At 33.9% G+C, this 71,200-nt stretch overlaps 6 protein-coding genes across 6 annotated transcripts; 4 read left to right on the forward strand and 2 right to left on the reverse strand.

The window, feature by feature from the left end:
* Positions 1-3,276: 3,276 nt before the first annotated feature.
* On the forward strand, positions 3,277-5,584 carry LOC116006104. The gene is made up of 4 exons (XM_031246381.1): positions 3,277-3,558; positions 3,657-3,771; positions 3,866-3,980; positions 4,301-5,584. Exons 1-4 carry the CDS (start codon positions 3,458-3,460, stop codon positions 5,227-5,229), a joined length of 1,260 nt encoding a protein of 419 aa, XP_031102241.1. The 5' UTR covers positions 3,277-3,457; the 3' UTR covers positions 5,230-5,584.
* An 8,515-nt stretch (positions 5,585-14,099) lies between these two features.
* Positions 14,100-17,419, reverse strand: LOC116007491. The gene is made up of 4 exons (XM_031248189.1): positions 16,954-17,419; positions 16,706-16,849; positions 15,607-15,918; positions 14,100-15,148 (listed from the first exon to the last, which is right to left on the reverse strand). The coding sequence occupies exons 1-4, from the start codon at positions 17,326-17,328 to the stop codon at positions 14,249-14,251; spliced, it is 1,731 nt and encodes a 576-aa protein (XP_031104049.1). The 5' UTR covers positions 17,329-17,419; the 3' UTR covers positions 14,100-14,248.
* A 23,058-nt stretch (positions 17,420-40,477) lies between these two features.
* On the forward strand, positions 40,478-43,566 carry LOC116007442 (G-type lectin S-receptor-like serine/threonine-protein kinase SD2-5). The gene is made up of 2 exons (XM_031248115.1): positions 40,478-43,433; positions 43,469-43,566. Exon 1 carries the CDS (start codon positions 40,940-40,942, stop codon positions 43,394-43,396), a length of 2,457 nt encoding a protein of 818 aa, XP_031103975.1. The 5' UTR covers positions 40,478-40,939; the 3' UTR covers positions 43,397-43,433; positions 43,469-43,566.
* Positions 43,567-44,282: 716 nt separating this feature from the next.
* LOC116006215 (putative L-ascorbate peroxidase 6) lies at positions 44,283-48,429 on the forward strand. The gene is made up of 10 exons (XM_031246512.1): positions 44,283-44,519; positions 44,620-44,740; positions 45,256-45,371; positions 46,000-46,070; positions 46,251-46,293; positions 46,382-46,478; positions 46,965-47,048; positions 47,249-47,370; positions 47,667-47,733; positions 47,847-48,429. Exons 1-10 carry the CDS (start codon positions 44,330-44,332, stop codon positions 47,950-47,952), a joined length of 1,017 nt encoding a protein of 338 aa, XP_031102372.1. The 5' UTR covers positions 44,283-44,329; the 3' UTR covers positions 47,953-48,429.
* A 440-nt stretch (positions 48,430-48,869) lies between these two features.
* On the reverse strand, positions 48,870-51,929 carry LOC116005494 (protein TIC 20-I, chloroplastic-like). The gene is made up of 3 exons (XM_031245699.1): positions 51,825-51,929; positions 50,379-50,585; positions 48,870-49,727 (listed from the first exon to the last, which is right to left on the reverse strand). Exons 2-3 carry the CDS (start codon positions 50,554-50,556, stop codon positions 49,090-49,092), a joined length of 816 nt encoding a protein of 271 aa, XP_031101559.1. The 5' UTR covers positions 50,557-50,585; positions 51,825-51,929; the 3' UTR covers positions 48,870-49,089.
* A 10,167-nt stretch (positions 51,930-62,096) lies between these two features.
* Positions 62,097-67,365, forward strand: LOC116005880. Its single transcript, XM_031246115.1, has 8 exons — positions 62,097-62,403; positions 63,265-63,488; positions 63,672-63,742; positions 64,272-64,493; positions 65,037-65,163; positions 65,261-65,589; positions 66,526-66,670; positions 67,099-67,365. Exons 1-8 carry the CDS (start codon positions 62,115-62,117, stop codon positions 67,363-67,365), a joined length of 1,674 nt encoding a protein of 557 aa, XP_031101975.1. The 5' UTR covers positions 62,097-62,114.
* The last annotated feature ends 3,835 nt before the right edge of the window (positions 67,366-71,200 follow it).

Genomic DNA, 71,200 nt, shown 5'->3' on the forward strand with positions numbered 1-71,200 from the left:
TATTATACATTATGTGGCAACTAAATATGCATTCATGGATAACTTTAATCGAAAATGTTAAATCCTAAGGTAATAAAAAGTGAACCTCTAAACCAAATCCAATCAAAAAACTAAATCATAAGCTTTAAAATTCAAACTCTAAGTGCAATTCACTTTCACATTTTTGCAAGTGTAAATTTTTAATACTAAATGTGTAATATGTTAATAGTAAATGTTCATTTTGTAACAAGTAAATTTGAAAACCTGAAAAATTTTAAGAAGTGCATATTTTAGCATTATAGATTACATAGTAAAATTAGTGATAATTACAAAAATGTAACTGTGTTTTATTTTAAAAAAAAATTGATCTGATCCGTCCAAATTTTTTAAATGTAAGGCCAAGACTAATTTTTTTTATTTTCTCTTAAGAACTTGTTCTCAATTGATCAAATACATATATATATATATATTAGAAAAATTAAATGAAGAAAAGAAAAGGGTAGTTATAGAGATAGGAGAAATTGTGAAGAGTGTAGGGCAGAGTTAGAAGAAAAAGGAATGGCGTTAGAAGTATGAACGGGCGGAGAGCTAAAAGGGGTTGGTGTGTGTACACTGTTGAACAAAGAAAACTGGATGATGATGTTTTTATGAGGCTGGGGTTTGCTTAGCTTCCCCACCGACAGTGACAATAATTTCTTCAAAATCTTTATACTGTAACTCTCCCCCCCTACCCACTCTGCCCAACCCCGGCCAACCACATGAATGGTCACAACTTGAGTGGGTGCAAAAGCAGAGAGAGACCCTTGGGGCCAGGGGATGCTGGCATGTGGATCAGTGGGGGGACACCCCCCCTTCCCCCAACCAAACCATTTTTAAAAAAAAAAAAAAATCTTTTCTACTATCTCAAATATATATAATTTTAAATTATCGATCAACATGTATAACTCTTATACTCGGTGCTATTCTAAAGTAAATAGTGAAGGCTTATATCGAGTACAAAATTAATATTGTCCCTACACTTTTTAATTTCTAATGTGTATAAGAGATACGGTGTTAATTAGTACAGTTACATTTCCTATGTATATGTGTGTGTTTGTGTGTGTGTGTGAAATTAATTAATATTCGATCCTTACAAAATTTGATATTACAATTGCATTAGCATTTAGTTATATATTGTCTTTAGGGATGACAATTTGCCCTGTGTCCAACATAAACGGGGATGAAGAAGATTTTCGAGGGACAGGGACGGGGATACTCCTTCTCGCCTCGTCCCATCCCCGACCGAATATATATACATATATACACACACACACACCTAGTATTTTAATTTTTGAAACTATGACTTAAATTTTAATTTTTTTATTAAAAATTACAATAATTTAACACTTTGACTAGGAGTTGACTGGGAATAAAAATTTCCGTCCCTATCTAATTCCATGCGGGGACGGGGAGTATACCCTGCCCCACCACGTTGCCATCTCTAGATATTGTCTTAACAATTGGGTTAAAATAAAAAATTTAGAGAATCTCATTGTTTATTCACTTTTCTCTTTTTGGCAAAGAACAAGTTTTTTATAATTTAGGAATGTTGCATGTGATTGACTTTGAGCAAAATTTACAATGGAGTTTACAAATTGTTTATAATGAAAGGCTCCCGGTATGTTTTTCAATCGAATAATGTTGTATACCTTTATAAAAGTATAATTCTTTAATTACTACTTGATGCATCATATTAATATTTAAAATAAAAGAAGTAAAATAATTATTATATAAAAACTGTCTCATTATTTAGTGGTGAAAATGCAACGATAATGATAGGGTAACATTTCCTTTTTCAATTTGGGTAAAAAGAATTTTGTTAAAATAGTGATTAGTGAAAGCACATATAGAATGAAAGAATTATTGTACATTTTTCTCTCTTTATACACATTGATGGCATGACATGTACCAATTGATTTAAAATAATGGATTGTAAAGTTTTTTTTTTCTCTTTCAATAAAATCAATATACGTGGTGTCTAATCTCTCCAGTATGCTTAACATTTTCCTTCTCTTTTTTCTTAAAAGAATAGATTGGAAACAAAAATAAAATAATAAAAACGGAAATCATGAAACCGTTACCCCAATAATTTCTTCAAAAAGTAGAATTCAGAGTTTCTCAAAATGAATTTTAGAGAATTAAAATCTCAAATATTGAACTACCCTAAGGGACTTACGTTTTGGCCCGAGGGAGCATAAAACCTAAGAGTCCCACGCTTTGGCCCGATAGAGCATAAAAGTAGAATTTAGAGTCTCTCAAAATGAATTTTAGAGAATTAAAATCTCAAATATTGATCTTCAAAGTAGGAGAGTGCAAACTTCGATGAAAGTTCGGTTAACTGACTGAACCAAAGAATTTCGCCTAACCGTTTTTTAACCGAAATACTTCGGTTCGGTTAATGGTTAGATGTTTTGTAAAATTTTGATTAATGATTAATTCGTTTCAAAACTATCGGTTAACCAAAATTATATATAAAATGTAAAATCCCTAAAACTAAAATGAAATCCCTATGGACTAAGGATGTTTGGACTTTGGATTTTGAATTGAAGTTATGAATTTATTATTATAGGAAGTTATGGATTTTTATTATTAAAAGTGTTGAAGTAATCAACTTTATTATTGATTTATTCTAGGTATTATTTTAAGTGTTTAAAAATTTAGTTAAAAAATTTCGGTTAATCTGACTGAATGATCAAAAAAATTTCAATTTGGTTAATTCGGTAATACAAAGTTCGATTTGATTAATGGTTAAAACTTTAAAAATTTTAGTTAAAATGGTTCGATTAGCCGAATGCACACCCCTATTTAAAAAAATATGAGGTCATTTAGGTTAAATCTCTAACCCAAAGGGCCCCACGTCCGAGTCCTACAGAGCACGTGGAAAGAGGTAAATTGCACAAGGAATGTACCTACTTTGGGCATAATCTCTATACTATACCACTGCTAAATTTCAAATCTTAGTCTCTTCTCTCAAATACTGTCTACTAAGTTAAACCCCTGCAAGCTAGTTTTCGTTTTTGTCATTATTTATTGTTTACTCCAAAATATTTATTTATAAAAAAAAAAAGGCTTAGAGGAAAAAAGAGGAGTAAAAGCCCATCCCCCACCTCACCTCACTTCACCCCACACCTACCACCCTATACCCAACCTAAGAAGTCCTTATTCCGATGTTGAAACATCTTTGAGTCTCCTGTGTTCTGTTCTTTTCATTTGCTCACTGTTAGACTAGTTAATCTATGGTACTGCATTGTTTGAAATGTAAATAAGGGGCCAGGAGTGAAAGTCACAAGTCAAGCAAAGCAAAGCCTTTAAGAAGAAAACAAACTAGTACCAACTACTTCTCTCAAGAACCCCCCCTCCCCTCCCTTCTTCCTCCATACTTTTTCTTCTTCTCCCTTCTCCCCTCTTCTCTGCCCACTTCTTGAGAAGAACAGAAAAGATGCCCAGACCCGGTCCAAGACCCTATGAGTGTGTGAGGAGAGCTTGGCACAGTGATAGACATCAGCCCATGAGGGGTTCTCTAATTCAAGAAATTTTCAGGTAAACTTTTGCCCCTTTCCCTCCCCCCCCCCCCCCCCCCCAAAAAAAAAGTCTTTTTTTTTTTAATGCTTTCTTGCTGTCTTGGAAAATAAAAATAGGATTGTGAATGAGAGTCATAGCTCTGCAACCAAGAAGAACAAGGAGTGGCAAGAGAAGCTCCCTATTGTTGTGTTGAAGGCTGAGGAAATTATGTACTTCAAAGCTAATTCTGAGGTATATTTGCCCAATGGATTTTGACCAAGTTTTGTTTTTTATTTTTGGGTTTTCCTTTACCCAGTTTTGCAATATGTGTTGTTTGTTTGGTTAGGCTGAGTACATAGATCTCAAAACTCTTTGGGATAGAGTTAATGATGCCATTGACACTATAATCAAAAGAGATGAGAGCACTGAGACTGGAGAGCTTTTACAGCCTTGTATTGAAGGTACCCCTCACCCCCATTTTGGTTTTTGTCCTTTTGAAAATTTGATTCTTGACTTATAATGTGTTTTGTGTTCCATTTTGAAATGTTTTCATGGTTCTCCTGTGACATTTGACTATCTGTCGCCTCTCTGCTGATATTCTGAGTTGATTCCCAGAATGTTTCAAAAGTCTTTAAATTTTGACACTTTCCCTGTATATTACTGCTTTTTAATTTGCTTGAGGAGTTGTGAATTTCTCAATTCATTTCAAATTGGTAGTGTGAGGGGTTTAGAATTGTGAATTTTGATTTTTGTGTGCTTTCTTGTTTGCACCAACTTTTAGCTGCTTTGCACTTGGGCTGCACTCCAAGAAGAACATCGAGGAGCCAACGAAACAATTCCACGGTGTGTTACCTCGGTTCTAGGGAGCCCGAGGCTCCCTCGAGTTCTCCTATTAGCTTACGTGACAAAATTCATGGAAAGCCTAATGGTTATAGTCCATTTGTGCCCACGGATGTTAGGTTTATGACTACCCCGAATGCCATGAACCCCGCTGCTTTCCACTCCTTTGAAACTGACACGAGTAGAGTTCGAAATCATACTAGTAGTAGTGACAAGAGATTTCCTTTCTTACCGGGATGTGTTAGCCAAAGATTGCCTACTTCCCCGAATTCCCATTCTGTTTATCCGTTGTATTTTGGCTCCGAGTTTCACCTTGCAGACGACTCCAGGTGTGACAACAAGAGCCTTCTCGGCCCTCATCAGGTGAAGGATGATGATGCGAGGTGTATTTGGAAAAACGCTTCGTTGCAGAGCTTGGGGGATGCTTGTCACGCTCCTCCAAGAGTTAACCCTCTTGCAGATCCCACACGTGCTCCCGTGAACCAAACGGGAACCGAGTGTGACTTATCCTTGCGGTTGGGGCCCGTAGGGGTTCCATGCACAAGTGGTGTGAACACTTTGTTGCAGCAAGAAAAGCATAATGGTGATCCTGGCATGTCTCGAGATGGAACCAAATTGGGCTATCCGCCCCCACATGTCGACGCAAGCTTCTCCTTCGTTCTGAACAATGGCGGTGTCAATGATCAGTTGGCTCCCGCTTCAAGAAAGGCGAGCTCTCAACCCCAACCCCAACCCCAAGATCCACACCTAGAGGCAATGTTGAAGAAGCAGAAGGTCGTAAGCCATCTCTATGAGGATAGGCAATTTTGTTACCCCCTGAAGCTACCCTTTAACCACTTCGTTGGCAAGATGAGGAATTCTCGTCCCTAAATTAACATTAGCCTTTCATGCTTTAGGCGGGATCCCTCCTAACACTTGAGAAATAGCAGCGGAAGATGATATGCATCTTGTAACCTCTTATCGTTTTGGTTTTTTATTTTTTCTTTTTTCTCGATGAGTAGTTAACATTACATGGTGCAAATCAAGAAGTTGATGTGTATATATTGAACCAGCTCTGAGCTCATGTTGAAGGGAAGTTTTAGTCTTTTAGATATTTTGTTAATGCTGGAATGACAGTAAAACTTGGATAATCTAGTACCACTTGATATGGTCTAGGAAACTTCATATAATGTCCCTAATCATTGTTGGCATGAAAGAAGTGTTAGTGGGCTTCCACTATTTATGTGCACAGAATTGAAGGTCCTACCATGCCTAGATTCTTTTGGGAACACTCAATACTATACACAGCATCTCACACAACTGAAATTAGTAGCATCTATCATATATGCCCTTCATATAACTGTTGAGAAAGTTTTTTTTTTTTTTTTGAAAGAGCTGTTGAGAAAGTTTAAGATTAAATTAAAGTGAAAAAGTGTTGCTAGGTTAAGGATTCAAACTTAATTATGATCAAATCTTTGTTTTTTTGTAGATAAAAATATCTAAGTATTTATATAACAATGAGTCAAGTCAATCATTCTGGGATAGAACTGATATATGATAAAAAACAAAAAGCAGGTTCTGTTCATCCTCTTGCTAGGGTTCTTTTTAGATATTATAATTATCAATCCAAGCATATATACATCAACCTTTACCATGAATTTCACTACAAAAATCTTATACAGTTACAAATGTTTTCAAACAAACGGATTAACACCCTAGCCTTCCCATGGAGAAGCACAGCTCACATTTTAGCACTGTTGCAAAAAATCCCTTGCCTAGGCCGCCTAGGTGCTAGGCGCCCCTAGACCGAGGTGAATTGTTCTTTAGGTGTTTGCCTAGGTGGCTGACAGCCTAGCACCTAGTTAATTCGAGCAAGTCGACCTTGTTAATTTTTTCATTAATTTATTATTTTTTAAATTTATATATATATATATATGACATACACCCACACACATGTATTATTGTTTTGTTTTTATAGGTCGCCGCCCAGGTACTTACCTAGGCCCTGCCTAGACCGCTTAGGCGCTAGGCGCTAGTCTACCGCCCGACTAGCGCCTAGCGCTTACTGCAACCATGCATTTTAGACTCCTGTTAGCACCCTCATCTTATGAAATCAGTTCTTTCTTAGAACCGGGTAGCCAGCCCTTTCTTGCCACGCATCGGTCTCTAATGATCTTCTGTTGGATCATATCACTACAGGCCTTCCCATGGAGAAGCCGAATGTTTGCAGCAGCTCACACTTTAGACTCTTATCAGCACCTTCATCTTATGAACTCGGTTCTTTCTTAGCACCAAGTAGCCATTTCCTACTACGGATCAATCTCTAATGATCTTCTGCAAAACTGATGTGAGATCGTCCTTTTTAAATCTTAACACAGTAAAGAAAAGATGCTATAATAAATGCAGTCCCAACTTTAATTAATTTAACCGGTCCTTGCAGACAAGTGTGTTAACCAAGCATATGTATGTAAGAAGCACAGAAGGGTAAATGGCACAATGAAAGAGTTGTAAGGAAGACTGAGGAGGCATTAAAGAGTTCAGAGTTGTGTTAAGTGATATAAGGCAATGGAATGGTCCCAAAATTTGAGCAGATAATAATTGTGGTAGTTATGAATGTGGGGAAGGAAATTTGGATAGGGGTTAGTTTGTGAGGCCTGAGGGGGGGGCACAGGGCCTGGTTATTGCCAAGTGAGGGAACAGGGAAGAAGTGTCTTCACAAAGTGTGATAACTCAATAGGGTGAGTGGGGCACCCCCCCCAAGATACCAGTTTTGGATACCAAAGTTTATTTGAGTGCTGGAAATGATATGATGTTGTATTGAGCACTCTCTGACTTTAATTTTCCCACCTTGCATGAGTGGTTGCCATGGCTTTTTTGCAGGCTTTGGGGGGGGGGGGGTAGGGGTACCCATACCCCTACCCCTACCCCCCATCTGCTCAACTCTTCAGTCCATCAGACAATATCTGAATCCTGAAGACACAAATCTGACATCCTTGATTTAGTGCTTCTGCAGTTCTGCACTTATTTTAAATTTTCTCAACTTCCCACCAAAACCCAACACCACCCCCTATTATCAACACTCCCAAGAATTTTTTGGGTGTGTGGATTTAACATTCTATCAATGATTCCTATGAAGTAAGAATTCAAATTATATTATTTGATAGGAAATAATATAATTATTGAAAAAGGGAAGGAAAGAAGAGATATAATAATCATTAAGGGCAAATATGTCATTTCTATTCCTTTTTCCTTCACTTTGTATGGTTGAATTGCAATTCATAGGGTAGGGCTATGAATTGCAATTCAATGAATTGAGGAAATTACAATTCCCTCCAAACAAACAGTGTAGTTTCTCCTATCACTGAATTACATTGGCATTGAATTCCAATTTATGCAAACCAAACACCACTAATTCTTATGGACCAACTTTAATAGTAGAGTTGTTTCTCTGCCCTACTTGGTAATTCATATAATGTTTCTTGCAAATGTTGTTTGTGTTCCAATTGAAGTTCTGGCTGGCATGGAATTCACAATCACATTCTGCAATATCGACAAGGACAATTTATTGATACTCACTAGATAATTGTTGTATTGAATTGAATGTTCTCTATTATTACAAGCAATTGTCGGGCACCTTTTGCAATAACGACAAGGACTATATATTGATACTCACTAGATAGTTGTTGTGTTGAATTGAATGTTCTCTATTATTACAAAAACGACTGTCGAGGGCTGCAAGGGTTGTGAGACTATCGTTTAATACTTCTTGACGTGACTTGACTAATTCATGGATACTATATTTTGGAATTTCTTCGATTGGTTGAGATATGCTGCGAAGAATTGACAATTAGTAGTGGGAAACAAGCTTTTTAAATCACACATTGTTTGTCTTTTTGCATGGACAAGTACGTTTTGGGGTGGACTTGGTCCAACCCAATGATATGGTGGTGAAGATAGTGGCTCTAAAGCTTGAGCTCATCACCAGGCTGCTTCAATGAGCACCCTTGGTCGATAATATTATTACCCCAACCGTTAAGTTTGCAGGTAAATGTTAAGTCAATTTAATACTAGAATTTCTACCACTGGCATCCTCAAGTAAGATGGTATATATAAATAGATACAAACATATATTCACATATACTAAAGTACATGTAACTATATATATCTTGTATCACTGATTCCTACTCAAGTAGGAAGAGTTAGGTTTCATTTGACTCCGGTATCATATCAGGTTCAAGGTTATGAATTAAGCAACGAGTATTAAAATAATTCTTGATTAGTTAAACCCCAATATAACTATCTGGTGGTAATAATGTTATCGGGATAGTAATTATCAGTACAATGAGCAAAGAGAAACAGACAAGTAGTATGGCTGATAGTTCTGAGTACAACACGCGTGCAGCGTCCCGGCCGGTGTCCCTCTTACCCTGCGGAGCAGCCTTACCCCTCATGCGTGCCACTTTGGTTTTGCCCTACCTTGGACTCATAAGGGGATCGGAACGGCAATAACTCCCGACTAGTTGTGCCCTTCGAATCGCATCGCTCCCCTTCATAGTCAAGTCCAAGACTAGAGACAAGCTCTCCAAACTTAACCGGGTTAGCATTCTTAACTCATCCAGACCTTAGCATCTAAGGTAGAACAACCCTTAATGTTATTGTCGTCCCCTACCCATATAGGGGGCTAACCAGTTGACACGTTCATTCATTGGGTCTAACACGATCACGTAAAATAGGGCGTGACAATTATCTCATTAAGGAGTAGTTACTGAGAGCCAACACACTTATATAAAGGAGAGTGCCGCAATTATTAGAAGACCATTATACTTATAGTATAAGTGTTATGTTTTGTAGCTATTGACCAGTATAAAAGCCATACCCCTATGATAGGTGGGGGACACACAGACAAACTTGTAATCAGAACTATCAGCCATACTATTTGTTTGTTTCTCATTGTTCATTGTACTGACTACCCTGGTAACATTATTACCGTCGCTATCGAATACCGTAAATCAAGCTACCCAAAAAATGCAATGTAGCTCTATAGCATAGGACATGACAACACTTGTTGAATGAACAATAATTGATTCAATGTGGGAAATTAATCAACATTTGAAGACAAAAATTGATACTTCTTCATTCGTACAAGCAGCATTACATTATGAATTACAAACAGACTAAAGATATGCCATGTCCTGCATACATATGCAGCTGGAAACTGTGATTCTAATGTAGTAATGCATGGTTTGTTCATGGTACACACATACATACATGTATCATAGGTAGAATGATACTATATGCTCTAGTTAGCAGTTTAGCACTATCGTTATGGACAGAAGAAATGGAATATATTTGAAGAAAATGTTTGATATGTTGTGTGATGGTGATTAGGGTGCTTACATGTAGGACCCAATACAACAATTTGTAAGACAAGAGATGTGATCCCACCATCCATTGTTTTCATCAAAGCTTGGGTCCTTTTCTCTCCTTCACACTAACACATTTATTTTGTGAACAATTCTAGCAGTCCTCCATTTGAAGGTGTACTTGTACAATTTTCTTTTCTTTTCTTTTTTTTTTTTTTTTAAAAGGAAAATGAAAGGTTTACTCCTTAAGGTATATTGATATAGATGCACTCCTTAAGGTATATTGATATAGATGCACACGCATATTTTACAAACAAATGCACACACATATGTACTATAGTGCACACAAGCCACACTTATACATTGAACTGTACACACTCTAATATTACATTGTGCACACGTTCACATTGAGACGCACGCAAACACATCAGGCAACACCACCACTAGCAAGGAAAACAACGATAAAAAACCTCAGTTGATTCATATACCTAACAAGTGCACAAACACATCATTAGATGCAAACTACACCACAAACAAATGCAAATGTATATGAACTATAGTGCACACACGCCAAGTTTGCAATCACACGCACATCACATGAATACAAAGTGCACACTAGGCCACGACAATGTGCACACATACGACGAAAATCTAGCTACGGAGACCACAGTGCACACCAATACATTGCCCATGAAAATTATACATAGATTAATCACAAATATAGATAATATTTTACTCAAAAAATAGACAATTAAAGAACAAAAAAAATCAACTTGAGTCAACGGAAAAAAAATACGCAAAAGAAAGAAAAACTCAAAGCAAGATGGATAAAGAAACCCACATGAAAAAAGAGAGTATATCGAGGAAACCAAAATTTACCATAAAATCAACTCCTAAAATCAAGCATAACATCCTCATATAAACATCTCAACCTTCACAACACAAACCAAAATTACCGAAGCACTCATATGTAAATAAAAAAAAAGTAAATAAATATGAAAAAATCACAGGCATACACGTATCTAATGTTGCAAAAATTGTGCCTAAGCTCCAACTATGCCGCCTAGTCGGTCAATTAGCTATTATTTTTTTAATGGGTTATTTCGCTCAAAACGGTGTTGTTTGGAGTTTGGAATTGATTATTTTCTCTATGATTCTATGAATTGATTTGGAAGCTTGGAACTAAGTTGATTCTTTGTGAGTTGTAACTTTGTAGAATTGTGTTTTGATTCTTTAAGTCTTTATATAATTTAAGATGTTTTAGGTTAATATTTAATATTTTAGTATTAATTATTAAAGTATTAAATAGTTTATAACTATCAAGTCTAGAAAAATTTTAAAAAAATAGGCACCTAGAGATTTTTTCAACACTGCACCTCCTCAAGATAGAGTATCTAGATTTATCCACTGTCCTCATGTGGAAGATAATTGCCATATATATATATATATATATATATATATATATATATATATATAAATTTAAGACTAAAATTATCATTTTCTCTTTTATTTTCTTTCATTATTTTAATACAAGTAATGAGGAAGTAATGAAAAAGAACAAAGAAATAAGCTACACAAATCCGGGAATTGAAGGGCAATGCCCACAATATTAGCAATGAGTAACTAGCCTATACGCCCTTTGGAGGGTTCTCAAAAACTTAATGACCCATATAAGAGGCAAATTATACCGTATACCACATACGTAAACGACGTCGTTTTGAGCATTGTAAATTAACAGTCCCTTTTTTTGGAAATCACGTTTCTCGTTTCAGTCGGTCTATGTATTTATGTTAATATTCTGTGTATTCTAGGTAATCGTTCTGTGTATTCCAAGCAATCATTCTGTGTATTCTAGGCAACCGTTCTGTGTATTCATGTTAGTAACACATGTTGTGATGTGTTTGTGCATTCAAATATTTAGAAGGATGAGTTCTGTGTATTTTGTGTCAATATTTTGTGTATTCATGTTATTAATACAGGTTGTGATGTGTTTGTGCATTCGAATGTTAGGAGGATGAGTTCTGTGTATTTTGTGTCAATATTCTGTGTATTCTGGACAAACATTCTGTGTATTCTAGGCAAACGTTCTGTGTATTCTAACATCGAAACGACGTCGTTTTGGATCAGGGTGCACATTGCTATGTGCACCGTGGTCCACGATATAACTATTGCATATAAGAGCGGTCATGATGAGTTGATACCTAATTTGCACCAACATTTGATTTTTTTAATTTCTCTCTTTAAAAAATGTTCATAAGAATTTACTTAAGGGTGTCCATTATATTAAATAAACTACATTCTTATGTAATAACTTAAAGAAATAAATTATGCTAGAAAGTAGAAAATAAAGAAAGATATTTTTGAGTGTGAGAGTAGCAGTAATGAAATAAGGATTTTTATTTTGTTTGCGTTTTGGTACACAACTAAACGTGATGAAAATTGAGGTAACATAAGAACATAACTTACTGTCAATGTATATATAATCCTCCCTTGGATGAGAAGTTGACGAAAGCTTTTAATATGAGGGACATAAATATTTATTAGTGGGCTTGGCAATTATATTCCTTTTGGTCATCATGCATGGCTACTCCTTTTCATATTGACAGATATGACTGCCATGACTTCCCCACCTATACTCTCCTCTCTGATACATCCATGTTATGGTCTGATACTGAAATATGATGAGTAATAAATAGGTGCCCCCACACAATACAACACCAAACTCGATAGCTTCATCTGTCTTTACTGGTTTGTTACTTTTTTATCTATTTTTGTTTGTACGACTTAATAGATCCTCAACTTGTTGAAGCACAAAGAATTAATATGATTTCTACTGAGACTCGATCTCATGACCTCCTCTCATTTGATAGAGTTACTATATGCCACTTGACCACAAGATTATTGACAAAATAATTATATAGAATATATTTAATGTGAATAATTTTTTTGAAAAAAATAATTAATATGTTTGGTGTTACTCTGGTGTTATTAGGAAAGTTATTCCAAACATTTAGGTGACGTTTGGTTGAGAACTTTGTACCATACTATAGAATTTGATACTCATTATACCAGGGGCGGATTCAAAAATCTTTGCCGGTGGGAGTGAAAGATTAAAAACTAATGAGATATTTTTTAAAATAATACTTAGAGCCGAACCATCAATATTGTGACTAGGGATGAAAAATTAAAATACATCAAAATGAGAAAAAAAAATATTCAAAAAAAAAATATGAAATATAATTAATTAGATAAATAGTTCGAATAGAAAACACATTAAAAATCACTCATATCACTATTAATATTAAGAAACAAGAAAAAAACACAATGTTATAAATAAAAAATCTAATTAGAATTATAAATTCACTCATCCTTTGGTCAAACCCTTAAGATTTAGAGAGAAACCCTCTTACCATCTAATATAAGCTAACTCATCATTTAGTCAAATAATTTATGTAAATTTAAAAATTTATAAGTTAACTATGTATATACAAGGGACCTATATATACAATATATATATATATATATATATATATATATATATATATATATAAAGGGGATGGGGGCAACTGCGCCAAGTACTGCCCCATTATGGATCCACCAATGTATTATACCATGTTTGTTTGTCTACTTTTGCTATCATATTATTAGATCAAATCATTTAGTAATCATAAAACCTATTACAAGCTAAGTTTCTTCCCTACTTTTGAAAAATAGAATAAAAAATAAGGAAGATAAAAAGGAAAAAAAAAATAGAAAGATCATTGTGTATGCATTTAATATGGAACTTTTATATTATATATATATATATATATATATATATATATATATATATATACTTGCATTCATATATACTTTGAATTACCTATTTAAATAAACAAATTTGATATTCAATTACCTTTGTATGAACTTATCCTATATAATTTTGCATTGATATACTTTGAAATACTTATTTAAATATAAACATGGGCATTAGCCCATTCGCGCAATGCGCTTATAAAACTAGTATGTGTGCATGCATATATGTATGTGTGTGTGTGTGTGTATATATATATATATATATATATATATATATATATATATATATATATATATATATATATATACGCGTAGTATTATATTTGTATATATTTATTTATTTTTATTTTAATTATTTATTTTAATTCCAATTACTATTACTACCAAATAAAAACATTTTTTTCTACTTAGACTCATTATAATTTCCATGTATTTAATTTGATTCTAATTCTGATTCTAATGTTTGAACCAAATACCCCTTGTTTGTTTAAACTTCCTTAGCCCTTGAAATCAATTACTTATATTTTCCTCAACTATGCAATATTTGGTGAAATCTAGACATTTATCTCAAGCATTCAATAACTTAAATCTGTCCACACAGACTAATGGGAAGGTAAACTGATTTGATCATGATATATACAAAGTAATTTTAGTTTATTCTTAGGATAGAATAACTATAATAAGTGTTGCAATAATTCTTTTATGTACACACATCAATATATACAAACTTTGGATGTTTTGCATGCATTGAGCTACAAGCGAGAGGGCGTAGAAACAGCCGATGAAGAAAAAGGCGACGAACTTAGTGACGAAAATGGCGACGATAACATGCAGGTGAGATTAAACTCTATCTGCAGCCTCTGATGCAGAGAGAAATACGAAACTGCTTCCTTCTTCTCCTCTTCTTCAAGCTCTTCCAGAGGTATGGCCGCTAGGAACCTCACAATGAACTCTCTGCAACATTCCTTCCCGCTACATATTATCTTTTCGTCGTCGTCTTCGTCGTCGCCGTTTTCTTTCCGGACCATTAGCGACGAATCGTCGAATCTCAATACGAACGCCTTTTCGCACCCCTCGAAGAGCCTCTCCCCCAACGTGTCGATGATGTAGTAAGCGTCGCGGTCGATTTTCAGGACGAAGAAGTGATCGTTCCAGCTGATAATGTAAACTCTGGGGAGATCGTTATTGGCGACGATTTTTTGCCATATTTCGTCGAATGACATCGCGCCCGACAGCGACGCGAATTTCTCGGGATTGAAGAAGCCGACGAAGGAGCTGTCGCGCGTGATGGCGACGCGGCGGACGCCGGCGTGGAGGACGGTTTCGAGGTCGAAGTGTTTGTTGGGGAAATCGTTGAGGTAGGAAGCGTCGTCGCAGAGGTTTCGCCACTCCGAGGAGCCTTGTACGATGAGGTCGTCGAATTCCGGCCTCGTCGGAGTGGCGTCGGCGTTGGAGTGGAGCCAGTGGGAGATGACGGCCACGAGCGCCGTGCAGGCGCTCTCTCCGGCTGCCTTGTCGGAGCGCTGGTCGAAGGTGGCGAAGAACACGTCGGATTTCAGCTTCGTTTCGCCGTCTCGGCTGACCAGCTCCTTCGATTCCCATGCGCCGATGGTTTCTTCATCGGATGGCTCAGAATATTCTCCTATTTTATCCTGTAAATAAAAAACAGGAAAAAAATGCAAAAATAAGTAAATTATAATAATATTTAGAATTAATTTCATTTTTGATATTAAATTTATAGGTTACACTCCATTTTAATATTTTTTATTATTTTTGATCTATATCAATAAAATAACTTAAATTTTGTTAAATAAAAGGGGATTTCGATCTTCAATTATAGATTCTTTCAAAAAAAAAAAAACATAGTTGGGTCATCCCACTTTGTATTAAAAAAAAAAGATCAAAATGCTTTTCTATCTATTTATCAATATTTTAAAGATTTTGTTGATGTAGAACCAAAAATGATCATGTCACAATAATACTAAAAACAAATGAGATATTCTGATAAAAAAAAAACTACAAATGGATTGTCACATATAAATCTAGGACAAAAATGAAATTAATTCTAATATTTGTTAAGTAATTTAAATTATATTATATTTTAACGCACCTGATTTGAATTCGGAAAGACTGGGTCAACAATGTTTCCAAAGTTCCAACTACGAGTCTTCTTAATCAACGGCTCATCTTTACTTTGAACCGGTCGTACACTCATACGATGTCGTTTCCACGAGAACCACCCCGCGGCCTTCTTGTCCTGGTCAAGCTCAGCCCATGACGAGTTGGACCGTGTCGCCAAACTCGTCCCTGGTTCATTCAACTCCATTTGTTTTTCATTCGTCCGATTTATCGACTCTATCGAGTCGGGCACAATTCTTGCTAAGACTGGAGAATCTCTTATCTCTGCAATGGTAAAATTGACCTGAAAATAAAATGCCAAATTCTTAGAATATTTACACATACATCCAATATTTGACTAAGCAGAAAGTGTATATATTTTTTTGGAAAAATAAAAATTAAAAATATATGTGGTTGTCAAATGCTATCTTTAATAATTTGAAGTTGACGACGAAAAATCAATTTTTTTCCCATTAATCATTGCAATAATAAGGTTGTGAACATGAAAGGAATTGGTCAGCTCGCGGTTCTTAATTAATAGTCCTAAAAAATATTTCAACAAGGTTTGACCAACATGCATGTTTTAGTTATTTAATAACTCAATTGAAAGATTTTGAAATATACCCCCACAATCCTCCTATCAAAATTCATCATTATTTTTAATATCATTTTACACTATCGTGATTGATAATTAATTTATAAAAGAGATTTAATTTAAGAAAAAAAAATTCTCGCGACTAATTAGGCAGGAAAATTCCAACGGGCTTCATAGTATTTTGCAAAAGAGTTCCATAATTTTATAGTTATTCAATCGAAACAAGACATATATATCATTTAATTTATCAAATAAAAATAATAATGTTATTCACGCCAAAAAAATTTCCTCATAATAATATAATTGACATTATTTTATTGTTTAATTTACTCTGTTTTTTTCTCTTAAGATTGGTAGTTAGCTAATTCATGGGAGTCAAGATAGAATTTAGAAAAGGGAAAAAAATTGAAAATAAGGAGGGGTAAGAAATATTAAAAAAAAAAAAAAAGTGGTACGGAATTTTTATTTAAAAAATTATAGAAAGTTATAAACTTACAATAAGGGAGGCTTCTTTGAAACCTCCGGCGGCGCGTAAAATCACGGGGATTTCCCATTCAATATCAGACACCATTCTCGCCGCCACTTCCGACACATTGACCGAACCTTTTCCGATCGCCACCAATTTGGCCTCCGACTTTCCCTATTTTGATCACGCAAAACAACATAAATCCCCCCAAACAGATTAAGAAAACAAAGAGGAATTAATATCTAAAATTAATTAAGAAAACAGAAAATTAAACCTACCAGTAAAACGTGGAAGGAGATGCGCCAAGGTCCGAATTGACGGCGGCCATGGCCGGAAACCGCCGCCAAGCAACACGTGTTCTCGAACTCATCATCGTCCCATGTCACGCCCTCTTGCCCTTCCCCCAACATTTTCACTCGAGACAAATCTTCGCGACAACGTTGTTTCGACGACACGAGGTGATGGAGCCCAAACTTACGCGGTTCGCCTTTCCACTTAACCTTGAGGGCTAAACAGCTCGCATGCGTCTTCCGTTCAAAAATATTTTCAATACCTTCAAGTCTGAACCGCGTCAACTTCACATGAAACTTCCTGGTGGCCTGCGGCAGCGACGAGGGCGGCCACGGCGACCATTTAGTCATCTTCACCACCATGAATTGATCGAGGTTTATGTGTTTTTTTTTGGTGCGTTGATAAAGGGAATTGAATGAAATTGATTCCTTAGTAAGCAATGTAATGTAGCGAGAAGATAAATACTAGGAGGAGGCTTTCAAATGTTAGTTTCCCCGAAACAGCTAAGGGACGAACCTTGACAACTAAGTTTTGTTCGATGAGAATATTCCTACGTGGAGGCTAATAAAAAGGAGACATGTTGTTCAGGGGAGCACGTGGCGGATTAGGATTGGAGGTGTTTGGGGGTTGAGTGGGGAGCGGGTGTAGGGGATTGGTTCGAGAAGGGGGATAAGAGTCATTGAACAAATCGGAGAGGGACACGTCAACACGGAGGCAAAGAATTTCAACACGTGAGGGACGCGTACAGTAGTCGCAACCGCATGCGCAAGATAGATACGGTTCGCGGGAGCGACCGCCGACCGGGCTTGCGTAACGCAAAGTTGAGAAATTCTGCCCAAAAGAAAAACAAAAAAAAAAAAAACAACAAAACAAAACACAAAACAAAAAAGAAGTTTTTAACAATAAAAATTAGTCCGAAATATAGAATCTTTTTTTATTTGTTTTTTTTGTTTATTTTATAACATCCAAGGGAGGGGAGACCGAACACCCCAAAATAGAAAACTAAAAGATCCTAATTCCTAACTCTCAGCATGACCCCTCCTATGGGGCATACCAACTTGATCATCTATAACGTAGTATCAAATATCAATCCTTCGTTATACATTTGAGTCTCATTAGGTTGCCACTACTAAAGAAATAACATATAACGTAACGTCGCATATATGACATCGATTTTTTGAAAAACTAACGTCAAAACAACAAATAAAATGATAATTTTTAATATATATATATAACACCGATTTTCTTAAAAAATCAACGTCGTATATCCAAAATAAAAAATTAAAAAAATTACTGGTATAATATATGACGTCGATTATATTAATAACCGACGTCATATATAATAATTTGTTTTTTTATTTTTTTTTTTAAATTTTCATATACGACATCGATTAGTGACTAAATCGACGTCGTATCAAAAAATATTTTAAAAAATTATTATTTGCGACGTTTGTTATTTATAATAATTTTATTTTTGTTTTAGTATACGACGTCTTAGTGACTTAACCATATTATATTTTGTAATAATATCTCTATTAGTAGAGTTATTATATTTGTCTTAGATTGTTTGAGGAGTTAATTGTTAATTAATTATTATAGATAGAATAAGGGTGAAATTAAATAAGCTATCAAATTGTACGTGAAATTATAACATACTTATATAATTAAAAAAATTATAATTAGATTCTTAAATAATTTAAAATTATACTATTAAATCAAATTCTCCCGGTTTCTATTGGCATGGGGATTACTCCATTCAAGAAAATTAAAATTTTAAATAAAATAAATAATTTTAGATATACATATTATTTTGTCAAATTTGAAGGTTTTTTTTTTTTTTTTTTTTGGTTTAATGCATATAATAATTTATACTGTAAAAGAATTAAATGAAAAAGGTTGCAAACAAAATGATGAGATTGGTTATTATGAATGAAATTCAAAAAATTTGTATTTACCCACTTACATCATTGTTCAAATTTATTAAATATATATAGTTGAACTCACTATTAAACAAAGAAATTTTTAAATCTTATTATATCAACCCTTAATCATCATGACTCTGTCCAAACCACCTATCTACACTTATATACACTTATAATAAGAGCCAATAATGTTAGACCCCTAACTGGAACTAAAAAAATGTTTGTATAATAGTCTGCTATAACATATTGTACTTTGTGTTCTTCTTATTGTGCAACCTCCAATTAAATTCATAATATATCCTAATCTTTTATAACTTTACCAAATATTTCCGTTAAATATAACGGAAGTTTAACATTAAATTCTTTAGACAATTTGTTTCTTTATTGCAATTTTCAAACAAATTGGCAATATTCTATAATACAATTTTGTATAGATTCCTAACTTAAAATTAGAATATTGAAGTCTTAATAAGATCTTGTAATACAATTTTGTATAGATTCATAACTAAGCCATTATTCTACCCAAAACAACAGTATATAATTAAACCCCTCCCCTTCTCACGGGTATTCACCCAAAACTAAACCTAACATATTCTGCAACACATCATCTACTTGACATTCTATAGATATGATTGTCAAAATATTATCATGCTAATTCTATTATCTGTATTTGTACTCATAATGATTACAGTTTTTTAAAAAAAAAATCAATGATGGTATACTCATTAATTAGTATAACTTCAATATCGTATCGTTATGCTAATTATATTGGAAAGCATGAGAAAAAGTATATGCTCATCGTACTTAGGACGAAACAGTAAGTAAATAGTAAAATTTTTCTCCTTTTATTATTATTATTATTATTATTATTATTATTATTATATTTTTATCATTATTAGTATTATTATTATTATGAAGATACTCTCATTCACCGCCAACATCATTGTAAATGCTATATCTAAATGCAAGGAACTCGGGTTCAATCAATAGTGTTTGATAATGACATTGGAATGTATGATATCACTTTACAAACCAACAAATGGTACATCATCTCAAACGTCATTGTCAAACTTGTCCGGACGAACTATAAAGTACTTGGATCACAAATACAATTACACATGGATTATAAATGGTCGGACCGGTGTCCAAACAAAGTGGCAATGATGACACGCCATTTGCTCTCATATAAGTGGTTTATTTGTTTCTACTTATTTTAGTTGCAATTTAGCTATTTACAATTTCGTTATGTTTTATTAAAATATATAAGCATCGAGACTATTTCTTTGATTTTTATTAATTTAACATTTTTTCTCTCTCGTTATTATGACTACTTTAAGAAATTAAAGAACACTAATTTAAAAATATGCATTGGGCATTGGTTTAATCGCGCAACGCGCGTGTGATAACTAGTACAACTATAAAGGAGAAATAATAATTAAGGAGAAATAGTATTTAGCAAGGTCATTTTGGTAATTTTATAGGATTTTTTTAAAAAAAAATTATAGCTAAGTGGCATATTTTTGCTGATTTTTATACATTTTCTAAAATTAGGAATGAAGTTGTTTGACGAAAGCATTTTGTAGGAGAAAGATGGCTATGAAAATCATATACTCCGTAAAAACTTTGTTAAGCTGAATTAAGGTTTATGCATTTTTCTGTTAATTAGTTAACAATTTGTGTTAGGATAGACTAAAAATGATGGATTAATTGCATACCTTCAATAACATAGGGACTTAAAACAACTCTTCTTAGTTCAGTTCATTACTTCTCATGTGTGGTTTGCATGTTATTATACGTACAGGCCAAAACATGTTAAATTCAATTACAAAAACATGTTAAAACCATCCAAAATAATTCACGAATATCCTTATCGGGCTATCCTTGTTTAACATGTTTTTTTTTTTTTTTTAATACTATCAAGTAGTAACTGCGGGATTGAAAAAAATTCAATTACAAACATGATGTTAAAACCATTTAAAATAATTCACGAACACCCTTATCGGACTATCATTGTCTAACATGTTACATTTTTTTAAAAAAGATGCAAAAAAATATGTGTGTATATATACATATATAATTCAAGCTAAGTGTGACATAATTCAAAATGGACTGTATTATATGTAGAAGTGTTGGTGGAATAGTTACACCATGTGATTTTGTTAATTCCAATTTAATGGCAAAGACAAAAATAAAATGAAATTAAAATATGATGGAACCCAAATGCTTGTCAGAAAGCTAACATGGTAGGAGAAATGGGCATGTAATGTTTCACATATAGCTGGCAGATGAACATTCCCAAGTTCTTTGGTTCACCCATCCTATCTCTTCCCTTCAATTAATTCCACTTTATTTATTTATTTATTTATTTGTCTGTTTTGTTTTTATCTGTGTATTAAAAAAATATATATGAAAGAACTGCATGTAGGGCACATTTGATTTGAATTTTAATAAATAAATAAATTCATGCACTCAGAATGAAATGAACAAAATCCCATGAATTTAGAAAAAAGATCCATAAACTACTGAACTAAAAATGAAAATGCAAATGTAATTAAATCATTGAATTAAATATATATATAATTGATTCATCTGACATGTAAAATAATGCAATCAAACCAAAATGAAATGTTCTTTCGGTGATGTATTTAACGCGCTTTGTCTGATTGCATTTTTATTTGTCAATAAAAAAATTCACAAAAAATACATATAGTTTGGATTAATTAAAATCAAACATTTTTAAAGTTTAAGATTAAAAAAAAATTGAAGATAAAAAAGTGAAAGTGTCAGCATAATCAAATAACCAAGAGTGATGGAAACATTCCACATAGATTATATTTAGTATGGAAAAGTGTTAGTCATAGGTTCAAGAAAGTACATTTTCAAAAATAAAAAATAAAAGTGAGAAATTCATAGTAGAATGAATTTTAGGGGTTTATTTCTCAAAATTAATACCAGTAAGAATTCAATTTTTTTAAGATGTCAAATTTGCCGATTTGCGTCTAATAAAATGACAAATACTAAAAGAAGTCTTTATCATACAAAAATCCGACAATAGTTCAAAATAAAAAATTTCCGTAACTTATTGAATTGGAATTACCGAATATCAAAAGCCTCTAAATCTCTAATTAAAAAAAAAAAAAGTACAAAATTAATAGAAGGTAAAATTTCTTAATACCATCCATCATTATTACATGGACCCTGGTCTACCAGTACATGGGCCCAAGAAGGAAACTTTGAAATTGGGCCTTTATATTTATATAGCATTAGACTAAGTTTGGGCAAGAGCTTGTTTCGTGTGAATTGTAACTCATATTATTGTGCCAATTGGGAAAGTTTATTTATTGATAAAAACTTGTGTGAGACGGTCTCATGTATTCTTGTCTGTAAGACGGATTAAATCAAGATAAAAATATATATTATATTGTAAAATGTAATACTTATACTGAAAAATGTAATATTAATTAAGAATAAAATATTTGTTACTTATAAGAGAATTGTAATACTTTTGAGGAAAAATGTAATAATTTCAGATTTTTATTTAAAAGTATTATAGTTTTCTCAAAAGTATTACACTTTTACTTATAACTTATAAATAACAAACATTTTATTCCTAATTAGTAATTACTATTACATTTTGTTGTATAAGTATTACTACGTACATTTTTAGCTTGACCCAACCCATCTCACGAATAAAGATTAGTAAGACGGTCTCACAGAAGAGTGACTCTTATATATTAATTAAATTATTTACGAGATTAATAAAAATAACTAATACTCCGTAGTTAATTGTAGGTGTTATTAAAATCATGTTCTTTATCAATCTTTGCATCAACATTTATGGAATCTAGTATGAAGTTAAGGGTCCGTTTGAAAACTTGAAAAATATTTTTCGAAAAATTACTTTCGACAAATGACTCATTTTCGAAAAATGTTTTAATTTTCTTATGTTTGGCTGAATGTCTAAAAACTCTTTTTTCTCTTTTCAGTCAGTTAAAAAAATTACATTTTTTTATTTGATTCATTTTTTTTGAAAATAAAAATATTATTTTGTAATAATAATAATAATAAGTGGTGATGTTGGTGGTGGTGGTGACAGCGATGGTGGTGGTGGTGGTGTGGTAGTGTTGGTGTTGGTGGTGTGATAGTGTTGGTGGTGGTGGCAGCAGTGGTATTTGTGGTGGTGGTGTTCGTGTGGTAGTGGTAATAATAATAATAATTTGGAAATTAACTTTAAAACAAAAAACAAACAAAGAATAGAGTGAAAAGAGATATAGGAAAATAAAGAATCCGAAAAATGTATTCCGACTAAAAAACTAGGAAGACATTTTTTGCCAAATTGACCGTTGACCAGAATGAATATTTTCCTTTGACTTCATTTTTCTTGAGTACCCAAATACTGAAAATCCAAAAAAAGACTCAAGAAATCATTTTCCGGGTTTCAAAACGACCCTAAGTATGTGTTTGCTTCTAATTATATTTTATAGTTAAAATCATATAATGCCTAAATCATGTATTGTGCCTCGTGCTATATGGCCATGTTTGGTAAATGTCTAATAGCTGATTGGGTTAGAATGTATGAATAGTTGATAACATTAGCTGATTGTAGAAAAGTGTTTCGTAAATTATCTGTTAGCTGATAACTGTTTGGTATAATTTCTTTTCTTAAAAAGTTAATTGAAAAGATTGCTTTGAGCAACTTTTTGAATTTTAGCATTTTGAAGTTACAAAAAGTTGTTTAACCAAACACTTATATTGATTTTTTAACGAAGTCAAACAGTTAATAGTGGTCAAATAAGTAAAATTGGCTTGGCTTATAGGCTAACTATTTTACCAAACAAGGTCTATATATATATAGGTCACATGCTCACATAAGAACACTTTCCCACATGAAAATTGTGGATCAATCGTAGCCATAGAAATTAAGTAATCAATGGATATCATTTAAGGGACAAATCTGTCCAACCAAATTTTAAACTTCCGTCAAAATAAGTAAGATAACGACAAAATAAGAGCTTCTATATTATTAAATCCTGTAATTAAATAATAAATTATTATTATTATTATTAAATATAAAAAATCTAATTGTTTTGTTAATGTCTGATGCTTTAATTTAGGGGGAAACACGAGAAGCATAAGATAGCAAAAGGGGGTGTTGTGATATGATCTGGGTGAATGTGTGCACTCATGCACAACATCAAGTGTACCGTTAAATACCGTTGGAATTGTGTGCGTAGTTCTATATTGCATTGTCCACACTTATACAATGCATTGTGCACACTCTAATATTGCATTGCACACATGTCCACATTAAAATGCATACATTCACATCATGCACTACTACCACCAACAAGAAAAATAACGATAAAAAGTCTTAGTTGATTTACATACATGACTAGTGCACAAACACATCATTGGATGCAAACCACACCACAAACAAATACACACGCATATGTACTATAGTGCACTCACACCATACTTATACATTGCAGTGTACACACGTTTACATTGAAATGCACACATATACATCATGCACCACCTCCAGCAATGAAAACAAGGATTAAAAACTTCAGTTGATTCACATATCTGACTAATACACAAACGCATCAATAGTTTCAAACTACACCACAAGCAAATGCACACACACGCACCACATGATCATAAAATGCACACTAGGTCATGACGAGGTGTACATATACAACGAAAATCCAAGCACGAGGAGCCGATAGTGCAAATGCATACACACCTACGGAGTCCACAGTGCTAGTACATTACCTGTGAAAACTACACATAGAACAATCACAAATATAGATAATATTATACTCAAATGATAAATGATTAAAAACACAAAAACCAATTTGATTCCATAGCTGAACAAAGAAACACAAAAATAAATAAATCCAAAGCATGATGGAGAAAGCACCCAGACAAAGAATGATATTACATTAGCAAGGAAATCGTAATTTACCATAAATGGTAGATCCGAATTTACTTCCATTAGGTTTCATAACCACTCATTTTCTTCTTATGTTTTTTGTTTTTTTTTGAGTACTACTGACTCGGACTCTGTTACAATGTAGTATCTGTTCATAGCTACTTTCTCAACCTACTGAAGCACAAAGAGTCTTGACTCCACTGAGCCTCGAACCCACCCCTATCATCCATGTGGGAGTGTAAACCGGGACACCGGGTGCCACTACTTTCCCAACTCATTTTCTTCTTATGTTAACCATTAATTGTTGATCTACCTAAATGGTGGATCATATCATATCGTCCTTACTTTTTACGTAGGAACATTCTTTCACCCGAACCCGCCCATATATGTGTGTGTGTGTGTGTAAATAATCACTTTAGTATAAAGATTAATTTCTACTTCTTTTATATTTTAACTCATATGACAATCTGCAATTGAGTTATTTCTATTTTTTAACTTTTCATGTAATAGTTACGGAGTATAATGTATATGATAGAATATTGCGACTATTGGGGTTTGGTTTGGGTTTGGGATGGGCTTGTATGTAGAAGTAGTGTATGTACAGTTTGGTGTTGAATCTTGAAGTTAGATCGACTCAATTTATCTTTTCATGGGCTTGTTGGCGGATTTTTGAGGTATAAGATATAGTTCAACGAAGACAAAAAATCTGTGTTATCAAAAGAATAGTGCTAGGAGTATAGAATAAGGGTTGGAGCTTAGCCAAACTTTTCTTTGGGTGATGAAGGAAACCCATAGCGACTATTTAATGGTGTGCATTGAGTAAACTTAGCTCATTAAGAAGATATGGAGAACCTGACCGAAAGAGTGTTAACAATAATTAAACTTGTGATCTTTAAATATGAAAGTCACGTTCCACTCACTCAATCACCCTTTGTGTGAAACTGGAGCAAAACTTTTAGTTTCACTAATTGAAGTCTTTAACTGAACCTCTGATCTTTTTCTAACCTCCCCTATATGTCAACTTGTGCATGCAACTATTCAAGATGCAATAAATTGACCATTACAAGCAACTATGGCGGATTACCAACTCTCCCACTTTTATTATTTTTGAAGTGCATCTATGCCAATATAAACTAATCAATTCAAAAGTTAATAGCTTTAGACTAACTTGTTGATCTTATCTTTACTAGAAACTATAGAGTATGTACACAAGGGAGGCCATATCTGATCTCAACAACCACTGCAAAGTCTAGTTGAGATTTAACTGTATTAGGCATACTTTGCAAAATACAAATATTAGTACGTAATTAATAAAATATGCTTTAATATTGTATAGCTAATTATGTATCCATCTACTAATTATATTATATTTTTTGAAATTACAATGACCACAAAAGAAACTTGTGATTTAGCCTACCAACCACTAATTAAGCTCACATACACTACCATTCTACCAATCATGTACAAAATGTCAAACAATAATATCCACATTCATATACAATATATAACAAAAATGTCTTGTAGCAATTATTATGCATGAGGTAAAAGTCTAAACTAGCTAATAGATGGACTACGTAATTATATTTTATATATAATAAATATGCTCAACATGCTTTTTTATCTGTGTGGGTTGATTACTTTTTTTATAAAATCATGCACAACATATAAGCATAGTATACCTTTTGTATGGCTCTTGCTCTAATTGAAGAATGTACTTCGTTCAACCAATAGACTAAGTTGATAAATAAAATTCACATTTATACTTTATATATTATATGCTCAATTCACGGGAGTTTGTTTAATAAATTAAATATAATTGTATTAATTAAAGAGACTCTGATCTACCGATCATTAACAATGAATTTGAAAAGTTAATGTGAGTTGAACCACTGTTGGAAAATGGAAACTCCATTGGTGAATTGAAACTAGGAAAGCAAGTATATATGTAGTCAATTGTTGCTTATTTTAATGAAGTTGGTGAATGTTTCTCAGTGAAAAGGTCTTACTTTTGCAAGAGTGTCAACTTAGCTAAAGTTTAACAATAATGATTATTGTCTTTTCATCTGCTAGATTAGCTTTATAAAACTTTTGAACAGGGCCTGATTTTAGGGCGTGCAAGATGTGCAATAACACAGGGTCTCAAAATTTTGGAGGCCCCTAGTCCAGTCCTGGGTCCAATAGTTATTATATGTATTTGCGTCAAAGAATGCTAGAATGACATCTCTTTTTAAATAAAATATTTGTAGTTTGCATTATGTTTAAAATTTTGTTCATAATAAATAAAGTTCCTGAATTTGTTTCAACTTTTTTACAATTTTCTCTTTGCAATTTTTCTTCAATTCGCAGTTTATTTATACTTTGATAGGGTATCACTTATTTACTAGCACAAATCAAAAAAACCAATCACGCCTTTTAACATTGTCTAAGACCAAAACAAAAAGTGTTTTGCTTCTACTTTTGTACAAACCTTTGCAATTTGCATTGCCTACAAGTTTTGTAATTAAATTTGTACATTATGTTTAGTGCAATTTTTTATTTTCCATTTTATTGTTTCCTTTTTCAACAGTTTTCTCAGTTTTAATTTAATTTCTTTTAATATCGGAAAAATGATGAAAAATAGAAAACATATTTATCAGTATTTGTAAATTACTATATAGTGTGATGACATCTCTATTAACATTTCAAATGAGTGATTACAAGATCGAACCCCGATGTGTCTTCATTTGAACCTACAAATAATTAATGCTCGTGAAAGGTGACAAAAATATGGGGTGGTGCGGTCATGTATAGGCGTTGGACCGGGTAGGTTCAGATATTCAAAATTTTGAGTGTTACTTTTTGAGTTTTAATGTAAATAATATCGGTTACCTAACCTCCTAAATCCTAATAGGATATGATGGGTTTGGATAGTTGACAGTTGAGTTAGAAACCAATTCCCATAGTAATGAAATTCTCATGCCCAATATTCAATTATGTGTGTATATGAGCATGCATATGCATTAAATAGGTTTCGAGATGATTTTGAGTACTATATGAATAGTGTCAAATATAATCGTTGGAATGGGTAAAGGTAATATTCTTTCATGCTCTGGTAATTCTAAATGTATTATTATTCGTACATGGTGCGTTTTCTGGTGCATTAGTGCATTCCATTGTAATGCATTTCCTAACAGTATTGGTGCATTTTCGCATCCCTAATGGTGCATTCGCATTGGCCGCAAGTTAAGCCCTGGACGCATTTGTATATATGTGTGTATATATATATATATATATATATATATATATATATATATATACGCATGCTGATTCAACATTGAGGGCAGGTGCTTAGCTGTCACGATGTCACAATGACGTTTTGCTTGATAATATTAAATATTTATTTAATTTAACTTGTAAACTATTAATAAGTATGCATTTATTAAATAATATATGGAGTAAATTAATCCTTAAATTTTCTGTTGGCATGTCATTAGTTTGACCTAATAGCTTCGAGATTATCGAGAAATACAATAATAGAAAGGACAAATTTAAAATTGTATTATGAATGTTCAATTCTGATGAATGAACTTAATCGTGCCATATCATGCATTGCATATGCTTAATGGGAGACAAATATATAATTCCTAAGGATCAATAATAATAACAATAAAGAGTATTATGTTCTCATATCAAATTACAACAGATTAAAAAAGACTATTATATTTTCATGACTAAAGGTAAATAAATGATGTATAAACAATTAAACGGTGGGTACAGTTATTTATTTGATTCATTATTTTAAAAATAAAATAAAATAGTTGATTTTCTTGTGAGGGATTGTATAGTGCAAGATCGACGTTTTCTTAGGTTAGGGTGTGTTGGGTAACCCGTAAAATGATTTCCGAAAAATGTTTTTCGAGTTTTTGGTGTTTGGCAACTTCCGGAAAATGCGGTCAACGGAAAATCAATTCATTTTTTCGGAAAATGACTTACGGAATATTTTTCCGTAAGTCATTTTCCGGAATTGCCAAATTGACCGTTCCGCATGTTCTCGACCAAAACCAACCCATATCATATATCACCCATGACCGAAAATGGATCAAGATGTGGGAAATCGCCGGAAATCGGCGGACACTGTACAAGTTTCCGTCGGAAACCTGTTATTTTACATTCTTTTTAATTTTTGAGTTTTTAATAAATAATATTATTATAATTTTTTATATTTTAAATAAAATAATTACAATGTTTAATTATACAATTATACCAATTTTCCAGAAAATGAACAAAAAACACAAAGACAGTTTTCCAGAATACATCTAAACACTGGAAATGAAACTATTTTTTAGAAAATGACTTATTTTTCCGGAAAACATTTTTCAAAAGTCATTTTCCTGCTTTCCAAACGGACCCTTAGTGAAATTCGAATTCATCTATATATCTACTTATAAACTAAAAACATTTAACTACGCGATTGATTAATTTAATAATTTTTTTTTACTTAACAAAACATTATTTGAAAATAATAATAATAATAATAATAATAATAATAATAATAATATCATGATTTTCCCACTTTCAAAAAAAATGGTTTAATTATATTTTTATATAAACATACATAAAAATCACTCTCTAATATTCACTTATTAGCGTGTTATCGTTACATTTTTTTATTTATATTTAATTATTAAATAGATATTTTGTTAACTTTAACCTTGTTGTGGTAGACTAATTCAAATGTAAGAAAATTAAAAAAAAATAATAATTAAATAGTTCTCTTACAGAAAGTGACCATTATTATTGTTATTATTTTTGGTATGTCTGAGGGACCAACAAGTCCCAAATTTAGTAGATACGTCTCGTAACAATGCCTCTAGGGTCCTTCTCAAGCAAATTCCTTATGCGGTTATACCCTTCAGAGGGAGGTCCAGAATTCATATTCCCTAGTCTCTGCTTTGGCCCAAGTTTGCCATGTGTATAGTAGTCTGCGTCTTAATTTTAGTATATATTGGTTTTAATATAAAGAAATAGTATTACTCATTGGATTATTGGAGAGCTAGAAATGGAAGAAGAGAGCATTAATGATTTTGGATTTGGTAGAAATGAGATATATGCATGTGATGCAATGAATTGTCAACCACATGCAAGCTAGCTACTTGCTTTCTCAATCAAAATTATAGCAATTAATATTCAACTCTATTAATATATATAATTCTTTCGTTTCAAATAATGCATGTAATCTAGAAGTTAGTCACATGCATGATTATATGACTGGGGCAAATAACTGTGCAAATTAAAGGAAATCTTTTTTGATTCACACATTTTCTTGTGATCATTATAAAATATTGATGTGTTTGGATTTTTTCAAAAGTGTGAGATAATATAAGGGTATGCTAAAAGAATTTGAATGGTCTATGTTATTTTTTTTATTGAAAAAAAAAAGTCAAATGGACACCTTAAATCTAATGAATAATGCAATTTAGAAAAGCTCAAATGGAATTCCCTAAATCAATAATACAAGTAGGTAACTATTCATTAGGTTATTATTGATGTGGTACTGGGCAAGCTAACACGCAACATTTGATGCTTAATGGAGGTTGAATGTACCATTTATTATTTTATTTTTTGAATTAAAAAAAAAATAGCGCAGTCGTCGACTCTCTTTAGAGAAGATATATAGCTGATGAATTGTCGTCTTTTGTTGATAGATAGTTGTATGATTGTTTGTCAAATTGAATAAGACAATGATGGCTATCTAGATTTGGACCTCGGTCTAGCTAGATTTAGAATGAAGGCGGTAACCCTCTAACTTCGTCTATCTTTGAGAAGAATGTGCATGGTTGTCTTATTCAGTTTAACTTATAACTATACCGGGTGACTATCCGTCAGTGGAAGATAATCACATACACCAGTGATATGTTGAATATGTAATATTATTATAACCTAATTGCATTATTTTACTAGTTTAGAGGATCTCATTAGAGTTTTTTTTTTAAAAGTTAAATTAAACACTCAATTGTATTATTTGTTGGACTTAAAGGTCCAATTTGACACTTTTTTTTTTCTTGCACCAATTCAACAATCATTCTCACATGATTCATTATATAATTGTGCAGAGGTTTCATATTGAAATCTTTTGCGACCTACATTTTCATGTGTTCACTACATAACTTCAACACATTTTAACTTTTTAAAAATGTGTCAAAACTATAAAATTTTCAGATCACCATATATAAATACACATATTGTGATATCAAAAAACACTCAAAATTGTCCGCATGGACAACGTAACTCAGTTGGTCACATGGGTGAAGTTTGAAAAGAAAGATCAAGGATCGAGTTTCACCAACGATAGTGCGGGAGCAACCTCTCAAAGTGAAGGGCTCCTTACCTGTAGTAAGCAAAGGTCTAGCCTCTATGTTCAGCTGAGTTACCATAATTTACACACTTCCAAATGCTCGATCTATCCGGCTCTCGAAGTTGGAGATTCAACCTTGGAGAAAGAAGAAAAAACACTCAAAGTCCCTTTCGGGTAAATAATTAATTAACCTGAGAGAGGTTATTGGGGAAGCAATTAATCATCTTTTAATTAAAAAATAATGAAATTCTAACACATCAGTACAAAACACACAAAGTAGGTTAACAACGTTAACTTGTCTGATTAATGTTTAAATATTGTATCAAGCAAGCCATTTCTAGTACTAATTCCCAGCATTATATTGCTTTGCACGACAGCTGATTAAAAATATTTAAGGTAGAGTACGTAGCTTAATGTGGTAGGCACGCATGACGCCATAACCCCACCATGCGTGTCTGCTACATTTAATTTAGTGCTAAGCTAGCTACCAATTTTTTAGAATTCTCTCCACCGCCTTAATTTAATTTCCATGCTAAAAAATTGCTTCCATAACCTAATAAGTAATAATGTGTACTATAGAATATTTTGTATTGCAAAAGTTAAATAAAAATAGGAAGAATATGTATTAAAATATTATCTCATATTTTAGCTATATTAACATAATTTTACGTATCACGTACACATTATATTGTAGTATAGTAAGAGTGCGTTTGGTTCGCACAAGGGAATCAGAATGAGAATGGGATACACATTATATTGTAGTATAGTAAGAGTGTGTTTGGTTCGCTCAAGGGAATCAGAATGAGAATAGGAATCAAATACTTGGTAAGTTTGGTAGTTAGTATGGTGGGATTGGAATGATTACCAATATTGATGTTTGGTTATGTATAACCATATAATGGAAATAAAGGTTTTAAAAATAAAAAATTAAGGTAATTATGACCTGCAAAGTTATTCACCAGAGAGAATGGTAAATTAATTTAACTTTTGTTGTGTGATTTTTAGTAGTCTTTTTTCAGTCATTATACGGTGGACCATGGTCCCAAAACGCCGTCGTTTCATTAAGTAAAGAAAGGGATGCCGTCGAGTTTTAACGGAACTCCGTAAATGAAACTACAGTTCATCTCAAAAGATACAGCCTCACATTTGTTTTTATATTATCAAATGACACTGTAGTTGTGTTGAAAGGTAACAGTTTCACATATTTGAGTGTATAATGTCAAATGAAATTGTAGTTATATCAAAAAGGAACTGTAGTTGCGTTGAAAGGGAACTGCAGTGTATATAAAATGAAACTGAATATGTTATACACACAGAGTTAATGGCGCGGAACGGAGCCGTTACTGCCATTTCTTTTCATTAATCAAAACGACGTCGTTTTGATGCATGAACCACCATGCATTGTGGACCGCGGTCTACAGTAAAATTTGCGATCCTTTTTACCATCTATTGATACCTACAGTATAAGTTTATGACCTGCAAAGAAATTTGGTTTCCTTGATTTTTTTAAACCATTCTGAAAAAAGAAAGGTGATTTTTTTTTGAATAAAAATAAATATGGTAGTTAGGGGGCCATACATTCCAGTGGAGCATAGAAACCACCTTAATTAATTGGCGGGCACTGGTTGGTTGCGACAACGTTGACTAAAAATGAAACAAACATTAGTAAGATTTGTCTGATTCATTTAAATTAATCTCATTTTATTTTATTTTTCATTTTTATAACTTGTTATGTGACGAGCACCATTAACACGAAAAAGATTGCTTTTTTCTTTGGGAAAATTGCATATTTAGTCCCTGAGTTATAGGGGTAGTGTAGACTCAGTCCCTGAGTTATGGCCGTATCCGAGTTTAGTCCCTGAGTTATTCGCGAAGTGGCGAGTTTAGTCCCTGGCCATTAAATTTGACAAAAAAATTTAAAAATATTCAAAATTTGAGGGGTAAAATAGGAAATTCATATTTTATTCTTCTTCTTATATCAAAAACACTTTTATAATATTATTTTTCACTTATTAGCCTAATTATTTTCAAGATTCTTCAATTTTAAAAGCATTTTAGCCTAATTATTTTCAAGATTCTTCAATTTTAAAAGCATTTTAATAACTTTCAAATGACTTGTTAGGAACCTGGCTCTCGTATAACACACTTAAGACTTAGCACAAATAAAGAAATGCAAGATCATTGTATTTAGGTGTATGAAACAAATAAAGAAATGCAAGATCATTGTATTTAGGTGTATGAAACACACTATCTTAACAAATTTTTATTTTTTTTACTAAGCAACAAATGTAATAAAATTAAAAAAAAAAATGATAGTTTGTAGCAATTTTATTAAATTTGTTGCTTAGTAAAAAAATAAAAATTTGTTAGGATCGTGTGTTTCATACACCTAAATACAATGATCATGCATTTCTTTATTTGTGCTAAGTCTTAAGTGTGTTATACGAGAGCTAGGTTCCTAACAAATCGTTTGAAAGTTATTGAAATGCTTTTAAAATTGAAGAATCTTGAAAATAATTAGGCTAAGAAGTGAAAAATAATATTGTAAAAGTGTTTTTGATATAAGAAGAAGAATAAAATGTGAATTTCCTATTTTACCCCTCAAATTTTGAATATTTTTTAATTTTTTCGTCAAATTTAATGGTCAGGGACTAAACTCGCCACTTCGCGAATAACTCAGGGACTAAACTCGGATACGGCCATAACTCAGGGACTGAGTCTACACTACCCCTATAACTCAGGGACTAAATATGTCATTTTCCCTTTTTCTTTTATTGATTTGTACCCACAAGCTAGCGCCGGTATTCATTCATTTCCCTGGCAATAGCCTCCCCCAGTTTCTAACCCACCCGATTAAATTCATTTATCAGTCCACGTGTACAAACAGTACACAATAAAATATTAGAGATAATTCCAATCAAGTTAGTTAAACTATTGATTTGATAATCGCAAGATTACAAGTTTAACCCATTGCCTTGATTTGAGTCAGTCAGTTATAGATAAGTGAACAACCTATATTAGTTTATCTATCATTTGTCGGCTAGGATCACAATACGGCTTGTGCACACCCTTAAATAGTGACTACGAGTTTCCCTCGTAAAAAGATTAATAAATATTCAATAAATACATTATTAATTCTGTAAAATTGACTACTGAGCTGTATCTATGATTCTATGTTCAACGATAATGTATTTTTAAGCTTCAAGAATTCCTTGTCTTTGTCACTTCCGACAATATCAAATGGTTGTTGACTAGCATGATAGAGGTTAAATCAGCTGAGCCTCGATTCAACTTTTAATCTCATGATTAGGCAATTTAAAGGAAAAATTATTTTTTCTATAGGTTTTATTTTAGCTAGTGAACTAAGACTGCACTACTAAAATGTTAATGTATATGATAATTTAAAAAGAGACCCAGAGCATTTAATCTTTGATTTACAGGAATGTCCGCAACAATTATTTGAAAGTGCGCTATATGTGAATTGAAATTTGTCTTGTAACCCTAGCCGGTAAATGACTACAAGAAAGTAAATCAGTCTAGTCTAGGTTACCTATATAGTTAATGAAATTACTATAAAATCGATCAAGGAAAAGTCTACAACATCAAATATAATTCAAATAGTTTTGAAGGAACGAAGTTTTAAATTTGTATCAAATACTATTCGGACATAAACTCAAAGGTCTTTCTGGCCTCTTTTTTGTTTGTACATATTTTCTCAACTTGTTGAAGCACAAAGAGTCAATATCGCATCCACCGAGACTCGATCTCATAGCCTCCTATTTGAGAGAGTCACTGCATGCTACTTAACCACAAGATGATTGACTCTGTCCGCTTATTCTGTTCTTCACGTTTGAATCTGATGTGAAATGCACTAGTGCCAATCTATATCTATACTATATATAAAAGCATTATCCTCCTCTAGAATTTTCCCGCCCAAATGTAGGGGTATTTTAGTAATTAATAAGATAATTATAATAATAATATTATTATTATTAAATATTAATAATATTAATTATTATAGAATAATATTAACGACAGAATAATATTAATTATAATTGGTTATAATAGGTTATTAGTAATTATGATAATTATTATGATAGAATAATATTAATGAGATAAGAATGTGATTTTGATTGTTACAATTTTTTGTAATATTTATCTAGATGTAATCATATTCTGTGGCTGAGATACAAAAATTATGAATGACAATCATATTTATTATATTATATATGCTAATAATATCTAATAATTGTAATTGGCAAGTCCCATGTAAAATTAAATCAAATATTTATTATATTTTATTTTCAAATCATTTCCAACCAATTCTCAAATGGTAATAACCTACTAACACGAATTGTTTGCTTACATAATAATATTTTATTAAATTAATTTGTTCATTAAATCGTAACAAATACTAGCATATTAATGTCACTTATACGCACTGTAATGTACGTGCAATAAAATTGGTAATATTTATATATACACGAAAATTCTCTTCAAAAATATATATATATGTATATACATGAAGATCACGTCCATAAAGTCATCATTTATTAGTAGAAAATTAAATCAAGAATATGATATATTATTGGAATTGAAAATTAAATCAAGAATATAACATATTATTGGAATTGAAAATTACAAAATAATATCTATTAATTATAAATTAATTTGTTCATTAAATCGTAACAAATATTTTCAATCATATTATATTATATATATGCTATCAAAAAAATACACGAATTACGAATTCTGCCTGATATACAAAAATTACGAATGTCAATCATATTATATTATATATATGCTAATATATTACGAATGTCAATCATATTATATATAATAATAATAATAATAATAATAATAATAATAATAATGATATAACTCATATGCATATTTGTTCCTTAATTGGCACCTAATTGATAGAAAATGAAAAAGGAAACGGAAATCACTAATTGACTATAAATAAATAAATAAAAAAAAGGATCCCTAATTGATTGAAAATGAAAAAGAAAACAGAAATTAATCATTAATACTAGAAAATGAAAATTGATAAAGGGAATGAGAATTACTAATCGCCTGCAAATAAAAAAAATAAAAAAAAATAAAAAAGGATCCCTACGCCATGCCTATAAAATGATTGGATCAAACTTGGGTTTGCCTTCCCCATGTGCACTACTCAAGAGATTCAAGAATTGGATCCTCTCTCTAAGATTTTTCCAAGAATGGTGGTTGTCGTCATTCCGGTCTTGATCGTCGTCGCCATTAACATTTCCATTGGTCTGTATCCTCTCTCGGTTTTCTTCCTAATTTCTAAGTTTCCCACATGTATGCATATGTTTATTAGCATGTCTTCCGTGTGCAGGGACATGTATGCATATTTTTAAACATGGGCCCTTTTTTTGTTTTTAAGTCCTTTTTATGTGATTTATTTTTGTATATACATGATGATCTAGCATTGAATCAATTACTCGGACTTTGATGAAATGGTGGAGAAATGGCTTAGCATTCAAGTTATTGTTTTTATTATTCAAAGAAAAACAAAAACAAACCAACAAACAAACAAAAAATATAAACATATGCATCGATTGAATTGAAGTTTGAGGAATTACCGGAATTAGAAATGGTGAAACGATAACTTTTGCATCCTTTTCCCCTGAAAATTGAAGTACACGCCCAAACACTTCAGCCCAAACAATTAAAAAAAAATATTTAGCAAACAATAGAAAAGGAAAATAAAAAAGGATTCATATTTCAATGATTAATATTAATAATGTTAGCAGTAAAAATGAAAAATAAAAAAGGAAACAAAATTAACTTACGAGGAAAAATAGAAAACAGAACGAAATTAACTAACCAGGAAATGGACTAATAATAATATTTTTTTGAGTACTGACTAATAATAATATGGTTACTAATAAAAAGGAAAATCTAACAAAATTTCCATTTCGTGCTTTCCCGTCCAACCACTTCTGTCCAAACAATAGAAAATGAAAATTTATTGAGGAAACAATAGAAAAAAAAATTAAAAAAAGGGTCCATAATTTAATGATTAATACTAATAATATTAACAATAAAAAAGAAAAAATGAAAAAGAAAACACAATTTAATAGTCACACATAGAATAACTATAGAATAAAATCTCTATTCTATTTAGTCATACCTTATATAGCCCAAACTACTACACATCATTCCCGTCATTTCCTTTAATAATAATAATAATAATAATAATAATAATAATAATAATAATAATAATAATTTGGTTACCTTAATTACTTTACTTTCTATATTTTTGTAATATCGTATCAATCATTTGGACATATAATTAAAAATATTGAATCTATACTATATATAAAAGTAAAATCCTCCTATTTCATTTTCCCGCCCAAACTTTTGTAGTCAATTAATTAAATATTTTATTAGTCAAATAATTAATAAAGCTTATTTAGTAAGAAAATGTAAAATCGAAATGAAGTAATATCTATTAATTGGTAATATATTGTTTTTATATTCACATATCAATACTATTAATAAAAGTAAAATCATCCCCTTCAACTTCCCCATACAAACTAATATGACTAATTAATTGGTAAAAAAGTTAATAAAAATTAATTGGTAACAAAATTTTATTTACCAAATTCTGAGAATAATTAAACCATTATAATTGTGAGAATAATAGAAACAAATTCTGCAATAATAAATATATAAGAAAATTCCTTGAAAATTATGAGTAATTTTATAAGAAAAATAATTTACTAATTATTATTTACACAAATGATAATATTTCGAATACTTATCTATATTTCTATATTTATACTACTATTAATAAAAATAAAACCATCCTTTGTAAAATTTCCGTCCAAACAATAGTAAAGATAAAATGGAAAAGAAAATTGATTTTTCTAATTGATTGAAAATATAAAAAGATCCTAATAGAAAAGGAAACGGAAATTAGGCAAATTGAAAAAGTAAAAGGATATTACTAATGAAATGAAAATTGATTGAAAATTATTTAAAAACTTTAAAAAAAAAAGTAATTACACTTTCCTTAACTTTAAGTTATTTAAACTTTAAAAAATTAATTAACATGGGTTGTTATATATTTTTATAATAATTACAATTAATTCATTCAAATATGGAGGAGGAAGAAAAACTAAATGCGATACGGTGAAAATGAATATATTTAAGGTATAAAAGTATAATTGCACATATATTAGTGTAATTGACTAATAATAATTGTCTAATAATTAATATGGTAATTAAGCTAAACATTGGTCATATTACATAATATAATATAATTAAATTATTTTCCATTTTTCTCATATTTATTTTAGTAATAATATAATTACATAAGTCATATTACATATCGATATTTTATGATAATTGTAAACAAACAAGTCATATATTATTCAATTAATTGTGTAATACTTTTGCACTAATCTTATAATCAAATAAATGTATAAGTTCAATATTAGAATTTTTTATAATTTCATTTTTATTTTTAATATATAAATATATAATAAAAAATAAATCGCGCTATATAATATTCGATGTCATCGCACGGATAATTGGACAATTATTTGCTCTAGTTCAAACAAGGAAAACATCAGAAAACATAATCAATCCAACCAATTTCATTAACTGCGCTATATAATATTCGATGTTACAATTTATATAATTGTATATCGATCCAAATATTCTTAAAATATTATAACAAATCCATTCCGTGCAACGCACGGGCGAAAATACTAGTTGACTTAATAGAGTTTCCTTAAAACTAAAACCAATTAATATAGAGTTTCTTAGAATTAATTAATGTAGATTTCTTTGGTTATCTGATTGATATACTCTCCTTATGGTGATAATAAGTAGGTGAACATTAACCTTTAATCACATCCCTCCATAGTAAGTCGCTACTCGCTACGTCTCAAATTGAGTAGGGACTAAACTCGGCCAACTCAGCTGACGCCTAACATATATAATTCTCTACTATCACTTATTGAACAATATAATTCTTCAAACTCACACCTAATTTACCCATCCTTTCTCTCAAACGCGAATTCAAAAAAATCAACTCAAAACAAGTCTCAAACCTTATCTCCAGATTTTATTTAAAGACAAAAATCATTCTCGTCCAATACATTTAGAGCAAAATTTCTCATATTCCACCAAACTAAGAGAAAATGATAATAAATTAAGGGTAGACTTTGAAAAATAAACATTTTGTCTTCAGTAAAACAAAGAAATGCCACAAAAAAAAAAAAAAAAAAAAAAAATGCCAAAAAAAAAAAAAAAAAAAAGCAAATGCCAAAAAATGACACAAAACATGCATAATGGCTAATGATTAAAAGTAATCGATTTTAAAATTGATGATTAAAAATAACAAAATTCTTAAAGCATCTCATTGGTTATAAAAAGTGAATTTTTTGTGGGGGAGAGAATATATGAGAAACAAAAAAATATGTTACTTGCTCTTACAAAAAGTTGGATTTTGCATGTGTTTTAAGGAAAAGAATCATAGAATTGGTGCGTGTTGCGCACGGCGCACGCTAACAGTATTCAGCGAGCACGTCAGGGTAACTGACCTAATTTTCCATTTTTTTCTTTTTAATTTTTTTTAAATCTTTTCTCTTTCTTGTTTGTTACATGTTCTTAATAGTGCGTGTTACACACCAACACTTTTCAGCGAGCACGTCAAGGTAACCGCCTTAATTTTTCTTTTTTCTTTTTTAATTTCTTTTTATTCTTTTCTCTTTCTTGTTTGTTACATGTTCCTAACAAAAATTCAAAACAATAAGTAATCATTGTCGTTATGGTTAGCCGTAAAATTCATCTTTACACATAATATATAGTTCAATTAAAATTTTATCAATTTTAACTTTTTTACGGAGTATTATTTTATATGTAAGTATATAAGTAAGATTACAAATTTCTTACCTAACAATCCCTTATAAAAGTACACTTTATTATTGTTCTTTCATACATTTGGATTACTTAATCAATCCTACTAGTCTACTACAACATCAACATAAAACAAAATGTTAAATTAAAAAAAAAATTAATTTATGTAATATTCTTTTTTTAATCTCCATATCTTTTTCTTTCTCCAAAACTTGATGAGTATTATAGAATATAGAAGCTCAACAAACTTGAATTCTTGATAGCAACCTTTAGTCTGAACAGTGCCGGTATGTACTTCATCTGCTATCCATCTCTTCATAAAAGTATGAATCTTTGACACTTGGTTTCGCATGGGCGGCATGGCAGTAATTATAACCCATTGATTTTCTTTGACTGCCCCATTTGCTTCGATGTTTCCCAGTGTGCACTGGACCCCACTGGGTCGTTTTCTTGGTTCAATGTCAAAGCTTGGATTATCTGGTCGTAGTGATGGTTTCACGGTTTTCTGAAAACTACCCTTTCCGCTTTTTGATTGAAATTCATGTTTTTATATTCACTTTATTGCCCGGATTTGTGTAATTGGGCGTTTTTGAATGGTTTTTCTCTGTGCTGTTGTCAAGTGTTCATATTTCAGAGTCTTTGAAATTTTGGGTTTCCTGGTACTTGATTTGTTCCAAATCTCGTGTTTCTTCAATTCCCATATTCATATTGTGTTTGATTTTGTCTTGTTTACATGCAAACTCTGGTCAACTGTTCTTTGCTATCATCTATATATCATGTTCCCAATTACAATTTTGAGGTAGAACATATTTTGTTTCTGATGTCTGAATCCCTCAAATTCTGGGGTTTGGAAAACCTAAGATTTTGAGGTGAATTTTGATTCTCATATGGGGATGGGGTCAAGAGGTTTCTTGGTTTTGGTTTTAATACCCATGTGGCTGGTTTTCTTGTGCCTGCCTGAAACTGGTCTGGCTAGTGTTCAGAATGTTGGGAAGTTGAATTTGGGGTTCAGAGGTTCTCAAATGACTTGGATAGACAATAATGGGATGGTCTTAGTATCCAATAATTCCAATTTTGCATTTGGGTTCAACCCCACACAGAATGTCACTTTGTTTGTGCTTGTGGTCATGCATTTGAGCAGCCAAACTGTGATCTGGTCTGCGAATAGAGGTTCCCCGGTTCAAAATTCGGATTTATTCGTGTTTGATGATTCCGGGAATGCTTATCTGCAGAGTGGGGGGTCTACGATTTGGTCAAGTGGTACCGGTAAAAAAGGGGTTGCTGCAATGGAACTGAGGGACTCGGGGAATCTTGTTTTGGTTGGGAATGATAGCAATGTTGTTTGGCAGAGTTTTGATCATCCCGTTGATACTCTCGTTTCAAATCAGGAGTTTGATGAAGGAATGAAGCTTGTAAGTAGTCCTGGCTCGAATAATTTCACCTATTCCCTCGAGATCAAGTCTGGGGATATGATTCTTTCGGCGAGTTTCAATCCCCCACAGCCTTACTGGGCTCTGGGAAAGGATAGCAGAACAACTATCAATAAGCTCGGTGGAGGTGTTACTTCTGCAGTTCTTGATGCCAATTCTTGGAAATTTTATGATCGGAACAAAGTCTTGATCTGGCAGTTCAGATTCTCTGGAAATACCGATGTGAATGCTACATGGATTGCAGTTTTAGGAAACAATGGTGTAATCTCTTTCAGCATTCTCCAAGACAGCAACCAACCCATCGTTTCCACAACGAGAATACCCGAGGGAGAGTGCAACACACCCGCAGCTTGTGATCCGTATTACGTGTGTCATTCTGGCAACATGTGTCAATGCCCTTCGTCTCTTCCATCGTCGTGCAAACTGGGAACTGTGTCTCTATGTAATAATTCCGAGGCTGTGGAGCTTGTAGATGCCGGGAATAGCCTCAGTTACTTTGCGATTGGATTTGTTCCTCCTGCTTCTAAAACCAATTTGAATGGTTGCAAAAACTTGTGCCTCGGGAATTGCACGTGTGCTGCCTTGTTCTTCGACAGCAGCTCGGGGAATTGTTTCTTGTTTGATCAGATAGGCAGCTTGCGAGACGATGCTAATGGTGCTGGCTTCAGTTCATACATTAAAGTCTTGAGCAGTAGCCGAAATGGCGGGGATGGTGGAAGCAGCAAGAAACATGTGCCTATTATCATAGCCATTGCCATTTTGACAATACTGATAATTACTTGCCTGGTTTTTGTAGGAATCCATTTCCACAAGAAGAGAAACGAAAATTTGCTCGAGTCTCCACTAGATAGTTCGGAAGAGGATAATTTCTTGGAGGGCTTATCAGGGATGCCAATTCGTTTTAGCTACAAAGACCTCCAGAATGCAACGAATGACTTCAGTGTTAAGCTCGGGCATGGAGGGTTTGGTTCGGTTTACCAAGGAGTTCTTCCAGACGGGACTCGAGTGGCTGTGAAAAAACTGGAAGGTATTGGTCAGGGAAAGAAGGAGTTTCGAGCTGAAGTGAGTATAATAGGCCGCATACATCACCTTCATCTCGCGAGGCTTAAGGGCTTTTGTGCTGAAGGAGCTTATAAGCTACTTGTTTATGAATACATGGCAAATGGATCCTTGGATAGGTGGCTTTTCCGCGACAATGAAGGGTTTATGCTGGATTGGAATGCGAGGTACAACATTGCTCTTGGCACGGCTAAAGGTCTAGCGTACCTCCATGAGGATTGCGATGCGAAGATTGTGCATTGTGACATAAAGCCTGAAAACGTCCTGCTTGATGATCATTTCCTAGCTAAAGTCTCGGACTTTGGCCTGGCGAAGCTGATGACTCGAGAGCAGAGCCAAGTGTTCACCACGCTACGAGGCACGAGGGGGTACCTCGCGCCAGAATGGATCACAAACTACGCCATATCAGAGAAGAGTGACGTTTACAGCTACGGAATGGTGCTGCTCGAGATAATCGGTGGCAGGAAAAACTACGACTCGTCGCAAAGTTCAGAGAAATCCCACTTCCCGTCCTACGCTTTCAAAATGAACGAAGAGGGGAAGCTGAAGGACATCGTCGATATGAAGCTGAGAATAGACGAGGGCGACGAGAGGGCCGTGACAGCCATCAGAGTCGCTCTCTGGTGCATACAGGACGACATGCACCTCAGACCGCCTATGACAAAGGTTGTTCAGATGCTGGAAGGCCTCTGCCCCGTCCCTCCCCCGCCAAGCTCCTCCCCGCTCGGCTCTCGCCTCTATTCATCCTTTTTCAAGTCAGCCAGTGAGGAATGCACTTCATCAGGAGCCTCCGCGCCTTCGGACTACAACAGCGACGCTTACCTTTCTGCTGTTCGCCTTTCGGGGCCGAGGTAGCAGCTGCTCCATTTGTGACTATTTGTGTAGAGTGGTGTTATATATGCCTTTCTTGTACATTACTACTTAGATTCATAGGAGAATTTTGCATTACAAAGATAGTAAAATGTCACTCATATATATATGTTTGCTCTATACAGTTAAATTGATGCATGTATGAAAACTGAAAAGCTTGTTCCTCTCTTCCATTAATTATTTTTTTAATCTCATTTTATCTTCAACGATAATCCATGATGCATAGGAAGTCTTAAAGATGATCGTTTTCGCGTTTCAAGCAAATCTTTTCTCAATTCTTAAGGATGAATGTTTTTGTGCTTCAAACACATTTCCTCTCAATTCTCAAGGATAATCGTTTTCGCATTTCAAACACATTTCCTCTCAAGTTCTCAAGGACAAGCGTTTTTGCCTCGGAAACAACGCAAATTATATCGTGGACCGTGGTCCACAATGCATTGTGGACCGCGGTCCACGATATAAGAACTGCGGAAACAAACCTTCATTTCAATTTATAAGGATACGCGCTTTTATATTTTGAATACATTTTTTTAAGGATTTGAAGGCCAATAATAATGATGTTACTAATTTAGAGATTGAAAGTGTTATTTTGAATAAATATATAAAGACAAAAAAATTGCATTAAAATAATAGAACTATATACAGATCAATTACTATGTAGTGTGATCGGTAACTCTGTTACCGTTTCACTCATGTTACCATTTCAAATAAATAGTCACGTTCACGTACAATTCATTAGTATATTAGTATAGAGATATTTCGCAAAGGACCTTCTTTGTGGGTTTGAACTTTAGTAGAGAAATATAGAGATAATAAAAAGCTAGACAATATATTTATGAAAAAAAGTGGGGAAATTCGTTGGAGTTAACTGTTAACCTCTCCAAGCCGTATCGGACCGTTTTCAGCCCTCCGTTGGAGATGAGGAGCGCCGCCGTAGTTCACCGCCCAGTTCTCGGCTCCACCGCCGCGATCTCTCCGTCGCTCCCGCGAAGTTCTAAATTTCGAGCTAAAAAACTTCCGGCTGCTAAATTTGGCGGGAAGTCCATTAGAGCTCACTCCGCTTCCGCTTCCGCTTCTTCTTCTCCTTCTACTGCTAGTCTCACGTCAAGTAAGCTTTCGAGTGCATTTTTGTATCCGCATGTATGTATTTATAGGCGCGCCCTATCCGTATATCCAGTTGATTGTTCATTGTGGAGTGCTGATTACAGATGAAAATAATCACTGTCGTGGATCGTATATGCTTGGAAGAAGAGCGCTTTTGTATATGGCTACCCTATCATTTCTTCCATGTAATGATTTCGATAAAAGTGTTTGTGCTAGTGCTGCTGAGTAAGTTTAGAAGCATCTCTCTTTGAATTTTTACCTTCAGTTTCTGTGGGATTTCTAAATTCTAATTGGAGCTTGATAGAGATTTTTATTTTTCTGGGGAATCTATTCTGGATTTTATCTTCCTGGCCTCTAGTACTGTGAAAAAAAGAACAAATAAACCTCCCAAGGATCCCCGTTAGGTTCCAATTGTTCAACTTTACGTTTTCCATGTGTTTTGGCGTCGAGATTTTTATTAAGATGGATGATTAAAGGTGAATTTAACATTGCCTCTTTTTTTTTTTAGCAAAAGAATTGAAATTCACCGAATAAGACATGAATTCTGGATGAAAGGATAAATCTACTCTATAATTTAGAAGGTGTTTTTGGATACTTTCATGAATCTCACTTTCATTTAGCCAGTCTGACAGTAGCATATTAAGCTGTTAATTTTTATTCTGGGATTGTAGTTCATCTAGGGACATTGCACATGGTAGCTTATTTGAAATCTTTTCCTGACATTGGAATCTCTGTGCCAGTGAAACTTTTCTTGTAAGAGAAGAGATCGGGAAGGTATTATCCAAGGTCAAGGCTCCTGGCGTACTTCGTTTGGTGTTTCATGATGCAGGGACTTTTGAAATGGAAAAGAAAACAGGTATGTCTTCTCTTGTTGGAGAACTTTGGTTTCCTTGAAGCAAACCAGAGGAAAGGGCCATTCTTCAAATGGATGACAGTGATATATTTGTTTAATATTTCAGTGGTTAACTATTCCTTTCTGTTTTTCAAAAAAAAAAAAAACTATTCCTTTCTAGGCACCTATTTCTGAGTCATTTAACTGGTTTTTGGCTTAAGTTGTGATACTGATAGTTCTAATGTTGAAAATAGGAATTGATATTTGATATTAAGAAGTCAGATAGGAATTACTAGCTTCAAGAATTCAAACCTCTGGATTATTAAGAAATATATTTCAAAGATTTGATGTAAGATATAGTATTAGATTTGGTTGACCATCGGGAAATGGTATAGGACAATCAAAATATGACAGAGGGGATTGCCACCTATATTTGAAACCTTTAGTCTATACTGTCATCAGTGGTATAGAAGTGAAAAGATTGTAACTACTTATTTACGGAGTAAAATACAATACTTAGAAGGTTAGTTGCCTCCAAATGCCAAACAATTAGAACATTTATATTTGAGGAGGCAATAACCTGACCTCCCAATCTATGGGTATACTCAAAGTCATTTTATGATACTAGTCTCAATTGCTTTTGTTTTCTTAGGTGGTATGAATGGCTCTATAGTTTATGAACTAGACAGACCTGAAAACAAAGGCCTTAAAAAATCTGTCAAGGCAAGCACTTTTTCCTCTTCTGCTTTCTGTTTCCCTATTTTCTTTATATACCCTATCATCTTACTCTGGTTATACTCATTTACATAATAACACTGGCCTCTCGTATGCTATATGAAAAGACTGATTTCTCTTCCACGGACTTCAACCAGCTAACACCTCAGTGGATGCATTGTTGTTTAGATTCTAGAGAAGGCCAAGAGTCAACTTGATGGTGTACAACCAGGTTATTATCTTATTTAAACTGGGGAGATAGTTTAGTTCATTTCTAATGCCATAAAATTCTGACTTCCATAATATGCTTTTCCCCTTAGTTTCATGGGCAGATATAATAGCTGTGGCTGGAGCAGAAGCTGTTTCATTATGTGGAGGACCAAAGATCCCCATTCAGCTTGGAAGGATAGACTCATTGTAATTTCCATATCATCTACCAAACCAAACTTCTCTATTTTTGTGTGTCCAGTCTCATTGAAATCATATCCACTTTACACATATCTGCTGATCCACCCGATACATGATTCATGCAGTTTATGCAATTGATACTCCTTTTAGGGATGCCATAGATTGTTAGGAACTGTAGAAATTAGGTGCACTCAGAAGCCATATACTTTATTTTCATAATATTAGGGAGATGTTGGCAATTAGTTCATGGTTCAAGTTCTAGAAACAACCACTGTGAAAACAGACACAAGGTTGCTTGCAGTTTTCTCTACAAGACTCTTCATGATCCGGGGCATACTGGGTGTCACCTTTTGTGCCGTGTTAAATGTTTCTGAATTAGTTTGTTTTGGAAAATCACATGCACCTTACAATCATGCAAACACTTTTTGAAAATTTCAGTAAAAGGAGTTGCTGCAAGGATCCTGATCTCTGACTATGTGTTTAATTTCAACACAGGGTGCCTGATCCTGAAGGAAAGCTTCCTGAAGAATCACTGGATGCTTCTGCAATGAAGCAGTGTTTTCAAAGAAAAGGCTTCTCGTGAGTATTTCCCTGAGCTAACACCTTTTCATTCTGTTAGATTCCCACCTTGCCACAGGAATCATTTGCTACACAGCTATAACACAAGGAAAAATTTTTATTTCTGAGATTTGGTGTTCCCTTTATTTAAATATTAAAACCATAAAAATGTAGAAAAATGATGTTACCCATAAATAAATAGTCATGCATTTTGTTGACAGAACTCAGGAACTTGTTGCTCTCTCTGGAGCTCATACAATTGGAGGCAAAGGTTTTGGAAATCCAACTGTCTTTGATAATTCATACTTCAAGATACTCATAGAGAAGCCATGGTTGTCATCAGGTGATGTAACTACAGAGATATACCCTTTACTTTTAATGTACTTTTGTCATGTTTTCTTTCCTTGTTTTCTGACATGAAGGCTTCCCATCTTATATTTAATTTAGTCCAAAATGCAAGCAGCAAAAAATGCTTTTCACTTAATTTATATTTCTCTCTCTTTATATATTATTTTAATAGAAGCAATAGCCTGTCTATCTCTTTTCACTTAATTTATATTTCTCTCTCTTCTCTCTTCAATCTCACCTCTTGCTCTCATTCTCACTTCATACTTTCATAATTTTAATTTATATGCTCAGATGGTATGTCCAGTATGATTGGCCTGCCCTCTGATAGGGCACTCGTTGAAGATGATGAATGTGTAAGGTATGCATGCATTCCTCCAACCATACTGTCCTCTGGCATATACTACCCACATTCCTAGAGGCTTTGTAAAAATTCTATTCTCATCTATGCTCTGTTCTTATCCTTGATGTAAGGTGGATCACAAAGTATGCCAACGACCAGAATTTATTCTTTGAAGATTTTAAGAATGTCTATCTCAAACTCGTAAACAGTGGAGCAACTTGGAGAGGAACTGTATAGAATGCAACTAGAGCTGGTAAAAGTTTCGCCAATAAACGGAACCCACCCAGGCCAGCCATTGGTGTTGATCATCAAACCTGTAAGTCAAATCCGCCGCCCATTTTTGTTTGGGAAGGACATATTTTGTAGGTTCAAGGCTGGGCTTAGTTTGGTGCTATACAAAGCTCCTTTCCGAAACAGGAACACAGGCGAACGAAAATGGAAATAGTTAGTTGGCAGTGCATAATAGATGCTAGCCTCCATCTGCTACTGAAATATAGGAGCTGTCTGCCTTAGTGGTGGAGGGGCAATTAGGCTTAGGCTTTGTAACCCCATAAGAGAGGAGATAAAAAGTAGAAAAAAAAAAGTTACAGGATTATATTTACTTTTGATCTATCATCTCTATGAACAAATGACTTACTGCTTGTGTCTAGGAGTCATTTGGTAACTTATTATACCAAATAATATGGTTTATAACAAGTGTCACAAAGTTTTACATTTATTAGTTGCACTATTGTAAAAATTGCACCTAAGCGCCGATTGGCCGCCTAGATTGTTATCGTAATCGGTGATCTAGGCAGCCAATTAGCTATTTTCCCCCTTTTAAAAAAAATTAAATTAATTCGATCAAAACGATATCATTTTGAACAAAATAACATTAAATCGTTCAAATCCCTTTTTAGGTCAATATTTAGTATTTTAGTATTAACTATTAAAATATTAATAATTTATAATTATCAAGTCTTTAAAAAATAGAAAATAAAAAACTTTTAAACAAATTTATTTAAAAAAAAGAAAAAAAAGACACGGGCTTTCAAAATTAAACAGCTTTTCTAATGAGTTAATCAAAATTGGTGATAATCCAAAATGGGTGTTGGGAGTGGTTCTAAAAAATAATTTTGTTGAAAAAAAAATCCTCATGGATATTATAATCCAAATAAAGTAACAAAATTACAGCACTGCAGGAAAATGAAATTATCTCAAATCCAAAGTACATTTGAACTCTGGAGTCTGGAGTCACAATCTCTCCCTAATGGACACTTTAATAATGCCTAGAATTGTAAATTTTACAGTAGAAAGCCCAACGCATCTACGCAAAATAAGCAAAAACATTGCCTGGTTCGATACAATACTTAGTACAACAGTTCATTTTGGTAATTAATCATAAGGAATCTGAATATAAGCTGCATCACAGAGAAAGGGAACATCAGCATACATCCCAGTAAGTGCACACCCGATGCACTGCGTGACCGTAAAGAGATAACCAAACGCAACAGCGGTCCAGAAATGCATTCCAATCTTGCCCCAATACACCGACAGTGGCATCCAACGGCTTATGGTTCCGATAACTTGTAGGGAGATCTCCAAGAGCATACCCATCACCACATGGAACCGTAAGAAATGGGGCCATTCCTTTCTCCTCACGATTCCAAGGTAAGCGATGAAGAAATATGCCATGAGAAACCAACTGGGTAACCTCCCTAGAGATTGCAGAAAAGGGTAGGTCAAGAATTCAAACGCCTCCAACTGGTGGTGTAGATGGTATGCAGTCTCGGCATACATCCATGTCTCATGGAAGGGCATAAAATAAGGGAGGCATGCTATGGTTCTCCACCACCATCTTGGCTTCTTAGTCATGGCTGGGTATCGAAAACTTTTAGGGACATCCTTGGATGCTCTTGGGGAGAGAGAAAATCTACTTCGCCTTGGTAATTTGGGCAGAGCATCTAAGAAACCACGATATTCCCCACATATAACAGGTGATGATGCAGAAGAAAGACTCAGAAACCTAGTTCCTGCCCAAAAAAAAATTACAGGAAAATTGCAAAAACACGTAGAAAAACGAACCAGAGTGTTCCAGAATTGAGATAATTCAATGAAATGCTTAAATGCCCCACGGAGATGCAAGTATTTTATAAAATTGAAACCAGAAATATGGATTTCCTAAGTTATTGATTCACCAACAAGCCAATTTGCTATAGTTATTCACATATCCTTTAGAGGTTCTGTGAGTTTTAAGCAAAACTAAAAACGAAGCTACTATTATTACTGAAGTTATTTGCAACACACAAATATGAATGAGGTCCCTATTGTCATGCACAATATTTATTTGGACAATGCAACAAATTAAACAAGATACAATTAATGCATATTAATGTAGTTTGATTCTTATGAGAAGCTCCAATAATACCTTCCAGGAAACTAACAAAGAAAAACGTAGAAGTATAAACAAACCACCGAAGGGAAATAGTACGAAAAAGAAAATATCAGCTTATGATAAAAGTACTATGAACAGCTGAATGAGTAATCAAAGAAAGAAGTATCAAACTACTTATGCTGCAAGCGTAAAACAAAAGGACTAATTCCTAAGTAAATATTTTACTACACAAAAAAGCAGACTAAACAATTGGTGCGGGCAAAATGTTGGATTCTGAATAAATACAAACCTTTGGAGAAGCAAGAAGTAAGATTGTGATGAGGTGCATATGAGTTCCTAATTGATGAGAAGGCTGCCCTAAAAGGCAGTAGAGAAAGCCGCACAGATGTTGAATTGCAGGACTTGGAATTAGCCTCAAAGGGCGTATAAACACCCCCAGAAGTCAGAAAGCATCCATTGGCATTCATTTTCAAACCCTTGGATGAAGATCTAGTATCTACATTGATAACAAGTAATCATACTGTTAGTCATAAATGAAAGTTAACTGACTATTAGGTGAAAAACAAAAGGGCTTGAATTGTTCAGTAATATTTCCAGCAAAACTGCAAATATATGTAAGTTACATAGATTGGCTCAAATTAACTAAAGGTAACATTTACAAAGTTCCACCTCCATCCTCCAATCCAACATTCCATATTTTATAAAAATATAAATAAAATGAACTATTAGATTTTATTCAGAAACTTTCATCAAATTCAGGCATTTTCCCAAGGTTTTCACAAAAAGAAATATGAATAGAAAGATATCCAATACCATAATGTGGATTCTATTATAGTATTATCACACTCCAAACTACCAATAAAATTGAAGAAAACCAAAGTACAGAAAGAATGTCCCTTGTCAAAAGAGGGGCTCCTCAGAGGTTCGGAGGTTCCAAGATGCATTTGGTATGCATCTTGCTGAACCTTTGGAAGCAATCAATGCTTGCTTAGCATTTATGGTGAGGTAAGTTTCTACATCATGCATAAAAACACACACACACACACACACAAAAAAAGTTTAAGCATTTTTCTTTTTTAAAAAATCAAGAAAATGTTCAAATAGATATGGTTCAATAGTCTATTATTGTCTCCAAAATCCCTCACCAGTGTTCAATATAACAACACTAACAAGCATGGGAATGAGCTTCAAGCTATTCCTTTTATGAATATCAAGACCCAAAACTAGGACAGGATCCTCTCTAGACTCTAAGACACAATTTATTCAAAAGTTAAGCAAAACTCCGGGAGTAGAGCTAATAGCCTGCCGTCCTTTGATTAACCATAATACAGTTTACACTCCAAGGTCTTAACTCCCCAGAGGGGAAAAAAACCAATAAAAGGGTAAACTCTGTAGTTCATCTTAAACGCATTTGAAATTCTCAAATGCACACTTCTAACCCTAAATTAAGCAGTAATTCAGCAAGGCGCTGTTATGAAACTAGTAGTGAACTAGAATAGGGCAAGACAAATGCACAATCTGCAGTTATCATTCAATTAGAACTACAAAATTAATACTGAAATTTGAAGAGCACATTCTTTTTGTCGCAAGACATAGTTTTTTAAGCAGAAAGATAAAACGATTAACCATAACAACTACGGAGTATATCAATATAAATTCAATAGCCCGCTTAATCATTTCCGTATATACATGCTTATACATACACACACATACAGAGAGATTACCGATTACTTACTTGTTGAAAGACATAGATACCAAATTGCAGAGCTATAGAGAGAGAGAGAGAGAGAGAAAGGGAGAGAGGCTTCGTTATCCTGCCTGCGGCCAGTGAGGAGTGACAAGAAACGCCTGCAAAACAGTTGAAGAAGCCACAAGATGGATGGTCAAATTCTGGGCCTGGCCCAATACCTGGTGACCGGCAAATTACTGCATGGACCATGGTCCACACAGCTGTGTGCTGTTTGGACCAAAAATAAAAAGTACATTATTTTTATATTAAAGGTATATTATTTTTGTATTGTAAGTACATTATTTGACAGTATATATCAAATAATATACCTTCAGTACAAAAATAATGTACCCTAAAATAATGTACATTCAATACAAAAATAATGTACTTTTTATTTTTGGTCCACACAGCTTGTGGACCATGGTCCATGCAATAATGATTGCTGATGACCTTTATTTACTTAGGAAAATATTACTTCTACTCCAAACTTCTGCTCTCCATTTCTAAATTCGTCAGTAACAAAACTATATCAGTATACATACACAGCAAGTATTCAAATATATATATATATATATATATATATATATATATATATATATATATATATATATATATGCAAATTATTTTATGGACTCGGGATTCGAGTCTTTACTGAATATTCACAATTTATATATTGAATGCTCACAACTAAATGCTCAAAATTTACATACTGAATGTTCATAATTTGAATTGTGAACGTTCAGTATGTAAATTGTGGCAGGTACACCTTGCAAGACATTCATTGAAATAGAAGAACATCTAGAATAATACAATATCATCATATGTATCTAGATGTAATTTCTGAGATAAATAGCGTCATTATTCTTCATAATGACAGAAGAGAATTTTTTTTTATTTAAATATTTATAAGAGAGGCTTTTAACTTACTCCAAAAAAGATATATACATAAATGAATAAATTTTATACATTCACAATCACTCAGAAAAAATAATTGTACCCGCTAAGCTAGTATATTTGCGCTGAGGAACGCGTCCGCAATATTATCTTTGTCTGGAACGCGCCCGCAGTATATCTGCGCCAAGGAACACGCTTGCAGTATATCTGGGCTAAGGAACACGCCTGCAATATATCTACGCCGAGGAACACGCCTGCAATATGTTTGTGCTGAGGAACACGCCATTTGAATACCGGAAACCCTTCTTTGAAGATCAAGCTGCATATAAGCCCTTCATTGAAGAACAAGCTGCTTAACTCCTTTCGATGAGGAATTCAACAATATCTTATTATTGTTAGTTAGTCCCCCGTAGAAAGAACTAATGACATCTCATAGATGAAACACGTCTGGTGGGCATTGTCTTTTAAGTGCCTTGAATCTCCTCAATGCTTCCCCTAACGACTCCATTGGACCCTGTTTGAAGTCCTGAACTTGCTTCCTTATTTTTAAAGTCTTTGTCAAGGGAAAGAACTCCTGCATGAATTCCTTGCGCAGCTGTTCCCAAGACCTGAAGTGATTGTTAGCATGGGAATCCAACCAACAAGCAACATCCCCAATCACTTAAAACGGGAATAACTTGAGCCAAACCACTTCTTTAGGCACCCCATTCTATATGTACATTCCACAGGACCTCACAAACCGAGTGATGTGGCCATGTGGATCCTTTGAAGGAAAACCACTAAATGGAGCATTTTGAATCAGTGTTATGACCGAAGGCTTGATGTCAAAGTTATTTGCTTCCACAGGTGGTATGTAAATTGAGTTGTGCATACTGAACTCCGGGGTCATGAAGTCTGCTATAATTCTTCTTTCCTCTCTTCTTTCCTCTCTCATGAATCCCCGGTAGTTCTCCCGTGGAGCATTCCTCCTCCTCAGCTCATAGTAATCATCTCTAGGAACTTCTCTTCCTCTTTGCTCAAAGAAGTTCTCTCCCAGTGCATTTCTCCTTCTCAGCTCAGACTGATCTTCCCTTTCATAGAATCCAATTGTATCATCGGGCTGCTCATAGTAGGGATCCCTGTCCTGATACTACCCAACATTGGATGGTGGCCTCAATGGTTGATCCCTTTCTCTCTGAAGAGGTTGTTCCTCATTTTCATCTACTTCTCTTAGTGGGGATCCGTTCTGAGGTGCACTCAATCTTGCACTCCTTATTGTTTCAGTAGTGACCCCGTTTGGATGTTCAACTCTACTTGGTTAAGCCATTTCTTCAATGATCTGTTCTTGATTACAGGCTGCTCTATTCTGTCTTCTCACTATCGCGTTGATCTCATGGTCAATTGTTAGCAATCCTTGCATGCCTTTAGAACGGGTTTGCATGCAACTATCTATTCACCTGTGAGCACAAAGACAACAACAACGCTTTTGCAACTAAAAGTAGTTGCTAGTGAGAGTAGTAACAAGTCAAATACTCAAAAACTTCAAAAACAGCAAAGTAAATTGCAAAAATAAAAAGTAAATGATGGTTGTTAGACTCTCTAACTTGAATGATGTCTCATGTTAAAACAAATGGACTCATTACTCAATACCGATTTTATTCCCCAACAACGGCGCCATTTGAAAGTTGGTTGTAGTGGTGATGGAAAATAAGAGTATCATCCTCAAGGAATGGCTTTAAGGAAATTTAAGTAATGAGGAGTTAAGCATGGGTTCATATAGTGTTTGAAAGCTAACCAATAGATAATTGAATATGGCATGTGCTAATACTATATAATGTTAACAAGTAAGTTAATTAAAAGATAATAGATGCAATAGAGATTTGAACCAAACATGCATCCTTGCATAAAATCCCTTGTATATATGAGGTTTAAGTTATATATGTAATTCTAGATGATGAACTTGGGGAAATGGTTTAAGTGCCAATGTCACTCTCGTGATCAATTGGACTGTCAACTAATCCTAAGTCCCATTCTCATGGCAACTCAACTAGAAGAGGCAATTCAACAAACACTTTGTGTGCCTATTTGCTTCAAACTCCCTTTTCTCAAAGGTGAGTAAGAAATATGAGAGTTATTGGTGTAGCCCTATTCTCATAGGTGGAACACCAATTCCAAATTTCTCTTGCATAATTTGGCTATACTTTTTTTTTTTGGTGAAAGAAAGGGACTCGAGGGATCCCTAAAGCGCATTGAGTCCGTCAAGAGGGAGGTTCAGCAAGGTTGTACCTCCCGGCGAAAATTGCCCCAAGTTAGCTAGGAAATCAGCGCATCTATTCCCTTCCCGTAGAACATGCATGATCTTAAAATCTTGAAATTGACGGAGAAGAGATTTGCAGTCCGCCATTAAGGTGGATTCAATGCTACCACCAATGATGTCATTCCCCAGAATATTCACCATGGCCTCGGAGTCTGATTTCGCAATGATGTGGGTGAACCCGTTACTGAGAACGGTAATCAAACCCTCACGAAAACCCCAGAGTTCTGCAATGAAGCTCGTAGTGTGCCCAATATTCGCTATGAATCCGACCAACCAGACTCCTCTATGATCCCGGATTAAGCCCCCTGCACTAGCTAACCCCGATGTAGCTTTTCTTGCGCCATCCGAATTCATCTTCACGTAGCCGGGTTGTGGCGGAGACCAAGAGACCCAAACGTGACTTGCAGGAAGATGACCATAATGTCTCAGAAGGAATTTTTTAGCCTCCATAGCCTCCAACTCTGCCCTTTGTACTATTTCGTCCGCTGAGCTGAAGGTGTTATTGAAGACTAGGTTGTTCCTTGCTTTCCACATATTCCAAAGCAGGTAGGGGAAGATAATATTCCAACATCTTCCACTGTTGTCTTTCTGAGTGTTTGAGCAGAAAACCTCCAACCAGGCCGAGAGGGGAAGGTGAAAACTGGACGAGAATGTTAACGGAGGTGACGAAACCTCCCAGCATGTTTTCGCGAACTCACACTGGCGGAGGAGATGGTCTAAGGTTTCATCGACCGCACCGCATCTCGGACAGGTAGCACATGATGTTAATCCGCGTCTTTGTCGTTCTGAGTTGGTCAGCAAACCGTTCATCGCAATTTTCCATATGAAAATCTTCACTTTTTCCGCGCAACAGATCTTCCAAATCCAAGCATGAGAATCATCTAACCCATCATGTCCTGAAATAAAGGAAAAGGCCGAAGAAACCGAAACAAAACCTGAATTGGAATGAGGCCAAGTCAGCTGATCTACCTGATTGTTTACCACTGGAAGCGCAATTGCCCTGATCTCGTCCACGAAGTTAGGGGGAAGAACGATGTTCAAGGCTGGGATATTCCAGGACTTTTGACTAGTGATGAAAGAATCTACTGTGATGTTCCTTGAATCAACTGGGCTTCTGTCGGGGACGGCGGTTGCCAATGGACTCCCACCCATCCACCAATCTTCCCAGAAATTTATGGATTTACTGTCGCCCACTTGCTATTTGAGCCCTTCGGCTAGGACATTTCTGCCTTTAAGAATGCTCCGCCATCCCCACGAAGCATTCGAGACGGCTGAGATGTGAAGGAAATTCCCTTGTTTAACATATTTATCTCGCAGGACTTTAACCCAGAGTTTGTCATGATTCGCCCACAATTGCCACACCATTTTAGTGAGGAATGCCATGTTGAAGTCACGGGCCTTGCGTAGCCCCAAGCCGCCCACCTCACAATGCCTACAAATGTCGGACCAGTTGACCGTATGGACTTTCCTAGAGTTGTCGGCATGGCCCCACAAAAAATTCCTGCAGACTCTATCAATGTCATTACACGTACTTACCGGGATTGCCATCAATTGCATGGAATAGGTAGGTTGGGACAGCCGCAAGAGAGGACTGGACGAGGATTTTCCTGCCCGCCATGCTAAGGGCACTAGCTTTCCACGTTGAAAGCTTCTTCCGCATTTTCTCCACCACTGACGAGAAAGTGTGACGGGAAACACGTTTCTAAAGAATAGGAATACCTAGATAGGAACCCATACTGGTGGCAATAGGTATATTAAGGATACCACCAATCCGACTTTTGAAATCTGTGCTCACGTTAGGAGAATAAAAGATAGAAGACTTAGCAAGGTTGACTTTGAGTCCCGAAATAGCACTAAAAGTGTTGAGACAATTAATCATGGTGGTAGCCTGTCTCTCGGATGCTTCTCCGAAAAGCATAAGGTCATCTACAAAGAAAAGGTGAGAAATGCCAATCCCCCCTCTAGAGATATGGATAGGCTTCCACGCACCTACACTCACTTTATTATGAATGTCATAAGCGAGCCTTTCCATAATGAGATTAAACAAGTAAGGGGCTAACGGGTCTCCTTGACGGAGACCACGACCTGGTTTAAAGGCAGGGAGACGCCCCCCATTCCAAAGAATAGAAATGTCACTCTCACGCAGAGAGAAGAGTAAGAGATCAATGATTGTTCTCGGGAATTTGAAACTTACCAACGTGTCTTCCAGGAAATTCCAGGAGACACTATCATAGGCTTTATGAAGGTCAATCTTGACTATCATAAAGCCTTTCTTACCTTTCTTGGCATTCATGGTATGAACCACCTCTTGGGTTAAGATAACGTTGTCCATCGTGGAACGACCCGAAAGAAAGCTATTCTGATGGGGCCCAATGAGGTTGCACATAATAGGCCGCAGTCTGTTGACCATAACCTTCGAGATAACTTTGAAGGCCACATTGAGGAGAGTGATAGGTCTAAAGTCTGCCGCCGTTTCGGGAACTTCCTTCTTCGGAATGAGCGTCTGTAATACCCCGAAATATTTTCTTCAAAAAAAAAGAAAAAAAGGGAGGTTTAAATTTTATTTTATTCTAAGGCATTGGCATGCTCAAGTTATGATTCATAGATATTCAGAATAATTTTTGCTAGTTAAAATAGTTGTTAATAAGCTGCGATCGTACGTATCGGTCAAGAACCGTAAGAATTTTAGGAGTTGGTTTTCGGACCCGATAGTCCTAGGAAATGGATTATTAGACACCATACTATTATTCTTGAATTTCCTATTTAATTAAATTAGCCCATAAGCAGCGAAAATTTATTTTGATCGTAGCATCGCTAAATTTTGCGGTGTACCGAACCTAGCCCAATTTTAAGTTTCAGTCTGGGATAAATTTTTGGTTTCGAAAATTATTTGATTTAAATTAGTTTCTACCGAGAATTCATCTGTTTTAATCCCGATCAGTCTAGCTAAGATACTTTTCAAGATCAAACCATAGGAAAGTGACACTTGTCACAATTATTTACCACATGTTGGTGTGGACTAGTCAACCAAGTGAGATCAAATTATAAAGCCATTTTTTCCCTTTCTTCTTCATTTGGACAAAAATTGCAAGGAGAAGAGAGAGAGAGAGATCATCTTTTTCCTCCATTAAAGCTTCACCTTCCATAGCCAAAGTTTCTTCACAAGTCTCAAGCTTTTCGGTAAAACTTTAATTTTATTCGGTAGAAAGCTTTATTTTCCTTCCTAGACCTTGAATCTAAGCTTATTTTCTTAATATTTGTTGGTATGATGTTAATTTGTCTCCTAGGGTTTTGAGTAAAAATTGGGGAAAAAGTCCAAGATTTGCTTCTACGGTGTTAGTAAACTTTCTCGAGGTAAGGAATCCCTTAAGTAGGTTAAGGTCACTTGAAATTGGATAATTGATTGTTTGGTTGAAATATGATGAGATCTAGGTGGAAATATTGTGTACATGGTTGTATGTATAGTACATAGGAAGTTGTATTTTGCATAATATATAGGTATAAATTGTTGTTGAGGAGATGTGGTAGTTAATATGCCTAAATATCTAAATTAGAGATGTTAGGTGTATTATATAATATATGTATGTACGTAGAAGTATAGTATATATATTCATATATATATATACGTGTGATGTATGTATATGTAAAATCGTGTATATGTGCGTATATGGGTATAAATACATGCTTAATGAGTATGTATGTATAATTAAAATAAAATATTGTATTATGTATATATACATATATGTGATGTATATGTTAACCGTGTATACCTATACGTATGAGTGTTGTGAAAATTATACTATGTACATGGGTAGTATGTGCACTTTTATGTAAGTATGCCTAAAATGTGTGAGGCGTTATGTTGATTGCCTATATACATATATGAAGTATTATGTACATATGTGATGTGATAATGGAATAATGTGGGATAGTTATACTTTATTACCCCAGTGTATGGTGATTAGTGTACTATCAAAATGTTTTGAGAAATAAAACTTTTGGACAAAGTTAAGAGTGTTGAATGTTTTCAAGTTGGGACTTGGTTTTGTGGAATATGTCCAAAAAGTAACTTTTGATTCAAGAAAGATGAGAAGGAAGGGAAAATGTTTTCAAACCCTTAGTTTCTAGTAAAGTTGAGGAGGACCTTGATTAGCTTTCGGGTGGCTTAAAGTGCCCTTGCCCAAGGTTGTTGTATATAGTATGATCATTCATACGGAAGGAGCGAAGTCTATTCGCCGGGTACTATATAACTCGTTTGGATGAGGTATTCCTACGGGGGTGTGCACATTTAAAGTATAGTTACTCTAGAAAGTCCGGGTAGGTGTCGTTTCTATGGACCTAGTAGGGCCAGCTAGGGATCATTTTAACGAACCTTACGTCCAGGGGATCAGTGTTAGACCGGGTGATGACCACTGAACCCGAGTTCGATGATCCAAGTGGTCAAGAGAAGGAGTCAAGAGAATACTCAAAAGGCCTCACGCTTTCTACAAAGAAACTAAGTGGAGAATTTCGTATGAAAATGTAGTTACTCTGTAGCTACGCTAAAGAGAGATGTGATGATTGTTTAAGCAAGAAAGAATGTTGATGAATCCTCTTTGAGAACAAGTTAGTGGAATTTCCCTATGAGGAAGCTTTTCAAGTACAGAGTGGTGATTTAAATGCGAAGTTCATAAAATCTTTCCACTACTTGCTTACATGCTTAAATGTTTAGTGATGCGTTGAGTAATGTGTTTCTTGTTAAGCAATCCCTTATCCAAAGATTTTCTATTGTTGTTCCATTCTTGATTATTACTTGCGAGAGCTATACTTGATAACCTATTTGCAGGTTAAGTGTCAATGAGGAGAATGGTAATAAAGGTTTTGTTTAAATACACCTGTTTTGCAAACCTTTATTTAATTTTGGGTGACCCATGGATCCCTTACTTAGTCGTCGTGCTAACTACACTTCAATGTGTTTTTATTTAACAGATGTCATCTAGTGTGGGCTCCTGGAGCCCGGTGAGCTCAGGGAGCTCATCTGAGTTTACATTCGCGACCATGGACTATGATGACTACACACAGTTTTTGATAGGCGAAGACCCCTATGTTCTTGGCTACGCTCCTGATCCACTTGCTCCTCCTTGTTTTGGAAAAACCTGTTTTGTGTAAATATTTTTTGTAGCTATAGTAAACTTAGTTGGCTAGTAAGTTTGTAAGTAACTTTAATCTTGGTGTTTTGGGACCCTAGTGGTCAACTCTGGTATATATATTTGTAGCTAATCTAGCTACTTTTGTTTCTTTCTGCTGAAGTGAATATATGGTTATGTCAAGTAGAAAGTGTGTGTGTGAATCAGTTTTCTTCTTTAGCCTGTGCATCTAGAGTGGACTCTACCGAGGTTGGACAGGGTTTAGTCTAGATGTGGCGGTAACTACTCCGGATGTACGGTATAGCCGGGCCGGGGTGTTACAGCGTCATGAAGGCTTTAAGGAAGGAGGTCATAACCTTACCGCTATGAAGGGCCTGGTTAACCATATTAGTCAAAGCTGGACCCACCTCACTCCAATTTGGCTATATTATGAAAGAGTCAATTCAATTTCACCCAATTCATAACCAAGTTCAACATGAAGATAGTACAAAACATAATTTACGCAATTCAATTAATATTGGGATCCATACTCAACGAAGTTCAATTCAAATCCCTAAATATGTTTAACTACTCATAATTGAAATGTAAAACTAGAAGTAATTGAAGTACTAAACATGGGATTCAAAATTACAAGATATTTAAGAAGCAACAAAATGAAATAGAAACTTAATTAACTTGATTAAACTTGACAAAGAAAATCTGGAAATTGAAGTTGAATGTTGTAATTACAAAGGAATTCTTCCTCTAAATCTTCTAATTGATGATGAATTATTACAATGTAGAAGTGTTCTAAGATGTGCTTGTGAAGAGAAATCTAGAGGGAGAGTTCAGAAATTCAAAAGCATCTACAAAATAACCATCCAAGAGTATTTATAGCCTAAAGTTTGCGCATTCTCGCATCATTTTGGACGGGGAGTCACTGTGTGAGTCCCACCATGACTCTCAATGATCATAAACTGATCATTGAGACTCACGTTGACAATCACGGTGTGAGTGTCAGCGTGACGCTCAAGATCAGATTATGATCACCGTGATTGTCAGCGTGACGCTCAAGATCAGATTATGATAAGTATACTCACGCTGAGACTCACACTGTGAGTCTCCTGATCAGAAACCCTTCTGACTCACACTGACATTCACGGCGTGAGTTCTTCTAGATGACCTTCACGCTATTGTTTTGCTCCTTCGTTTCTTGGTGTGCCCTCGGGTGTTTTCCTTGTGCTTTAAAGCCTCGTTTTCTCCCAAGATTAGCATCTTTTCATGCTTGCTTGCTCATTACTCGGTCATTTCTTCCTTCAATCCAGATACGCCAAATTAAGCATTGTTCCACCTTCATTTACCTAACATTTGAGCAAAAAAACAAGCATAAATGAGCACAAATATAAGGCTATTTAATGACATATCAGTCACCGAATACAATATATCTACGTATTTGTCAAATCAAACATAAATAATAAAAAAAAATAGATTAAAATAAAGTAGTATCTTAAAATTAATAAAATAAAATGCACTTAAATGAGCTTGTTCATGAATAGTCTTAAACGAACACTAAACGAGTATGCTGTTGAACATTATTAAATTAAATGAACATTAAACATGTTTGTTCATGAATATTAAACGAACGCATTCACGATCATACAAATATCTAGACTCTGTTTGTTTATTAAACGAGCTCTAAAATTTGTTCAATTATTTATTCGTCTACCTTAACAAACAAACGCTTATCGAACACGAACACGAGTAACACCCCTGCATGTGGGGTGGGGATGGATACTCATGATCTTCAATATAAGTACATAATATCAACGGTGATTATGAGACGATGATGACAAATAGATGAAGTGCATGGGAAGAGTTTGTTTCTCCCAAATTAAAACAACTCTGTCAATTAACATGCAATCAACCTAAGTTACAACAATCTTCAAGATCTATCGATCTGTTCTTTCATAATAATAATGCGTGATCATCATCATCAGCAGCATGGGAAATAACATGGTTTCATATTCCTCAGATCCCTCCGTGGTGGGTACCTGTCCTGCTCCATCTCCTTCATGGCAGTTGTTCATTAGATACCTGCAGGGATATTCATTATCCTCCTCAAAGCCCACATATACACACATCCTTTTAGCCTCTTCCATCGGATTATTCATTGCCGCCGCCATGCATTACCGCCTCAGGAAAATCAGAGACCAGAAAATCATGCCCACAATAAAACAGCTGCCGGGATCCGGCCAGATCCTCAAGCTTGAAAGGTTCCCTCATTATGTAGGTAATTATTATACAATCACACATATGTAATTCGTCACTATTTCCGTCACAAAAGTTATTTAAGATGCCGGCACGGCACCTTAAAATATATGATTATCGTCACTAATAACCTGTTTTTGATCTGTCACAAAAGATTTTTCAGATCCTCATGATTAGAAATGACATTTTTTCACTAAAACTCAATAATTTCAATCACTAAGAGAGATTTATCGAATCCTCAAGGTGGTCGAAAAGGCCATACATTTTCGACTAGGTTTTTAATTACTTTTTGGTGAATTAATTCCAAATTTAGTCCTCATTTTTTATTTTAAGCTGACTTTTAGTGTTGAACCCTTTTCAATTTTAATCCATGGGGAACTTTCCCTAACAATAGAGCTCCTAACTAATGACCTTGTGGTTTAGCAACACTGTTCTTCCATATGGGAGGTTGTGAGTTCGAGTCTTAATGGAGACAGTATTGACTCTTTGTGCTTCAGTAAGTTGAAAAAGTAGCTATGAACATATATTGCATGCTAACAGAGTTACCAGTACTCAAAAAAAAATAGGGCTCCTAGAATGAGGAAATTAGGGTTTTGTTTCCCATGTGTGAGAGAAATAATTGGCACAATGATCTTGACTTTCTAATTTTACCCTTAATGATTCACAAAGTGAAAAGCTAATGGTAAATTAAAACTAGGAAGAATTCAATACTTAACGACTAAATTTGGTAGTTTTAAAAGTTAATGACTAAAATTGAAAATGAGAGGTAATCGGATAATTGAGTTCGGAATTAACTCTTTTTGGTGGTCGAAAATAACGAGTTTTCCAGCAATTTGTGACGTATTGCTGATTTATGTACGTTTTGGGTGGAATGCGGCTGCAGCTCGGCAGATGGGATTTGGTGACAAGAAAGAGTGTCCAACCTTATGCAAATTGGCTGCAGATTATATAATAAAATCAGGAGGGTGTGAGGAAGAAATATACAATTTCTTTGCTAATGAACCCGGAGCTGATTCCCTGTTTATAAAGCTAGTGGAAGAGTTGGAGAGGTTGATTCTTAGTTACTTTGCATTCCATTGGAGCCAAGCGTCCAATATGATTACTCAGGTATATATCCCTCCAACAATCTTTGAAGGATCCCGGTTTAATATCTTTAGCTAGTATCAGACCCGGTCCTGAGCATTTGTTGAGTTTGAACTTTATAAATAAAAATACAATAATTGTGTCTCTTTTAATGTGTCTATTTGGATAACTAATACTTTTTCTAATTAAGGTGTAAATTGTTTGCAGGTATTGGTCAGTGCAGATCAAGCTTCTGAGGCAAAAAAGAAGCTGAAAAACATTGTCATGGAAGCAACTAGGTAGTTTGAATATGGATCATCAAGTTATTATGTCATTAACCAATCATACATCTTTGTTTAATTATTCTTCTTACATGTAGTACATTGTACAAAACTTTTAATGCCCGGAGACAATAATTCTAGCCAAGTTGATTGGTTAACTTATAACCACAAGGTTATAAGTTGGACTCCAGCGAGAGCTACCTATTGGCCTTATTGGTTTAAATCGGTCAATTAGAGACAACCTAAGTTAGTTTATCTCCTTGTAATTATTTAACGGCTAGGGTCACAAGACGGGATTTACTAAGTGTACACCATCAAGTAACAACTGTAAGGTTAACCCTGTACACACCCTCAGTTTTCTCTGTCACTAAAAAAAAATGTCTTGAACCTTATACTCTAGTGTTATAAGTGCGAGACTCTTTTTAAGAGAAACATGTCTGAAGTTGTAGCCCAAGAAGCAACATTATTTTGTACTGCTGATAATTTTATGAGTTTGTGATATGCAATTAAGTCCTTTTTTTTTCAACATATATATGTATATATAAAGGGAGCAAAGGTTTGAGAGGGTGACCAAGAATCTGAAGGTTGCAAGGGTGTTCCACACCTTAGTGGAGGAGATGAAAGCCATAGGACTTGTGTCTGCAGATGATTCCACGTGTACGGATGTGATGGTTCCCATGGCTCACAAAGACAGAAGCCCTGTCCTCCTTTTCATGGGTGGTGGCATGGGAGCTGGTAAAAGCACTGTTCTCAAAGACATCCTCAAAGAGTATGTAAGATCACATTAAACAGTAATGTTATATATATATGGGAAAAGGTGAAATATATACCTCCAAATTTTATATCAAAAGTGTTAATTAGGTCTCAGACTTTTAAAAGTTACAATTATACACATCAACATGTTATTTTAGTGTATTAAAGTTAAAAAATCAGATAGTAACTTGTAATAACATGTGATTAGAGTTTCAATGATGTTCAAACTACTTCCAAGAAAATAATCATATCGGTGATCTACAATCTACGAACAATCACCGTCAGTTGCCCTTCTCCGATGTTAAAAGGCGACTAGTGGGTTGCCTTCTTCAAAGAAGGCGGTCAATGACCGTTTGGTAGTTTTATTTTTTTCTTGGAAGTAGTCCGTTCTAAACCCTAAATGCCTGGTCACTAATCGATTTTTTAGTTTCGATGCACTAAAATGACATTTTTATATACTTAATTGTAACGTTTAAAAGTTTGGGAGTCTAATTGACTCCTCAGGTTATTTTGTTTTATGTATGTTGTGCCATGTAATTGGTTTTGGTTTTGGTTATAGGCCATTCTGGGTTGAAGCAGGAGGAAATGCAGTTGTGATAGAGGCAGATGCCTTCAAAGAATCAGATGTCATCTATAAAGCCTTGAGTTCTAGGGGCCATCATGACATGCTCCAAACTGCTGAATTGGTAACACACAGCTCGATATCTATATCTATATCTATATCTATTCATTCGATTCGTACGTTTAAGTGTCTAAATTATCGTATTTTTCGATGATCATCAGGTGCATCAATCATCTACGGATGCAGCTTCGTCTCTACTAGTGACAGCGCTAAACGAAGGGCGAGATGTGATCATGGATGGCACTCTCTCGTGGATTCCATTTGTGGTGCAAACAATCACAATGGCTAGAAATGTGCACCGGCGGCGTTACAGGATGGGGCACGGCTACAAAGTTGAGGCAGATGGAAGTGTGACAGAGAACTATTGGCAGATTGATAATGAAGAAGAAGATCTATATCTGATTGATGGGAGTAGGAAGAGAAGGCCTTACAGAATAGAGCTAGTTGGAGTTGTTTGCGATGCTTATTTAGCCGTCATTAGAGGCATAAGGTACCCCTACTATACTTTTCTAGTTGTTCCATCATAAATTAATGGACACCCAAACCTACTATACTTTTCTAGTTGTTCCATCATAAATTAATGGACACCCAAACCACATCTTCTCAATAAATTTTCTTATAAATCAAAGTATATATGAAAAAATAAGAGGTAATCTTATCTTCTGACCTTAGCTTCTTGGTTTGAACTTTGAACCGGTTATACGGCTAATCTAAAATGGGCCGGTTTACTATTTTGTAGTCCATTTGTTGGTTAGATCAAATCACAAGGTAGGGTTTAATTTACTTAGTGCACAGTCTCAGGTAGTGCTCTACATAACAACAATGTTTCAAGTTTGACTCCTCGTGGGAGCAACTTATTGATCTTGGATTGAATCAGTAAACTGTAGGCAACCTATGTTGATTTATCTCATTGTGGTCCTTTGCCCACTAAGATTACAAGATGAGATTTACCTATTGCAAACTCTAGGGTAGTGCTCTAGAAAACCACAAGGTTTCAAGTTTGACTTTCAATAAGAACGGCTTATTATTGACTTTCTTGGTTTGAGCCGGTCAATTATGAATAATTTAGACTGATTTATCTTTTTGTGACTCTTTGCAGGTTAGGATCATAAGACAAGGTTTACTTAGTGCACACTTTCGAATAGTGACTATAGGTTTTCTTGGTCATCCAAATAGGAAGAATGATATGAAATGCATGTCTATAAATTAACAGTAGTAGGACTAGGATATAAAGTGAGATGATATTATATCTTAGGATTTCTAATGCATGCTTTGCTGATAGGATGTTTTCTTTACATGGCTTTCATCAAAAGCAGTTGTATAATAATTATGTTTGATTAGTGTGTGGATAGGATCAATTAAAGAAACATTATATTATGAAAGAACTTTAATTTATTTATACATTTATTTGTTTTGGAATGGACAGGAGAGCTATCATGTGTAGAAGAGCAGTGAGGGTGAATTCACAGCTGAAATCCCACAAGAGATTTGCCAATGCATTCACAACATACTGCAACCTAGTAGATGTTGCAAGATTGTACAGCACAAATGATCTTGAAGGCCCTACTAAGGTACACACCATAATGGCATAAAGGATTAAGTCTAGCAATTGGTGGTTAGGAGATTATTGAGTAAAGGCCGGTGAATGGCTAAGTCCAACACTCTGTCCCCGAAAAATGATGACAGTACATAAAGAGATAAAATTACGTCTACATTGTGAACTATAGCTTTTGGCATCACGAATTCAAAAACTTTACAGTTGTAACTAGCAGGTTTTAGGAAAGGAATTATTGGGTAGTGGCCAGTAAAGGGCTAATAACTCTAACAATTTGTGGCTAGAAGAATTGTTGGGCAGAACTAGTAAAAAGTCAAGTTCAACACCCTACCTCTCAAAAATGTGATGACAATATATATAAAAATAATAATAAAATTGTGCATTCGTTGTGAGCTATATATAGAAATGATTTATTTTTGTTGTATGTATGGTAAAAAATTGCAGCTGATAGGATGGAAGGACAAGGACAGGACACTATTGGTGGATCCGGACGAGATAGATGTGTTGAAGGTTGTGGGGAGGTTAAACGAGGATGCAGAGTCCATATATGATCTTTACAAGCATCCTAATCCAGCTTATCAAAAAGGATCGGTGTGGAAGGACATTGTGTTGTCTCCTTCAAGGTCGAACATTCAAAAGGAGCTCAAATATTCTATCCAGAAAATTGAGAATTTAGGAGCATCAAAAAAGAAAATTGAAGGAAAGCTCTAGCTACATAAATAAAAGACTGATATATATATTATACTAGTTTTTCACGCGCATTGCGTGAATGAGATAATGTCTAGTGATTATTTTTAAATAAGTATTTTAAAGTATATCAATGCAAAATTATATAGGCCGGAGATCGGATGTTCATGTATAGATAATTGAATGTTGAATTTTTGTTTTTTAACTCAGTAATTAAAAGTATATAAATGCAAGATAACATATGAGAGATTGAATATAGTTGTCACTAAAATAAATGTTTGCAATTTTGTAATAATGTTAGTCTAAAAACGATAATCTAAATAAATACTACTTTTGGTTTGAATTTCTCTAAGTCTTCTTAATTTTCTTTTGGGTAGTATTGTCATTGTTTTCATCTTAAGTACTTGTCATCTCCTTTTTATTTGTAGTGTGTTATATGCAATTGGGTTACTGGTGGTGGTATGTATAGAGGGCAACATCATGCAATGAGATTATAGTGTATGAAGTTTTAGATTTGCCTTGTTGTGTATATGACTCAGATCTAAGTTGTACTATGAACTCTTTATTATTATTTTGCAAGCGCATCTTGGTATTTGGCAGTAGTAATTTTTTCCTATGTTTCATGTGTTGTGAAATTTGCGTCGTAGATTATTGTGTGAAACTATTGAACAAAATATTAATATTAATTATATTTGTAGAATGTTCATGAATAGTACATCTTGTTCTAGTTCCATAACATGTTTACTTGATAGTACAACAATGACTCTGTAGGTAGTTCTAATACTAAGTGTTTTTGTTGTCAATGTTGATGCTGATTTTGCCTTTAACCCAAAAAGATTGAGTCTAGAAAATGAAATGAATTGTAAATTTATATTAGTTTTAATATATTTAAAGGATGCAGATTAAGTATTTTACATACAAGATTAATGAATGTTGCAACCGTGGCTATTTTTTAAATTTCTTCATTTTCTGAATTTGCAAGATTGATTGCAGCATTGTTATGTTCTATTGTCTTACATTGGCATTTTTAATAATGATTTTTAAATGTAGCTACGTAAGATAATGATCTACTTACCATTTGTATATTATTATTATCATAAAAGCATATCCGTCCTTTAGTTGTTCTACTCGATATACTTTTGGTTCAACTATTATTATTGAATGAGTTCTTGTGGATAGAGAAATTTTTTATTTATTTAATCAATAAAATATATAAGGTAGTAAAAGTTAATACATTTTAAATCATCTTAATAAAGAAACATGATTTATCTTTAAAGTAAACAATAACATGATTTATCTTTAAAGTAAACAACTGTGATATAATCTAGAGATATTACGGGATAGTTTCCTGCTTCAATTTCTTGGATTATTTGAATACTCTTGATCAACAAATTCTTTCCAAGTAGTTATTATGATTGAATTCACATTGTTTTTCATTTTTTTTTACCTAGTCAATATAATTAATTAATGAATTTGAAGGCCGGTAAGGAATTTTTAATTTGAATTCTAGAAAATAAAGATAATATAGCTAATGAAATTATATCTCTTTTTAAATTTTTTATAATGAATATATTTTTTTGAATAAAGGCATTATAGACATCTAATTCTAAATTAATTAAATGTATATATGTATTATTTTTTGTTGTAGTTACTAATTTATTTAATTTTCATCCACAACAATGAAGTCATTGATTTCTTTATTTTCATTTCTTGTTGAGACAAATTGTTTTAGAAGTTTGTCAATGATAATTGCAACAATAATTGTTGTCAATAGAAGATGATAATAAATAATTCAAAATATATGGTTACAATAGATATTGTTATAATGATATAGTAAAAATTACCTTACAAATTTCTTTAGAAGTTTTTATGCATTGGTAAAATTATGAGAATGATCTGTAAACATGTTTAATTGGAGCCAGTGGGATGTCATCGTTTTAGAATCCAGGTGTAGTTGTCTTTCTGATCAACAGCTTTGTAGTTAGGTCGCGCAAGTTTGACAATGATAGAACAATTTTGTCCGATAAAAAAAATAATAGTACAATATTTGTAAAATAATGTACAGTTGTACCATTATAGAAATAGGTACAAAAATACTAATACCATAATGACTAAAATCATTCCAATAATGCAAAAGCATAATTGAAATATTGAGTCTTGTTCTAAATAATAAAAAGAATATTAATTAAACGATAAAAAAAAAAAACCTAACCTAAATTTTTTTTTAAATGCCAGAAAATAATTTTCAAGGTTCCTGAATTATAATTTTTGATGCTCAATTTTGAATACTATTTTTTTTTTAAAACGAATACTATTTATTTAGTCGAGCTAATTATTTGACCAAAGGTTATTTTAAATTTATATTGCATTTTTAAATGCATTTTAATATATTTGTAGTATACATTTAACAATTATGCAAACTCTGATTGGGATGAGGTTCGAACTTAATACCTTTCTTATATATAAAAATTAATAAGTTAAGAATAATAAATAGTTAACGAAATATTCCGTTACTAAAGTTTCTACTAACGGAATACATGTTTATTTAAGGGAAGAAAATAATATAATAAAGGGTAAATAAAGAAAATCATAAAAATAATAAAATCAAAATAATACGAACCATTCATTTCAACAAACAATTACACCAACATATATATATACTACAATAGTTTTTTACGGGCATTGCTTGAATGAGATAATGTCCAATAACTATATTTTTAAATAAATATTTCAAAGTATATCTATGCAAGATTATATAGGAGATGTTCATGCATAGGTAATTGAATGTTGAATTTGTATATTTAAATCAGCAATTCAAAGTGTTTGGCAAGATAATACAGGAGAGATTGATTATAATTGTCACTAAAATAAATGTTTGTAATTTTGTAATAACGTTAGTCTAAAAACGATAGTCTAAATAAATACTAATTTTGGTTTGAATTTCTTTATGTCTTCTTAATTCTCTTTTGGGTAGCATTGTCATTGTCTTCATCATTAGTACTTGTTCTCTTCTTTTTTTATTATTAGTGTGTCATGTGCAATTGGGTTACTAGTGGTAGCATAGAGGGTAGCATCATTCAATGCGATTATGGTGTAGTAAGTTTTAGATTTGCATTGATGTGTATATGAATGGATGTTAGGGTGTGTTTGGAAACCAAGAAAATGACTTATGGAAAATGACTCATTTTCCAGAAAACATTTTCCTTTCTAGTGTTCGTTTGCATTCCAGAAAATTGTTTTGGTGTGTTTGGTTCATTTTATGGAAAATGAGCATAATTATTTTTAATTTTAAATATTTAAAATATACAATGGTGGTGGTGGGTGGTGGGTGGTGAAGGTGGAAGAGGTGGTGGGTGGGTGGTGTTAGTGGTGGGGGTGAGAGTGGGACCGGTGGTGGAGGTGGTGGGTGGTTGTGATGGGTGGTGGTGCGGTGATGCGGTGGTCGGGGGTGGCGGCGGCAACGATGGTGGGGTGATTGGTTGCTCCACTGCTGCAAATGGAAAATGACTTCCTTCCAATAAAAGGGGGAAGTCATTTTCCTGAAAATGTTAGCTATTTTGTATTGACCAATTCAACCCATTGTTTTCCGACGTTGTATGTCATATTTTTTTTTTCTAAAAAGTTAGTACATACGACATCATATGTCATATTATTTTTTTTTCTAAAAAGTTAGTACATACGACGTCGGGTTCTCTCATATTAAATTATTATTTTTTAAATTACAGCATAATAAAATTGACGTCGTAAATAATATAATTTATTTTGTTTTATTTTATTGACTTATTACGCCGGTTAGTAAAAAACCAACGTTAATTGGATGACGTAGTATCCTTTTTTTTTTTCTTTTTTTTTTTTTTTT

The sequence above is a fragment of the Ipomoea triloba genome, chromosome 15, assembly GCF_003576645.1.
Source record: "Ipomoea triloba cultivar NCNSP0323 chromosome 15, ASM357664v1".
NCBI lineage: Eukaryota > Viridiplantae > Streptophyta > Magnoliopsida > Solanales > Convolvulaceae > Ipomoea > Ipomoea triloba.

What these genes read in the sequence shown, in the direction of transcription:
- LOC116006104 (XM_031246381.1), top strand. Translation starts at nt 3,458, where the DNA reads ATGCCCAGACCCGGTCCAAGACCCTATGAGTGTGTGAGGAGAGCTTGG. An exon ending in CTAATTCAAGAAATTTTCAG is followed by an intron (nt 3,559 to 3,656) that starts GTAAACTTTTGC and finishes AAATAAAAATAG; the next exon opens with GATTGTGAATGAGAGTCATA. An exon ending in ACTTCAAAGCTAATTCTGAG is followed by an intron (nt 3,772 to 3,865) that starts GTATATTTGCCC and finishes TTGTTTGGTTAG; the next exon opens with GCTGAGTACATAGATCTCAA.
- LOC116007491 (XM_031248189.1), bottom strand. Translation starts at nt 17,328, where the DNA reads ATGGTGGTGAAGATGACTAAATGGTCGCCGTGGCCGCCCTCGTCGCTG. An exon ending in TCTCCTTCCACGTTTTACTG is followed by an intron (nt 16,850 to 16,953) that starts GTAGGTTTAATT and finishes TGATCAAAATAG; the next exon opens with GGAAAGTCGGAGGCCAAATT. An exon ending in TCAAAGAAGCCTCCCTTATT is followed by an intron (nt 15,919 to 16,705) that starts GTAAGTTTATAA and finishes TTTTATTTTCAG; the next exon opens with GTCAATTTTACCATTGCAGA.
- LOC116007442 (XM_031248115.1), top strand. Translation starts at nt 40,940, where the DNA reads ATGGGGATGGGGTCAAGAGGTTTCTTGGTTTTGGTTTTAATACCCATG.
- LOC116006215 (XM_031246512.1), top strand. Translation starts at nt 44,330, where the DNA reads ATGAGGAGCGCCGCCGTAGTTCACCGCCCAGTTCTCGGCTCCACCGCC. An exon ending in TGAAATGGAAAAGAAAACAG is followed by an intron (nt 45,372 to 45,999) that starts GTATGTCTTCTC and finishes TTGTTTTCTTAG; the next exon opens with GTGGTATGAATGGCTCTATA. An exon ending in TTTCAAAGAAAAGGCTTCTC is followed by an intron (nt 47,049 to 47,248) that starts GTGAGTATTTCC and finishes TTTTGTTGACAG; the next exon opens with AACTCAGGAACTTGTTGCTC.
- LOC116005494 (XM_031245699.1), bottom strand. Translation starts at nt 50,556, where the DNA reads ATGAATGCCAATGGATGCTTTCTGACTTCTGGGGGTGTTTATACGCCC. An exon ending in TACTTCTTGCTTCTCCAAAG is followed by an intron (nt 49,728 to 50,378) that starts GTTTGTATTTAT and finishes TTTTTTGGGCAG; the next exon opens with GAACTAGGTTTCTGAGTCTT.
- LOC116005880 (XM_031246115.1), top strand. Translation starts at nt 62,115, where the DNA reads ATGGGAAATAACATGGTTTCATATTCCTCAGATCCCTCCGTGGTGGGT. An exon ending in AAGGTTCCCTCATTATGTAG is followed by an intron (nt 62,404 to 63,264) that starts GTAATTATTATA and finishes ATGCGGCTGCAG; the next exon opens with CTCGGCAGATGGGATTTGGT. An exon ending in TGCTCCAAACTGCTGAATTG is followed by an intron (nt 65,164 to 65,260) that starts GTAACACACAGC and finishes GATGATCATCAG; the next exon opens with GTGCATCAATCATCTACGGA.